This window comes from Diadema antillarum, unplaced genomic scaffold (genome assembly GCF_040938485.1).
Source record: "Diadema antillarum isolate AM-2024a unplaced genomic scaffold, OU_Dant_1.0 seq00000343_RagTag, whole genome shotgun sequence".
Taxonomy (NCBI): domain Eukaryota; kingdom Metazoa; phylum Echinodermata; class Echinoidea; order Diadematoida; family Diadematidae; genus Diadema; species Diadema antillarum.
Genome location: NW_027271355.1, coordinates 502,708 through 555,000, shown reverse-complemented (window position 1 = coordinate 555,000; position 52,293 = coordinate 502,708). Strand labels below are relative to the sequence as shown.

At 38.7% G+C, this 52,293-nt stretch overlaps 3 protein-coding genes across 3 annotated transcripts; 1 reads left to right on the top strand and 2 right to left on the bottom strand.

The window, feature by feature from the left end:
- Window positions 1-10,054: 10,054 nt before the first annotated feature.
- LOC139730900 (uncharacterized) lies at window positions 10,055-17,069 on the bottom strand. Its single transcript, XM_071641777.1, has 6 exons — window positions 16,840-17,069; window positions 15,910-16,065; window positions 14,382-14,627; window positions 13,358-13,529; window positions 11,925-12,568; window positions 10,055-11,540 (listed from the first exon to the last, which is right to left on the bottom strand). Exons 1-6 carry the CDS (start codon window positions 17,045-17,047, stop codon window positions 11,404-11,406), a joined length of 1,563 nt encoding a protein of 520 aa, XP_071497878.1. The 5' UTR covers window positions 17,048-17,069; the 3' UTR covers window positions 10,055-11,403.
- Window positions 17,070-22,668: 5,599 nt separating this feature from the next.
- LOC139730927 (uncharacterized) lies at window positions 22,669-30,770 on the top strand. Its single transcript, XM_071641810.1, has 9 exons — window positions 22,669-22,803; window positions 25,125-25,334; window positions 25,751-25,819; window positions 26,393-26,462; window positions 27,127-27,230; window positions 27,895-27,970; window positions 28,625-28,780; window positions 29,373-29,511; window positions 29,983-30,770. The coding sequence occupies exons 1-9, from the start codon at window positions 22,670-22,672 to the stop codon at window positions 30,768-30,770; spliced, it is 1,746 nt and encodes a 581-aa protein (XP_071497911.1). The 5' UTR covers window position 22,669.
- Window positions 30,771-41,974: 11,204 nt separating this feature from the next.
- LOC139730899 (actin maturation protease-like) lies at window positions 41,975-51,854 on the bottom strand. Its single transcript, XM_071641776.1, has 7 exons — window positions 51,665-51,854; window positions 47,078-47,270; window positions 45,656-45,739; window positions 44,545-44,666; window positions 43,813-43,939; window positions 43,251-43,321; window positions 41,975-42,341 (listed from the first exon to the last, which is right to left on the bottom strand). Exons 2-7 carry the CDS (start codon window positions 47,227-47,229, stop codon window positions 41,992-41,994), a joined length of 906 nt encoding a protein of 301 aa, XP_071497877.1. The 5' UTR covers window positions 47,230-47,270; window positions 51,665-51,854; the 3' UTR covers window positions 41,975-41,991.
- Between the last annotated feature and the right edge of the window lie 439 nt (window positions 51,855-52,293).

Sequence of the window (52,293 nt, the reverse complement as noted above, 5' to 3'; positions counted from 1 at the left end):
ACATCCTACAAGCTTTGCTTTTTAGTGGGTTCCTCATATTACACGCTAATTAAACGTCCTTATACATTTGTGCATTATTGGTTCAAACTGACCATTGTGTGAAAAACATTTCTGCTTCAAATCAAATGGAATATAAAACTTGTACGAAATGTGGAATATGGAACGTGAATAAAAAAAAAGAAAGAACTGTAGATGGTTTAGTCTGGAAACATTTTTACTATAACTATTGTTCACATTTTGTATATTTAACAATACTTAACATCCATTATAGTGGTTTAAATTTTTACATTGGTTGTTTCTACCCCTGACTCACATATTAGAACTATTTTGAAGCACTAATACTGGGTTTTTGTTTCATCTGCAAATGGTAAATTATGCCTTTAAAATTCACAACTTTTGAACAGATCGTCTGATTGGTGTTTCACTGAATATTCTGCATTTGCTGAAGGTATATCCCAAATAAGTGAAAGGAAATTTCCCCTTTAGGATCGCATGAAGAATCTCATGAGAGTTTCAGTGTGACTGAACAGTGACGAGGGTTTATGAGACGCTCATCTTCACGTTCAAGGATGTCACATTCAATCACAAGCCCTGGGCCGCGAGGGGAGGACCAAATGGTATGTTGGTTGGTTTGCCAGGACCCGAGGAGAAAATGGCTTTCAAACGCTTCCGACTCAACAGCCTTGATACAAGACTAAGCGTGTCAGGTGAGTTCAAGGTCAAAGTCATGACATATGCTATGAGACATTGCCCTTGTCACACTTTGCTAGAATATGAAAAACACTGTCACTATTCATGGGCACTTCCTACAAACTTTGCCTCACACTACAGGTGTGGGGACAAACTGCGAATGTGAGAACAAAAATCTGAAGGTATCTTGGTCTACTGTGACTGCATTGACTTTGATAGCCATACGATTGATCATCATCTACAGTAGATCTGTCATCAGGATAATGAGGTTGAATATCAACTTGAATTTCCAATACATGTAAAAGTAATTCTGTAAAGCAGGTGTGTGATATGTGTTGGTGTCTCTGACACTTAGCACAGGGACATCATCTTTCTCAAGATGACGTGAAAAAAAAAGACATAAACTGGCAAAAGTACATTTTATACAGTATTTAATTGTCATACACCATATTTTGAATCCAATGCAATGCAAGTACATAGCTTAAAAAGAGTCCATCATAATTACTGATCATGCAATTTTCATCCCGACTGAATAAAACTGTGACACAAGTACACTCAGAAGTTATGATGCTTGTAATGTAATATGTTTATGAGTAACTGCAGTATAGTACAGTGTATTAACACCGCTCTTGCCTCGGGCCTTGCGATCACTTTGAAGATGAACTCTGCTCCCCTCAAAGGCAAAGTATGATGTACATGTACTAGTACTCATAAACATAGTAATTATTATTGTTAATATTAGTCTTCTTCTTCTTCTTATTATTATTATTATTATTATTATTATTATTATCATTATTATCATTATTATTATCATTATAATTATTATTATTATTATCATTATTATTAGTATCAGTAGCAGCAGTATTAATACATGTACATAATGTAGTTCATTTTGCAGCAATAAGTTCCAAATATTTTGTCATCAGTTATTGGTTTAATAAAATGGCTCAAACTAAAGCATTGTACACTGTTTCTCTTTCTCTTCAGTTTGTCTTGTTTCAAGGAAAAGGCAATGAGATCAAGACTGTGGTAATCAAGCAAACCATTAATATCTAATGGACTTTAAAATGGATTGCAATTCACTTAAACAAAAAAACAAAACAAAACAACAACAACACACAAATAGATGAATTAAATAAACCTCAGTGTAAAGGACAAATATACTCCACTCAAAAATATTGTTTTATTACACTCATTCCCATAACTATCACAATGCAACAAGTGCAAGGTTTCTAAACCACGGTGCAGAGCTTTGAGAGGGCTAATTAATACAACATGCCATGAGCTTGTAAGAAATGACTGGCAATGATATCATTGAGCATATCTTCTCACATCGCTGAAATACCTGGTAATGGTATTATACACAATAACATTCATTTTACATGCATTTTTGAGAGAACTATTACATTAAAAATAGTTTCAATCCAATAACTGCTAATAATGTTTGGTTGCTTTACACTTGACATCAATGTGCATATTTGGGCACCAAAAGAGTATTTGTGTTTTCCTTTTCAATAAGCTTAGATCTTAAGTGCAACCATACAACTTCTTCATGCACTGACACTGAAAAGTAGTGAATAGCACAAACATTAACATCATTTACTCTGTATATATGCCTTTTACCAGGTCACATGCTGTGAACATGTACAGCCATATATGGCTACCAACATGTGATAGTACTGAAATCCTTGTCCATTGCTAGGTTTTAAGCTTCTGTAGAGAGAGGTCTATTGTTTAACATTTCACCATGATAATGTGAAACTAATAAAGAACAAAAGAAAGACAAAACATATATAATAAAACATTAAAAAAAAGATTTGGGGGTATCGAATTTCTATCCTGCTTAATCTACCATGGCAATGTTTGACAGTAATTTTGAGACAGTTGGAGCCCAGACACAAGTATGCGTCCCATGGTAGTGATAAGTCTGACTCTTCTATGTACAGTCATAGTGTACTGCTCAACTTTACAGTTATAGGCCTACAGTCTTAGAACTATCTATGCAAGTATTGACATGATGTGGCCAACATATGAACAGCCTTTTCACCTTAAAAGGGCCGGGGGGGGGGGGGGGGGGGGGGGTTGTTGAATCAAACTCCCCCCCCCTTGACATTTTCCGCGACTATTCTGCCGCACGGAAGTTTTTTGACTTTTTACTTTCAAGTCTCGCACATCTTATGACATCATTTTTCGCGAAAATCGGACATACCGTTACGACGCTACACAACCTTTTATACATGCTTGTCAGACCAAAAATGGCTCAAAAACATGATTTTGTGTACAAAGTCTATGCAAATAGTTTTCTCACCTTATTCATAAAGATATGACTATTTTCACTTTCAATGGCTGAAATCAATGAATTCTAGCGTAATCATGCTTAAAATAGGTTCTGCGATGAATTTTGTGAAAAAACAAGAGACCCGGGGGTCACGCGCTCACCTGAGTATCGCAAGTTCACCTTCCATGCTTTCTTGCAGACTCTTACCTCAGAACATTGGAAACTTATGGTGGGGGTAGCCTTGAGAATGGGGGCATGGTGTCCATTTACATATATATTCCATCACACTGGTAAAAATACCTGCTAAGTACACTGTACTTTATAGAATGCTGGATTATGCGGCTTGGGAAAAAAAGACTTAAAGCCCTATCACTTTTGATTAGAAATAGAGAAAATTATTTAATATTGATTAATTTAGGTTTGGACCCACTGGGGCCCCCAAGGAAAGCATGGTGCCCATTCAAACACTTTGAGATCTTATCCCTATGGGAATGCTACTTGACAAGTTTGGTGAAAATCCATGATGTTGTTTTCAGCAAGAAGATGAAAATTTAGGCCCGCATTTGGACCCCCCCCCCCCCCCATCCCATCCCGCTTCCTTGGGTCCCAAGGGGGTGGGGGGGGGGGGGAGGCCCTAGGGATGCTACCTGCCAACTTTGGTGAAAATTCAAAGTGGCATTTTCAAGAAAAAGATGAAAATGTACAATTTGGGTCCCATTAGGACCCCTCCCCACCCCCCTCCCCTGGGTCCCTAGGGGGGCAAACCTGATTCTGCCACGAACAAACTTGAAACTACAGTCATCAATGTACTAATTCATTGTATTAACTTGGCTCTATCACTTTTGGTTCTAGAGAAGAAGATTTTTTAAGATTCCTTAATATTGGGGGGGGGGGGGTTGGGCCCCTCTGGGGGCCCCCCAGGTGGGGTATGGTGCCCACTTGAACACATTGAGATCCTATCTCCCTAGGGATGCTACCTGCCAAGTTTGGTGAAAATCGGTCAAGGGGTTCTCAAGAAGAAGATGAAAATGTAAAAGTTTACGCACGACGGACACCAGACGCCGGACGAAGAGCGATCGCAATAGCTCACTTGAGCCTTCGGCTCAGGTGAGCTAAAAACGAAAAAAACAAAAGGTCGAAAAACACAGAAATACATAAGAAATTCATAAAACAGTAGAATACATAAGAAATTAACTTTGATACCAGATTTTTTTTCAAGTACATTGTTAGGAATGCTACAAGGAATAATGTCACCAAAAATTAGGATGCCATTAGCTTTATTTTCTGAATTAGAGCAAAATTTATGATTTCACACATATTAACCAATATAAAATACATGTATGAAAAATAACAAATTCAATTTTTTCTTTTATAGTTTGGTAGATTACGCAACAAGTAATGTACGTGCCAATTTTCAGGGCGATTGCGCGATGGCCGAGATTTCGGGGGGGGGGGGGGGGGGGGGGTTGAATCAACCCTCCCCCTGCCACAGAACAGCCGAAAAAGCCCAGCTTGGTAAGGGTTAAGACAGGGCTCCACACTAACTTTTATTTTTGGTGGCCCAAAGGCAAACATCCGACCTTTTTTGGTGGCCCGATCGGGCCAACAAACTCTTCATTTCTGAAATTTTGGTGGCCCTGGGCCACCGTTAGTGTCGAGCCCTGGCTAAGATTAGAGATATCCACTAGCCATGACTAATGTAACAGCAGCTGTTAAATATATGTATCTTTTGTGTCTTTAAGTTAAAGAATTAAAGAAAAATGAAAACTGAGAACAGCTCGTAAAAGAAACATAAAAATCTGCATAGACAAAAAATACAACAGATTTGAGTTAAATGGCAAGGATATATTCAATGACTATAAAAGACTGACAAGACTGTCTAAACTGTAGAGAATTTTATAGCTGGACCATGAGGTAGCTGTCTTTACATGGACTGATGGGTTTAGCAGAGGATGGGTGAGTGGAAAGTTTAGGGAAAAGGGTCTTCTAGTCATCTACCCACTTCTAATCCCAAGTCCTTTGAGAGGCTGCTACCATGCAGAGAAACCTGTAAGACTCACTGTGAAATTTCAGAATTAACAACAAAACGACCTGGCTCTTGTTTTAATTGGTCCAAAATGTAATCAAACAGTTGCCTTGAATACCATAGAGACACAGGCAGTTTGTTGAATTTATGTCAAATAATTCTAATGTACCCGTGACATCTTATAATTTCAATTTGACCTCAAACTCGTGGCACACACATTTGCCATGAAATATTTGTAATGAATTGCTTCCTTACTCCCTAATCAGGTATGATACTTAGTGAAAGAAAATATGTTTTTCTAAAATTATTGCACAAAAATATAAATTGTAGGATTGATTTGATACTTGACTTCTGACTTCCCAACATTTATAAATTATTTACCAGTTTATCCTTCATCCTTGCATCTGGTGATGCACGTATCACTTTTTTATACAAAAAAAAAAAAAACACAACAAAATATCTGCCATAAAAACAGAAAGCCAGACATCCACACAGATATTCTAAAGAATGAATGGACAGAGTACAAAACAGAACAAAAAATAATAATGACAATAATAATCGCCATCCTTTGTGTCAGGGATCCAATAAACTGTCATGTTTTGGTAAGCTATTTTTTCTTCAAGCTCAATATCTTATAATATCTGGACTCATATCGACTGCATCTTCAACGTTTGCCTTTGACAGCCAGTTCCTTATCATTCAGACACAAGAGAGGCCATCATCATTCATTTGGCTCTATACACTGCATGTGTTGATTAGACATCTCACCTCCAGGCAAGTTTGGAAATATGTTTGGAAATATCTAAACTGCCACAATCGTCAAAGACCTGTCTTGAACTAATTGACACATAATTAGTTGGACAGAAATTTCAAAATAACATCCTGAGTGTTTCCCTCAATATGAGACAATTTTATGAAATGAAATACCGTAAAACCAAAAATGTTTGTATGCATTTTCGCAACATTAAAATGCACACAAAAGTTGTCCACACCATAATGCCATGGATGCCAACGGCAATTCACAAAAATTTCATGCTGCAAATATTTCTTGCTTTTCAGTACACAGTGATGTATTCAGTGAAAACAAATAAAATGTTAGTTACATCAGTTTCAGTGTATTTTAAAATGGGCTTCAGAATCTCTGCAATCTGGTTGGTCAATTATCATGCATTGATTTTTTTGCTGATCCACACTGACCCATGCGTACGGTAAAACCCAAACGCATAGCTCAAGCCTTGTAGTGTTGTACAAACATATGTGCAACAGATGCATGATGGGGACAAAAGTGGAATTTTGTGAATTTATGGGCCCATTTTATAAAACGACTGATGCACAAGCCTATTTCGCGGATCGGTGAGAACTGGATGATCTTGTTTAACTTTGGAAACAATATAAACCCAACTCGCTGCGCTCATGGGTTTAAATAGTTCCAAAGTTAAACTTGCGCATCCAATTCTCACCGATTCACTCTGTCCTGTGCATCATTTGTACACGGAGACAGCCTATGCAAGGTATGACACTATTGACTACAGTTCATCTCATTACATAAACTCTTGGATTTAACGACAGCCAATCCCTTTTGCATGCAAATTTTTGAAAAATTGGTGAGAACACTTAGGTATTTAAGAAAACACTATTTGGAAACCTCCTGTAAATTTTGAACTCAAGAGGGTCTTTATTTGTTTAGTTAAATTGACCGTTAAGATTTGAATAATTTTTTCGTACTAAATTACAAATCTAAACTACTAGTCTAGTTTTACAGACCGGTGTGATGCACTTAGTTGCCCATGTAGTTCGTGTAAGTGGTGTGTTGTTATTTGCCATCGATAACAAAGTAAGAGAAGCTAGTGAATTCTTCTTTTCTGACAGCTTGAACATGCATATCTTTGTTCGAAGTATAAGTATCATATTACAACCACAGGAGGATTAATGTATGCAGCTGTGCCTAGTACACAGAATACATTAGGGTGAGTGTTTGGTGCATTATTTGAATTTTAAAGGATAACAATATTCAACGAGACATGAAAACTCGTCACATTGAGGACGAGTTAGGTGATACGCTTGTGGTCATCAGATGACGGTCATCTGCGATCGACAAAGAAAAGAATGTGATATAGGCACCTTGAAAATATATTGAGCGTGCATGCCAAACCGTTTCTGTAACCACTCGGCCACGGGTCATCCACGGAAATGGTAAGACAAAAAAAAAAATACGCACAACGATGTATAGATATGACAGGGGGAAAGTCAATGCCCACTCAACTATTAAACGTGGCCGTGTGAACATCTATTGCATTGCTAGACGGAAAAGCGGCCTTGTAACGACTGAGGTCGCTATGCCATTTCTGGCAACTTGGGAAAAATACGTCCCGCAGACATAAAACCTATAATCGGCTGGTTTTTGATACCTTGCCTTTAATCACGCACGTGTGCAACCTTACGTCTCTGAGACGTCGCCTTTAACCTCTCAGTCATACGTCTCGACGAGAAAATATGAGGAACGTAAACTTATATGTGAAAGATGACTCAGGAATCGTTTCGTCCATCTTCCATTCTCATTTTCAGTTTTATGCTGCAAAATACTCAACCTGGTGAGAAGATTAAAAAAAAAATAATAAAATGTATGATTACTGCAGCTTATTGTCTCAGCTACAACATACTTAAGATTCAGAGGAAATCAAAATCAAGTGAGGTAAAGGTGCTCGAGCGTTATCGAGTCAATGCATGGATAAAAAACAAAAATCCCCTTTCATAGACATAACGTACAATCTTCGCTGATTTCGATATCTCGCCTTTAACCATACCTTCTAGCATGATGATGTCATCAAATTAGAAAGTAACGATATGGACTTGAAAGTTGTTCAATGTATAACATATTCATCGTACGTTGTCAGTTTGCTATTGACATGACGATCGATCACATGAACATGAGGCAGCTATTAGTACCTGTATGAAATTATTATAGGCATGGTTATCAAATTCCCCTAAAATTTCCTTATAATTGCTTTATTTTTACACACAGTTAAGCTATCCCTTTAAACTCGTCACAGTTTAATTAGAATCATTAACATCATACATTAGTACCATATTCAGTTCCATAGCTGATCACGTTTGCTAATTAATTAAGATTAATTGTCTAGAATGTGTCATATGGCCAACCTGTATACACACGTACACACACACACAATGCTAAATGTATGTATCAAACCTCTGTAACACAACTTTGAACTAACTGTAGGAATTATCGCTGTACTTATCATCTATACTTTTTATCACTATCTGAAACTCCACAAAAACCACTAATTGACAAATAATCATCAATACAGAAGACTGACTTAAAGGAACAATTCAAATACCTTTTTTACAATGTATAGCTTGTTCCATGTATAAATCAGCACAAAGTAACCACGACTACATTGTGTTACTGAATTGATATGAACAAATTTCATTTTATTACAATATTTTAAATCAGTTTGAAAAGCCCAGCCTGCAAAATTTTGCAGCAGTCGAAGTAATGCAGTCTCCAACGCAAAACAAAGGGATGCTATGTGAGTGTGTGCGTATAGTTGTGTTTACATGCGAACGTGATTTCTACATGGACGAAGGTGTAGTACTCCATTGAAGAAAAAACAAATTAAAAAAATAATTATTTTCTTTCGTGCTCTTGTGAGGTTCGAACCCGTACGTGTGCAACCTCACGTTTCTGAGACGACGCCTCTAACCACTCGGCCATACGTCTCGACGAGAAAATTAGAGGAACGTAGATTTATGTACGTGAAAGATGAATCAGGAATCGTTTCGTCCACATTCCATTCTCATTTTCAGTTTTAAATTGCAAAATTGTCAACCTCATGAGGAGATTTCAAAGAATAAAATGCATGATTACTGCAGCTTATTGTCACAGCTACAACATACTTAAGTTTCAGAGGAAATGAAACAAAATCAGCTGAGATAAAGGTGCTTAAACGTTGTTAAGTCAATGCATGGTTTAAAAAAAACTCACCTCCCATAGACAATACACGTAAACTTGTCCGATTTTGCGTCTTTACCTTTAATCACAATTTAAGGTATGATGACGTCATCAAATATCAAAAGCATGATATGGACTTAAAAGGCAAATGTTCAAAGTACAACATATCTGAATTTGGGATAATATTGAGCTTAAACAACAGAGATACGAGTAAATGAATGACAGAAACAGTACCTCAAAAAAATTAATTCCACTTTTTTGATTTCAGATGATGATATGATGACGTCATGAGTTTTCCTGGCAATATTGGTACTTGAAACGTTATTTCCAATTCATATGCTTTTGTAATATGCAATAGAAATATAGGGTCAATGGACGATTTAAAGAGCTATGCCGAAATAAACAAAGACATGTTTTTTCACTATATTTGCAGAAAGACGCGCGCGCGGAATTTCAACTTTGACGCCAGTGCATTTCTTTGTTATAGGTCAACATCGATCGGAAATCAATGGATATTGTTACTCAAAGTATCAGGAATCCAAATCAGTCAAAAAAAATGCATTTTCATGTTGCTTACGCCCTCTGCGCGCGAAATTGCGCGGACGGACGCGCACGCGAGAAAATGTTTGAAACGCTTAAAATTGTCTGAAACTTCGAGATTTCCCATTGGGAAGTCGTTTTGAGCCTTTTAAAATTTTGACGCGCGCAAACGCGCGCGTAATGAAGACCTGGGTAACTAGCGTTAAAAAGTAAGATAGAGCGTGGCCTGAACTTTATGTCCACCGAAAATGATACAGAAATGATATCCAGTTATGAAGTTATGATCGATCATGTGACAAGGTCCGAAAATCACAAAATGGCGCCTAGATGACGTCATAGATATGTTACTGTCATGAAAACCTTATTGTGGCTAGATTTTGTCATGAGACATGTTGACTGAAAATGTCATGTTATTCCGTAATGTCATTGTTGAGATATTGACGACACAAAATGTGGCAGAAAGAAAGAAGAATAAAAAAAAAGAGAAATTTTGACAATCACAATAGGTGATACGCTGATAGCGTATCACCTAAATATCACAGAAATGTTATAGCTCTACAATAGTCTTGTCATTCTGGTGGAATATATCATGTTCTGTGCTATTTGGGAAGGAATGCAAAAGGGATGGCCCATCTCTAAGTCCTAATAAATACAGTCAAACCTACCTTAGCAGCCACCTGTTTGTAGCCGCATTCTGCCATACACGGCTACTGAGAAATCCCTCCAACAGAAAAGCCATCATATGTTAAAGACCCAGTTCATAGCTGCCACATGTCTAATACAGCCAGTAGCCACCAATTTTATTTCCCGCAGTAGATTTTAACCTGTGTATAGTGACAACTGACGATACAGAGTCGCACACGAGCCAATTATTAAGCATGTGTTTCTGCTTTGCAGCCATGTCAGTCATTAATGGCTAACATTTCAGTGATCGACGCTGCATTCACACGCCATTCAGGCATAATAATGAAATCACGAAAAACTTGCTGTGTGCATGATATTGTGCAATAACTCGATCAATAACTGCATTGTTTAATGCAAAAAACATGTATACATATACATGTACATGTGAGTACAGGTACATGTAGGCCTATATATATGTATGTGATACACAAGAAATGTGGGATAACCCTCTTTAATGGTGCCCTCTCTATAATGGCCACTTTTTTTTGGTCTCCTTTGGGTGGTCACTACAGACAGGTTTGACTGTACATAGTTTTGCTATGGTACACACGAATCTTAGTGTCTCCAAAAGCACAAATCAAAAGAGAAGAGTGCCCTCTCAACTTTTCCCCATTGTGAATAAGCCTACCTAAACTACATATGCCATCAAGTTTACAGGAAAAAAAAAATGTGTATCTTTCTCTTCTGTAGAGAAGTGAATACAAATTGTCAAACAAAGCACATCAAAAGTACACTGATGATTCCTTCTACACCTGTCACAATGAACACAATTGGAATATTCTCAAGAAATCAACCTTTTCTCACTTCCCAGCATTCACAGCATTCACTTTAGAAGCAATCTAAAAGCTAATGCCTGCCACTGCATTCATCAGCCACCATCAAGGTTGACAGGCATAACTTCCCAGGTCCCTATTTCGTGGTACAGAGGTTTGAATGCCAGCATCTATCACTGCAACAACTGGAATGCTCGCCACTGACTGGTGGTTGCAACGTTTTCATAGAAACTGACATCAATTGTAAATTGCAAGTGTGTGACAGGCCCTGTGAACTAGAATATTGGCCTTGGGTGTTGTGCATTGGCATGCTTTTGCCCACCTGGTGAATTCCATTCGCCACTTCACCACCTATCAAAGTTCCAGTCGATGTTTGCCTGCCTGAGATACAACAGGCATGTCAGAGCGGCTTCCCGACTGCCAGCAATCCTCTCTGTCTCTATCATCTGTGTAAGATGTAGTCCTGCATGATGGCAGGAATTGGCAAGCCCCTGACATCCTCGTCATTCACCAGTCGCTCCGGGCCCAGTCTCTCAAGTATGGCTACCCTTGCTAGATGCTGCAGTGAGCGTGGCGAGTCTACAGAGAGACGCACATGTTTAGTATGATAAAGCAGACGTAACAACCCTGATGGTTGTAACAGCACATAATATAAGCAGTAGTAACAATGATTATAAAACAGTATCTCTCATGAAATACAAATGATTACAGTAATCATCATTAGGTCATCACATTCAGTGCTAATGATGGTACATGCCAACCCAACACCTCAAAAGGAAAAAAATACATATTGTAACCATGTATGTAACTAACAAATGTAAAATTTATGCTCAAATTCTCTTGGGTGTAAGGCGCTTGCACGACAATCACAAATATAAATGTACATGGATAAGGTGACTCTTGCTTTAAACTGAAAAGTAGAGTTATATCTCACTTGACAATCACTGACATGGGGTTGTTTACCTATTTCTGGTTTCAAGGCTGCCATCACAAATCGACATCTTGGCTGGTACTTGATGTACTGCCACCAAAGCCTGACGAGGGCGACAAAGAATTCCTTCTGACCAATGGCATAGTCCCTGAGTGGGCAGTACTCGTTGGGGTCCACAGAGCAGTCGGCACACTCAGGTTCCAGTTCTTGGCCGCGGTCCAGCAAGAAGCGGATGGCATCCAGGTCAGTGGAGCGAGAGAAGACCCTGAACATGGTCCAGCGGGAGTGGGGGCACTTGGCCCCCTTGCAGTGCTTCAGTAGAATGTCCAGGATATTGATGCTGGGGAATGCAGCATAGAAAGGGCACTTATAGGCCGTCACTGGGGGGAAATCCCTGCAGTTTGCTGATGCCCCAACGGACAGCATGTCCTGCACCAGTTCCACTTGCCGCTCCATGACGGCCATGGTCAGAGGGGGCAAGAAGTGAGGGCGAGTGCGGCGCACCTTCTCCAACTGGACAGGGGGAAGCTTCCAGCCCGTATTGACGTCAAAGCCGTGCTCGATGAGGAACTTGACAGTCTCTCGCTGTCCACCCTCTATGGCAAGATGAAGGGGTGTGTCTGGGCAGTCCAGTGAGGTGTAGGTGTCATGTTCACCAAGGAGTAGCTCCAGACATCTGTGTGAATGTCAGAAATAACCAGGCAGAACCAGTGAATGCAAGACATTGTCTCTTTCAGAAATACTATAAGGCTTCTAATGACTGGCATATTCCTAAACACTCTTTAAAATGGAATTCCACACCAGTCAAAAAGTTGTCTGAAGAGGAAGAGTAAAATATTACAAACACAACAGTGAAACTTTGATCAAAATTAAACAAAAAATTAAGCTATGACTGTGTGAAGTTCTACTAATTTTCATGAAACATTCCGTGAACAGTCAATATAAAATGAAAATAGTGAGTTATTGATGTCACTGCCTCACAAATTTTAATATGTTATCACGATTACAGTCACTATTTAATGAAAACTTGTGTACCTACAAAATGTTATACCTCTGATCTCATGTCTGAATTTGATAAAAATGCAACCACTATGTTTGTTTGATTTTATTCTTTATGTCAAAGACAGCACATAATATTGCAGAGTGGAATGGTACTTGAAGACTGGTGAATAACTGAGTCAGAAATCAGAGAGGATGTGTCCCTCAGCTTACTGTAAAACTAAAAATTTTTGCATGCCCAAACTTTTACGAATCTCATGAGGAGCCAAGATTCGTGAATGTGCTTTTCTACACAAAGCATTGAATGCCAGTGGCGATCTGTGAAAGTACCATGCCGCGAAAAAGGCTGTCAACTCCAAGTCGCTACAGTTTCATACCATGAATGTTTCTGGTGTTACAGTAGTTCATGTGACCCTACTGGGATGCAGCATGGGTGAATTATCAGTCAGAACTCTGAAAATTGTACCTCATATGTCCCTTGTAAGCAGCAACATGGATGGGAAGGTAGCCATCCTCCACAAGAAGCTGTGAATTAGCGCCTCGCTCCAACAGCAGTCTGACAATGTCGATGTAGTTCTCCTGGGTGGCAATGTAAAGGGGTGTGGCTTTGTCTCTGGCTTGACTGTTAATGTTTGCACCTGTGTACACATTGAGGTCAAAGGTGACAAGGAGATTTAATCCCATTCAATGACTATGAACTCTGACAAGAGTAAGCATATCCTCTGAGAGTTTAATTCTCATGAGTTTTGATAGTCATGAAATCTGGGCAATTCTGCTGAAACAAAGTAAAGTAATGCGTAATGCATAAGAACGTCTAAAAGCATTACTTTCTTCTCATACATGCATTACAACTGTGTAGGTACTATGTGTAGGCAAGAGTGTAAAAGTTGTCACTGAAAACAATTTATCCATATCATCTGAAAGAATCTAATTCAGCATTTGCCAAACTTGAGATTTGATCATGAGCCTAAAGAACTGTGATAAACTCCTGAGCAAGATCTAACACAAGTCATCTAAGGCAAAAATATTTGCATACAAAATACACCCCTGTGGGAAGTATGGAAGTAATGGAGCTGATCCAGCAGGTCACAAATGAGTGTTACAAATTAAAATATGGCTTTAGATATTTTGTCCCAAGATGTGCAGATTTTTCATAATTGATTATGGAGACAGCTTCCTCGTCACATAATGATCATGGCAGCTCAGTGTCTTCATTCAAATGTTCAAGGGGGTGTGTCTCAACATGACCATTTTATTTGGTTAATCAAAAAATGACACTTCTTATGACCAAAATGATTATGAGCATTAAAAGAAATAAATGTCAAATTCAAGCACTTTATTTCAAAAGTATAACACACCATTCAAATGCTAACTGCAATACACGGAAATTGCTTTGTCCAATCAACAATCAATTCCGAGGGCTAGACGGAGAAGAACCTCTCTATACCATAGAAAATAAGTGCAAAACAAAGCAATCCCGCAAAACAAACCTTTGTCCAGAAAAACAGTGAGACAATCGATCTTGCCGTACTGGGCAGCCACAAACACTGGCTGGATGCCATGGTCATCTCTGGCCCCCAAGTCTGCACTGGCACTGAGGAGATATTCAGCTATGGCTACATTGCCTTGGCTGGCTGCCTCATGGAGTGGGGTCCAGCCATTGTAGTACTTGGCATTTAGGTCAGCACCAGCCCTTGTCAGGTGCTCTATGCAGCGAATGTGATTCCCACACACAGCTGGATAAAAAGTTCAAGATCAGTTTGCACATCACACAGGGTAAAATGCAAGTTTGGTCCTTTTATAGAACAAACAAATTACAGTACTGTGTACCTTGAGGGAACTACAGATTCTGAGTTGCCTACAAATAATCAAGGATAATGCAAAATGGCAAGCCAGACTTTTAATATGCTATGCACCCATTAAGTGATGCTCCCATTAACAGAGACTGAAAATCAAGAAATCCACACATCACCCTAAGGTTGATACATTAGCACAATTCTACTTCCTTTAATGCCACACGTAATCTGGAATTAAATACCTCTAAACAGTTAATTAGAACAAGTTCCTACATCTTGATGTGAATTACAAGGTACATGCACACACCAGGTAACTTAAAGGTCCTGTTTACCTTTGGGAACAGTGATTTTAAAATGTTCAAGATATCACATTTGATGCATATGTAAAGGTCTGTTGTATCACAAAACATCCTACCATATAATTTTTTCTTTCTTTCAATAAAGCCTAAAATATAAGGAGATATCAATATTTTTCTCACTAAACCATAACTATAGACAGTTTAGTCTGGCAACATTCTTATTATAACTATTGTTCACATTTTGTGTATCTAACAATTTAACATTGATTATACGGATTCATATTTTTACAGTGGCTGTTTCTATCCCAAACTCACATTTTGGAACTATTTGAAAGCACTAATGCTGGGTTTTTGTTTCATCTGCAAATGGTAAATTAAGCCTTTAAGATTGTTAAAAAAATATCAAAGAGCACAGAATAATCTGACAACCTCTAATCATCATTATGTACCGAGTTACCCAAAAAGCTACCGAGATGCATTGTTCTTTCTACTGTCACCTGCTACACTATATATAAAAATAGTTGCTTGTAGGGTGTTTTACAAAACATATTGGCAAATGAGATGTCAAATTGTTAGAGGGGTACTCAGTGTTGATGAGTTTAGCAAAACAGATGCATTTGAAAAACATGTATGACACTGCTTTTTGTAATATTCCTAGTTTTACTTTTATCATTTGTGAGCAGTGTGAGCAGTGCTTCCTCTTACTCAATGTATGCTTAATATTCTGAAACAGTACAAAAATTATGTATGATTCTGCATACAAAATCTTAAACAACAAACAAACAAATATTATGATAGATTTCTGTTACAATTCTTTGCTAGGAGGAGGGGATAAGGGGTTGTCCTATGAAGAGGAGTGGGAAAGGGGTGGGGAGGTGGCAGTGGAGAAAACTGCAGTCATACTTGCAAAAAATTTAACTTACCTTGAAGTACTGGTGAACCATCCTCATTATTACAAATATTTGGATCAGCTTCATTTTGGAGGAGAAGGGACACCACATCATGGTGACCCGCCTTCGCTGCCAGAAACAGGGGCGTCTCTCCTTCGTACGACTTCTGATTCACCTCCTCTGTAAGATCTACAGCATGCAGACATTGACTTGCGTTAAATATGGTGAAAGGTACTGTATTTGCACAAAGAACATACAGCCCAATCCATGACACAGTGACATGGGAATCATGCATTGTACCAATACACACAGCTAATGATCCCCTCCCAGTTCAACATGAGAATCGCAGCACCTCATGTCCATCAATTATTGAGAATGCCTGCCACTTTCCTTTAGTAAAATTCAACATAATATTTGGAGACAGACAGACACTCTACACATCATAATGATTACTTCTAGTGCTTTTAACAACACTAACATCATTGCAATAGTAGATGCTTACTTCATTTCCTCACACAGAAAATTATCAAATTGTCATGTATAAGCTGCAATTTTTAATCGGCTTGTATTGTATATGGATAGACCTTCTTCCCCAACTTAAGTTGATAAGAAATCAAGAAAACAGACAAACAAACACTGATTCATGGGACCGCATTATTAAAAAGTTAAATAGCATGAGAAATCTCTACAGTATGACAAGGTCGCTGGTTCTGTACCAGATTCATAGCAGGTCGTGTTTCATAAACTCACATGAGAAAAGAAACATACAATTGGAATTACATGCAATATTTCTGTAACGACAAACATAGTTAAAGTTCTAAGACAAACCACATTGGTGAAACAATGTTCACATCAATGGATGGCATCACATGCTCAATGACAATGACTGACACAGTTTCCCTTCATGCTTAAAACTGTTGTCCCAACTTCCTTTCTATCCCCTCTTGGCTCCTTGTTGTTTACCTTCTTCATCAATGTGCTGAATCAAGATCTGCAGACATTGGATGTTGCCCCCAGCAGCTGCTTCATGGATGGGTCTCCAACCCCTGTTGTCTGGAACATCCAGGGGCTTTCCCTGCCGAATCAGTCTGCGCAGCTCAACGTGGTTATCCATCCTGATGGCATGGGCCACCATGGAGCATGTGTCCATGTAGGTCTCAGAGAAATCCATCCTACCTTCATGGAAAATTGTGCCTCAGTCAGAACTGCATAAAAATGTGGGGAATAAAATGTACAAGCTGGTAGTTTTCAAAGGGTCATGTACAAAGGGATATGAGCAAGAATGCATAATGTACCTGGTAGCCAAAATGCCCAAATTATCTGATATTGATAATTGTCTTGGGTGGCAGTGCACGAGTTGACACTACAAGTCGACAGCAACTTACATAATTCAGCTGAGTGAATGATGGTTGACGAGTGAGGTAAACAATCACAGGGCTGCCAAGTCTCACGCAGTTAGCATGAGACTCATGAATGCAATTCACCAAATTTTAATCTCCTCACTCTGATGAAAGAATTCTCACTCTGAACCCCCAAAACACAAAGTATAAATAGAAATGTCCCCAAGCAAAGTCCCTGATACAATATGCCCACGCCCAAACTTTCGAGATTTTCCAACAGGTAAACCACTACACACTCTCTCTCTTCTTGATGCATGTCACCATGTGTTAAACTCTTTCCTCAGATATGCAACAGAGACAGAGAGAGTGCACCATTTAAAATGTGATAAAGAGTTAAGTAAGTAGGCCTTAACGACCAGACGACGTAACGTTAGATCTAACTGTTAACGTTATAAATTATGTATTATATGCATGCTTGCTAAACAGACCTTCTTCCAAGATATTCTCGTGCAACCTGGCCCAAGTTCCGTCTAGTCTCTGCCCTCTAGATCTGGATCTAGACCTGGGCAAAGGAGTAGACTTCTAGGCAAAAATTGACAAAATGGGTTTCCACAGCACAGCAGGCCGGCCGTACCGTATACATTGAGATTCATCCATCGGCCAATTAAAGATCAAAGTACAGTACATGTACTCGAGTACACTCCGCTCCCACCGTACCGTGTATGTAGAATCAAAGATCGTGCACTCAATATAAAGATGATCAACTCTCCCGATTTTACACGGCCGCTGGTGAAACGCAAGTGGCGCCCGCCCTCTAGCGTTCAGCGGGGATAATGAACCTGGGTCGGCAGCACTGAAATCGATCAAGGTACTTAACACTCAAGAAAATGACTAGAATTTTTGTCAACTTCACATGTTCGCTGAAATGTTATTTTGTAGAAATGCTATAACCTCGCTTGAAAATTATGCTGCAATTCTTCTAAGGCTTATCATATTTTGAATTTAAGCAATTAAAAAAACTTTTGAACTGATCCCCCCAAAAAGTTTAAAACGTTTTTTTACGGTTACCTCTTGTAGGTTAAAATTTCAAATTTAATTATACTTGTATAAGTTTCTTAGACACAGTACACGTTCACTTTTTTTTTTGCCATTTAAAAAAAATAAAAATGTTTATATTTAGGAACAAAATAAACAGACCTTTAGCAGCTAATAATATCACAGCTTATCATCATGACTATAACTTACGTTTCTGTGACATTTCTCAAGATATAATTTCAATCAGAGAATTTTATCTGCTCTTTATTTATTAATTATTTTTATTTTTAATGGGAGCGGTTCGGTTATGTGAGTCTATATTATGGGCCACGCCACTAAGACAGATTATTGTGAGACTCAAGTTCAGTTTTTGGTATCTCATTAAATGAAAATAGTTTCTATGATTTACTCAGCGGTTTGTTCAATTCAATCAAAAGTTCTCTAGAGAGCTTTCACAACTTTCCCGGATCATTCAGGCTACTCATGCACAACAGGGACTGTTATTCAACACTGCATTTACAGAATATAGATGGCTTAGATATAAACTGGACTTCTGCTTATTTGGATTTTCATGATTGAAACAACAAAAATAAAATTACGGCAATACACAATATCTATTCAGAGTTATACATTAGGTTTTTTATTCAAATGAATACTTGACAAGTAGAGTGAATTATATGACTATAGGCACCGGCGTAGCCAAGGGGTGGGGGAAGGCGGTGATGTGGGCAGTCCCCCCCCCCCCCCCCCCCCAAGATTTGGACCGGGGATTTGGAAGGTGGGGGGGGGGTGAAAAATTGCGTGTATATAAACAATGTAAGCATGTGCATGAAGCCGCTCCCTTTCAACCTTTTATTAAGATTATAATTTTTCGATATTTTACTCAAGTGTGCACCAGATCGTTGAATTTCAATTCTAAAATAGCAAAATCTCTCTCGCGTGGGAGGGGGTATCCCCCTCCCACACCCTCCCCCACCACACTTCGGTTCTTTTACTGGCACATTTAGATTGACAGATTCAAAAATGTTTTATCTAAGTTTGCATCAGATCCATGACTTTCCCTAATCCTCGTTTAATTTACCTTTCCCCCGCTCGGTCGCTGTCGGTTCTTAATATCCACTGATTTAGACTCTATGAACACTTTAGGGATTTACGGTCATTTTCCGAATGATTCCACAAAAGTGCGCATCATTCTTTGTCAATCGTAAAATGCAAACATTCCGTTAGGGAGGGGGCTACCCCTTTACACACCGTCCCCTTCCCCTGACAACTTCCACATATCATTAACTTTACTAGGCCTACACAGTGATGTCGCACACTCTGAACGAGATACCACAATTAAGTCATTCAATTATCTGTGAATGCTTCTTTTTCTATTTTTTTATAGAAAAATAATCCAACATTTCACCAAAGGTGTATACACCAGATCGCTGAATTTGAAGTCTAAAAATGCAAAATATTCCTCGCGTGGAACGCCCCCTCCCACACCCTCGCACAGATATTTCAACTCCAAGTTCCCCTCCCCCAATCGTGAAAACGCCCCTGTCCCTTCCATTCCCTTCGTCCTCTCGGTCACTCCGCTCTCTCGCACTTAGATTTTCTTGTTTTAATGTTTTGTCCCACCCCCATCGATTAAACTGAACGATGCCCCTGCATGGGGATGATTGTTTTTATTGACTTCAATTAAGAAAATTTAGAAACGCAGTAGGTATAAGGAAATATCTACTACATTATTACATACAAAGAAATGAATATCTATAATATTATACTTTAATTGATTTCATGTTTGCATTATGCAGGGCGAGGCTACGTTTTTAAAAGTGAGGGTGTCAAAATCGTTTTTCAAAAAGAAAACAAAAGAAAAGCGAAACAGCAACAAAAAGGTCTTTAAAATTTTTGACGTGCAATTTTCGGCCGAAAGTCGGCTGACAAGCTAAAAAAAAAAAAAAAAAGAACAAAGAGTCTTCACATTCTTTGCTGCCACCTCCCTCCCATCTTATATTTCATGCAAAAAAATGTGGGGGATGCAAACTTCAATCCCTTTGTCTTCTCAAACAAAAGGGGGCCGCCCCCCCCCCCCCCCCCCCACCAAGCTCCCCACCAAGCTCCCCAAGGCCCCCCCCCCCAAATGTTGCGTCAGTCCGGTTAAGGGCTTGTAATCGTGATTGTATGTGATGGTGACTATCATCAATCACCCCCCCCCCCCCACACACACACACACACACTCATCGGTACGGATTTACGCCGGTGCATATAATTATACTAGTAGACTATGGCCACACTTTGAACATTGAGAGTTTTCCAAAAATGCAACAAAATGTGTGACCAGAACGTTTAACTGCAAATTAGTTTCCCTCGTGATGATATGAGGGGGAATATAGGGCTTACCCCCTCCCACATCCATCCTCCTTCTTTGTCTCCTTCCACTATACACTTCTCTGATTGACAATTCCAAATATTCCAGCAAAATGTGCGCCAGATCGTTGAATTTCTGTTGTAAAAATGAAAAAAGTCCCTCGAATATGGGAGACGTATCTTGCCACCTTCCCATTGCTTGGTCCCCCATGGCAATTTCCGAATTTTTCACAAAAAAGGTGTGCCTCAGATCGCTTTATGTCGGTCGGATGTGGGAGGGGGCACCCCTTCAAACACCCTCCCCCGTGGATAGACCTTGTACATACGACACAGTGACGATGCACATGCGGAATAAGAGACAAATTTCGTGTTTTAGCTTTTAACACTTCCCTGAAAAAAACCCTAAATTTACTTACATCATCTACTGGTATTTATTTTTTTTTTTTGGAGGGAAAAAACTATTTACAAGTATTTCACCACAGGTTTTGCAACAGATCGCTGAATTTCACGTCTAAAAATGTAAAATCATCCTCATGTTGGAGGAGATATACCCCTTTCCTACCCCTTTCCCCATTTTTTATGTTTTTTAATGTGTTTTTTTTTTTTTGCTGAACAGACAGCGTTCATGGTATCCATCGTCATATAAGAAATTTTTTTAAATGATAACTTTTTGGGGCAAATTGTTCAATAATAATCTATATCAAAATACGGCTACCTTAAACCAGTGGGACCGTTTTGAGTTGATAAAGCAAAAATGCATCAAATCGCACCGTTTACAACATGGAAGTGCAAAAGTTCTCACTGTGTGTGTGTGGGGGGGGGGGGAGGGGGGGGCACCCCCCCCCCTCCCCGTAAGATACGGCTATACGTCGGTGCTATAAAACGATAGTATTAACGTCTATAGTATACTGTATATTTAATAAGAGTATAGAACCTATACATACAACCCAACTTGGAAACTTGGAAATCGAAATAAGGATGAACCTGTTGATGGTTTGGTGTCGCTATTGGTGTAGATTAACGCACTGCACCAGTTCCTATATTTACTCATGATTCTCTAGATCTACAGAACATTCCTTCTTTCTTGTCTTTCTTGTCTTGGTCTCACACAAACATATCGCGAAAGTGCATGCTCAGGCACCACAGTACAGGGCTCACACCTGTAAATAAAATGGACTATCCCAGACCCCTTCACAAATCCGTACCAAAGATAACAAAATAAATTTAGAAAAAAAATAATTAAAAATCAATTATGTAGTTTGGCAAAAAACTGAATAGCTGTAGGTCCTAGATATTGAGTATGAATTCCTGATCTACAAACTGCATTTTGGTTGGAAGATGAAAGTTTTTCTGATGGAATTTGAGGGGACTATTTCATTGGGTACGTGTACGGAAAATGGGTGATTTTTTGAGTGACAAGAACACGTACTCTGGCTTTGCGGACCCTTGGACAGAATTTGAGCAGAAGAACCTACCCTGGAAATTTGATGAATGAAAGGGTATATCTCACTTATCCAGGTGGTTAGTGAAGCTGAAACACCTCATTTCTCCCAGCCCTACCAATGTGTGAGCCCTACACATGGCCCCTGGAAACTTCACCCGCTGAAATCTATCCCCGCTGAACGCTAGTTGGCGCACTCCTCGCCAGCGTTTCCTTTTTTCGACCGAGAGTTGGCCATCTTATGGAGTGTACGATCTTTGGTAGAATCTTGCTTCGCATATGCAGCTGACTCAGCTAGGCTAGGCCAGTGCAGTGCCGTATGGGCCAGTGGGCTTGCATTATTGTACATCGCGTCAAGTATGGTCAACATTACAGTAACCGGTGAGGGCAGCAGAACCCCTGCCAAAGCGGGTTGATAGCACAGTGATAGCTCTCCATGCCCTGTGTATGTGAGCTGCTGAGCAATGAGCTGATGCGTGCTCGCTCGTCACACGTTGCCGTTGCATGCTGGTGTGGTGCATGGTGCGGCATGCCCTGTTAGTTGCGAGCGTAATACACGTTGCACACTATATATAATACACGTACGATTTACGTACGAAAGCGATGTGGTGTATCCAGCAAGATGGCTACGTTTAGCATAACTTCACTGCTTGAAGAGAGGTTGGAAAAAGCGAAGGAGAATTTAGAAGATGTCGAAGAAAACATTCGTAAATTAACGGGAGGTGGACGAGAACCTGGGCATGTTGGTGAAAGGAGGTAAGGAACGCTTGCATGCAACCTTGGTAGTTCGGGAAATGTATCGTGACTGCACTCGTCGCGTCGTACGGCCGCGTTCGCCTGCTTTCCCCCTGCCCTTTAACATTAATTTATCAATTTCACGTAGGGTCAAGCATGGTGTCACCGGACGCTCACCGGACACCATGGTATTACCGGACACGCACATTTTTGCGTACTATTGACATTCTGTACGCGCGAGACTTCGTAGATTAGCCTCACAGAATTTTGTGTGGACCGAAATCGCAAAAAACGCCACATAAAAATGTAAAAACACAAAAAAATTCACATTTTACCTCAAATTTATAGTTGAGTGACCCGCACCTCTTCATAGTTAATATTTATGCATGTTTGAATCACATTTCACGACTGAAAATCTATGAAATCCCACTCACATACAGGAAAAATGCTGAAGATTCCAATAGAATCAAAAGTTCACTGATCGATATTGGAAATTTGTAGCTATCGTCCTCAAACGCGAACGATGCGGAATAGTTGTGCGCCAAGGGGCCCGCAACTCATCACCCGCGCGTGCAGCTCCCATAGACAAAGCACGTAAACTAGAAGTAGAGTCTAACCAGTTGTCGATTTTCTCACAAGATTTTATTGCGTGAACTGTTCGAAATGTTCAAGACAGACATTTTACCGTAAAATACGAAATATGAGCCTCATTTGCCGATGTTTTCTTTGTCATCCGCTCGGTGAGAATGTGTACGGTGATTGTGGGATAAATTGTGATTCTGGTGCAAGGATTAGGTGCGAAAGATGTCGATTATTTCATTGCAAAAATCGCGTCCGGTAATACAATGCGATTTTGCACCGCGCAAAAAGACAACTTTTTGAGAGGGTTATGTTTGAAGCATATTTTCTAAAAACTGGAGTGAACAATTGACATTAGTTGGCTGAATTAGTAATTTCCAGGAGTCTGTGAATAAGTGATGTTATTTTTAGCCGAAATTTCATCCTCTGAGTACGGAATTCAAAGCCACGAAAAAAAGCGTCCGGTAATTGGATGTACCACCCTACCAACTGAGCTGAGCTGAGTAGAGTACATGTGTCAGTAGACAACCTATTATAGACCAATAATTTTACAGATGGAGGTATGTAATTTGCTGGAGCTGTCGAGATGCAGACGGGAGAGGTGAGGTTTGGACCTGTGAACCTGCTGCATATTGTCTAGACTCTAATCAATGGCAATGCAAGCTAAATTTGGGCAATTAAGATCTTGAAAATATGAAGGAATTATTTTGATATTAATGTCATCTGTAAATAATGTGGGTATATCTGAAAGTAATTGCGCAGTGCAGTGCCAGTCCCAGTGGTTTATGGTTGTGAGAATGTACTTGTGACCGTTAAATATGTGTCACAATTTTTTGGGGGCCCTTTTTGTTTTGTTTGTGTGTGTGTGTTCACATCATGCATGTCTTATAAAAGGAAACCCAAATCCAAAGAGCTTAGAGAAATGTGGATTGAGTGAAAGTAGCAACAATAGTAGAACATTATCAGTAACGTTAATCAGTGAAAATTTGAAAAAAAATTGATGCAAAAGTTATGAATTTTTAAAGTTTTGGTGTTGGGACTGCTGGATTAGGAGACTACTGGAGATTATGATGTAAATTTATGTGGGGACAACAATATAAAGGGAATTCCACAAAAATTGTTTTGAACCAAATCAGTACCTTTTTGATGATATCAATTGTAATGTATTGGGGTAAAAACTCATATTTCACTGGGACATTTATTTTCATCAAAGTAGTGGAGAAGAAACAAAACAAAACAAAACAAAACTCACATTCATTTTTGGGAAACTACATGTAGCTTTTGTTAATTATTTAGGAGCATTAAATGCCACCATAATCTGGCAATTCATTGCAGTTGTAAAATTAGCAAGTCTTGCACATTTGAGCAAAGTTGGCAAAGTTAGAAATGTTTCAAGTTCCACTGTAAAATATACATGATAGTACAAATTGTACATCCATAATGTCAATGGCTTAACTTTACATTTTTACTAAATTAAGCAGCTAATGGGAAAGCTGATACTTGTCAAAATACTACTGTGTAACCTAAAATGTTAACAGCTGTCATTCATGGGTCATACATTGTAACCACGCAAATGAGTTGACATTGCCATATACATTGTATTCATCCACTCACTTGAATGTGCAGTGTAGTATCTTAATTGAAAGAGGAATCAATAAATGAAAGCATATTGATAGACAATCAAGTTTTACATACAGTACGTCTATATGAAGCAGTAATGGATGAGAAATTATGATTATTATTTGTTTTTCATGTATTGACAGGGTTTCTGTCGGAGACACCAGAAGACTTGTTGTTGGAGAACAGCGGAGAGTTGTTGGTGATGTGAGGAGAATATCGGGTGACCAGAGACGATTTTCAGGTGACCAGAGACAATTTTCGGGTGACCAGTGGAAATCAGCTGGTGATCAGCGAAGGATTTCTCTTGATTCATCCATGGGGAAGGGTAGAGGCAGAGGACTGACAGTGCAGAAGTAAGGCATTTTGTGTTTCATGCATGAATTATGAAGAGTGTTGAACTGGCAGTTTTAAGAAAAAGAAAATGGAAAACAGCAGATGTAAACTCCATGTTTCACTGTGAAACAAATGTAAGCAACACAAATGTGATGAGTGAATACGTTATGGGTATTGATCACATTTTTCAGTTTGAAATGATGTGAAGAAATTTCTTGGCATAGATTTTTTTTTCTCTCTTTGCTCTATTTTCAGCATGATTTTCCATTTTCCCTCATAAAATGAAACAAGATGACTCCAACTTCATGTTCGTGTTCCATCTACTTGTTTACATGCTACACAAGCAATTTATAGTAATAAGAGGAGCCACACTCTTGACATTTGACAGTACAAATTATCTTCACTTGATGTTTCATATTGTATTGTTGAATTGCAGGCTCACATTGATGGAGAGACTGGGAGCTCCCCCTGCTAAAAGACAAAACCTTGGAAGTCCATTTAGCAGGTTGGTTCTACAGCTAACAGTTGTGAATCTCATCCTTGTTGCTATCAATTCACTGCTTGTAGAAAACACCTTGAATATGTTACAGGTTTCCTCATCTATTAAATGGACATCTAGCATCTAGAGTCCATGTCATCCTAAATGCTTCCAGCTGATCAGATTCTACTAGATTGCTGTCATTATTTTGTAATTGAGTGGATTGGTTAAAAAAAGCAATTTAGTTTTAATTTCAGTGGGTAAGGCCACAAGTACGAGAAGTAGTCTTGTGATTTACATAAAAACTTAAAAGAATGGTGAACCAATATGTACCACAGTATCAAAGACAATACTTTAGATATGACCTGAAAAAAAAAAAACCCACAAGAAATCAAATGCAATTTCAAAATGAACTTTGCTCTTGATTTCATTATGTGAGAATAGTGTTTGTATAAAAATGACAGGGTCATGTTTGTCCCCTGATATGTGACATAGGTGTTCACAAGCTGTCAGGATAGGTAACCTAGTATGAAGAACATACTTAGATCTTTATCACCTTGCCATATTGATTATGTGAATGTGATATACTTATATTTTCAGGCTTGGCAACCGCGTGGGACCAAGGAATAGAGCCAACAGTGACGATGAGGATGAGGAACAGGACCATAAGGTTGGTATACTGTGTCTCCTGATAATGGAATCAGCAAATTATACACCACATCCTTGCAAATTAGATAATCAATGTTAAAGTAATGGTCTCCTTTCCCTACCATTACCACTAAGTTGTTTGCTGTGATTTTTTAATTTTTTTTTTTCATTGGAAGCCATTTTGTTTTCATATATAGTGTGTAATATGACTGGTCATATACTATTGATTCACTCCAGTTCCTATTGCACATGTTTGATGAAAACAGTCATTTTTTAAATAAAAAAAAAAAATTTAACTTTGGAATGTGGTGATACATTCACTACATTAAGTTTCACTTGTTGTAAGGAGGGGAAATTGTTTAGTTTGGACGGAGATTTGAGAACCTTTGCCTTTGATAAGAACAAAAGTTGTATTATATATACAATCCCAATGAATTCTTTACTGGATAGAAATAATGAATGGTATGTTTGTATCAAAGACAGTGTGTCCTTCATAGGAGTGTGGTAGTTCTCGACAGTCTCGTTGTATCATCATGTTAGTGCATTTGTATCTCAGTCAATGTTGGGCAGCCTTGATAGTGCCATGAGGAAGTGAAAAGAATGATAATTACATGTCAAAAAATAATTGAGAGACAGTTTGAGGAATGTGTCTTGATTGTGCTTTCTCTACTTATTTTTCTGGGCAGCCATTGATTCAGTCCTCTGTGGTAGCTACCCCGACCTCTCTGGCCACAAGAACTCGGCAGCAGAGCATCAAGGATCACAGCAAGGACAAGGCCAGTGTGGACAGGTGAGGCAGTGTCTATAGAGCACATGAACACAATTGTAAACTAGAGAAGCACTCTGAGAGCGCAGACCTCCGCCAAGCAGCTCATTTCCACCACTGATCTTGTTCTTCCATAGAGATCAGTTCTTTCCACCCATACATACGCGTGCTGAAAGTCACCGATTTCCCAATATAGAAGCCTTTTGTTACGTCATCAACTTCCAGCTGCGCGGCACACCTCGCCTTAGCAGAAACTAGAGCACACACTTTGGTGTGCCCATGAAAACCTCAAATACGTGGAGCTTGAACTCCCAAGTTCATTGACCCTACCTGCCAAAATATCAAAAATCCTTTATAAAATCTATAAAGATTGCCGGATCACTACCAAAATTTATACATCTTTTACTTGTATCATTCTCAACCTTTCCTGTAAGTTTCATCCAAATACGTTCACAACTTCTTGAGTTATTTTGCACACGGACAAACAAACCAACAAACTAGCACCAAAGAAAGCATAACCTCCTCCCTTGGCAGAGGTAATGATTGACGCATGCATGATAGCAAGTGGATAAGTGGGATTTCACGGCATGATAAAAGGATGCATCTCATTTGTACTCTCATTGCAACAATAGCTACATTTTCAACATCATTTGCTTTATTTGGGATTGTTTACCTTTTTTCTTTTCAGAAACAAGAGAATGTTTGGTCATCTACTGGGCACCCTGCAGAAATTCAGAGACGAAAGTGTAACCAAAACAGACAAGGTCAGTCTCCATTCTCAAGCTGTGTGACGGATGACTTCTAAGGCACAGAAATATGTTCATGTTGACCCAAGCATAAAAAAGGAGTAGTAGAACGTAGAGAGATAGAGTTACTCTTTGGTGCATGGTTATAAATGCTATCTGTAGGCTTGGGATTATATTTTGAAATGCATACAAAGTCATTTCTTTCTTCTTTCGTTCCTATCAACCTGTGTAAGTCATAAATATTTTCAAGATTCTTCTGACAAATCTATCGTTCAGGCATTTTTACCATATTCAGATGTTTATATGTATTGCCATTATTGAGTGGCCGAGATTAACTGTCAAATTAGTAATTAAAGTAGTCAATTTTTGTGGACAGTAACTATAGTACATCTTAGCCTTGTCACAGATTTTATCAGGACTGTTGTTCTTGAAAATATATATATCATGCAGTAGGTATATATGTTCATACACTTTAGGACTCTGCATACCTGCTGCTTGACTCTGCTAAAGAAGAAAAAAAAAAGTATATGAGAAATGAAAAATATAAAGCCATCTTTTCAAAGTATATTCATACTTCCATGCATGTGAATGTTTGCACATGAATGTAGCATTATGCTGTTATGGAGATTTACAAGTATGATGAATTGATGGTGGTTATGTTTCTCCTGCCAGGACAAGCGGCGTAAAGAGATTGAAAATAAGTTGGAAGAGAAGGCAGTGGAAGAAAAGAAGGCAGTAGCTGAGGAGAAGAAACACCTTTTCCAGCAGCGAAAGGAAAAACAGGCAGAACTAACTAAGCTGGAGCAGCTTGTTGAGTTAACTCAAGAGGTAAGATACCATCTGACAGTGGTTGAAGATAGTAATGATATTAATTATTCAAGAAAATAACAATTAATTGTGTGGGTGCACATCCTTCACTGGCCACTTCTTGAGGCTAAATGAAATCTTAACAGGAGTGACAAGCAATATATTTTGAACGAATTATACACTACTCATACTTGATAGCTGTTAGATTGCTGAGGTCAATGTATATTGCTTATTTCATGCCATTTGGAATTTCTTGGTAACACTAAGAAGCATTGTACCTTGGGCATTCTGGTGTGAGAATGGGCTGCTGGAAGTTGAAACTTTGCAGTTTGGGCAATGTGTATTCACAAACGACTAGCATTATTAAATGTATGTAACCCATTTGATCGTATACACATTGATTTATTTTCTTCCAGCTTACAGTTGCATCATCACATGCCATAACGTTTAGAACAGTGTTATGCAGGTGTATATTCAAATGTTCATACATTCATCCTGCCAATTCATAATTCACCATCTATGACATAATAAGCAGTGTTATGGCAGGTGTCTGAAGTTAAAGAGCTGAAGATGTTGCAGGCATTGAACGTATCATCTCTTTATGTCTGCACAGCACAAAGAGTGGGATGCTCATACGCTCCAGTTGAGTAGTTTTATCCGAACCAAGGCTAAACCACACCTGTACTACCGGCCAGCAAAGTGGACTCTTGGTACTGAGAAGCTTCTAAAGGAGACCAAACAGTTTCTGAACAGTAAGACCTTTTTGCCTTTGTTACTTCAATTTGGATTTGGTCATATACTTCAATGCAAAACATTCTCTGCTTTTCCCATTAATGTTTTGTAAAACCCGCTGTAGCCATATGTGTTCCAAAGCAGTGGAATTTGTAGAATGTTTGGTGTGTATGTAGATGAAGTGTAATAGCCTCTTGAATCATAAATGTGGAGAATTCTCAATCCTAGAGATTATAATGTTCCTGTCAAAATGCTGTAGATTATATATATATATATATATATATATATATATATATATATATATTATATTAGGTATAGTACCATGCATAGCAATGCTTAATGTATTGTGAGAGACAGCTGTGTTTCCTCAAAGGAAGATATACACAAATGAAACCTGTACACCTGTATGAAAAAAGAAGAAGAAAGAAGTGAAGGTAAGAAAAGGTTCAAAAGAATTTATTTGAAAATTTGTGTGGCTTTTCATTTTAAAGGTACGGTAGAGAAGCGAAGGACAGAGTTAGACAAAAAAGTTGCAGAGTTAGAAGGCAAGAAGACTGGAGATGATAGGAAAACAGCCAACAAGGAGGAAGAAGTGAAGAAGGAGAGGAGAAGAAGTGGAGAACAGCGGGGACGTCGCCATAGTAACAGGGATGAGGTAAAGGGTAAGAAGGATGAAAAGGTGTCACATAGGGATGAAGTAAGTAAGCATGAGAAAGAGGAGAGAAAGGGCAAGGAGAAGAAGAGAACAAGGAAATCCAGAGACGGTGATGAAGACGATGAAAAAGAGACTCCAAAAAGCAAGGAGATAGTGGCGGAAATGTCAGCCACAGACAGTGGTAAAGTGGAAGAAATGGCAGTTTTTGAAGAGAAGACTGAAGATCAAATGGAAGCAGAGGAAGCTGGTAATAGGGAAGACATGAAAGGACAGGAGGATGGTAAGGATGAAGGTAAGTATGAAGAAGGGATGCAAATGGAGGAGAATGAGGGGCATGAAGTTCCAGAACCCGATAGGGAGCCAAATCGCAAGCGTCGCTGGGACAGCATGGGTGGGCAGGAGGCAGGGGCTGGCGTAGTGAGTGAGAACGGAAAGGGGGAGGGGAAAGGGGAGGTTGGAGGGGATGGAGATGGGGAGCTGGTAGGGGAAGAGTCCTGGGGAAATGTTGGATGGGGGATGGAGGATGAAGTAGAAGCACAGAAAGAAGCAGACACAACCACAGGACAGATTGAGGAAACCCAAAATGACCAGGAGCAGTTGGATTACATCTATGATGACATCTGAGTGATCTGTTATCTCAAACGCGGTCCACAAACCCCAGTGCTGCAGTGCTATGTCCCTGCCCTTTCAAAGCCATCAATTCATGCGCATGTTGAACATTATTTCCAAAAAAGAAAAGAAAATTGTTTTTAAGGCTCACATCAATCTACACCATGTTTTTCGTAATTTTTGCCAGAAAGTTCAGTCATTACAATAACCTGTACAAGCCTCCTTGTATCATGTGTCATTTAAAATCAGTTTCTCCGTATGTTATGTTACTTTCAACCTTGGTAGTAGTAGTATTGCCGCTAAGCAGATGTTTAAAACTTGTTTTCAGATTTTTATGTTTTGTTGTAGTCTTACCAAATATCTCTCCATCTTTCCCCCTCCATTGCTTTTCAAGGAGAGTGACTCATCAGTGTGCTTAATTTGCTGATGACACCCACTTTTTGTGCTGTGACTCGCGCTATATATTGCTATTTCTTTTGAGAAATAAAAAAGCAAATATCTCCATCATGGGATTTGGTGCTTCATGTAGGTTTTAGTGCACCAAGAAGTTACGAAATGTGGCAAAGACGATTGTTTATGTCTAACTGTGCATGGCAATATGGTTACTTCAATGACATTAATGCCTTTGGTCTGTTTCATGACGCATATACTACATACATAGTTTAAATTAGTGAAATTAACAAAGAATAATAAACTGTGAAGGAGGGGGTGGGGGAACACTTCTGGGTGATTTTTCAATGAAGAATCTTCTTTACTGGGTAGGTTTTAGCATGACAATTCGAAAGAATCATTATGTATGTACTGCCCTTTGATATGTATGGAATACACTGACAACCCGCCCAAATTACATCCAAAAGCAACATGGAGGGGAAAAGATGCTGTCTTGTCTCTTACTGTCAATGTGTGTGTGCCTGTGTGCAAGCTTTAGTAGAAATCGATCCCAAAGATGCCTTCTTCAGAGGCAGTCTGATTGCAGAACTTCATACAACCTTTTACACTCTTCGGCATGAGTCTTGAATTGCTTATCTATGCAGAAGATTAGTTCAGATTGAATGACTTTCGCTTTTGATAAGCAAACTTCCCACAAACTATTCATAGAGTTGCCAAATATAGCATGTCCTTTTTCATAGATATTCATCAAAGTTGTCACAGCTTATAAATCGCTTGTCTTTAATTTTCAACTACAGTAGCCCATCAAATTATTTACATTTTTTTTTCAAGTATGTAATAGATCCCTTTGGAAACTTTTTGCATTTACATAATGTATTTGTGTGAATATAACTAAAAAGCATCGGCTTCTACAATGTCATTATCAAAGTGTCCGCATTAAAATACATTATTAGCTCACACCTTCACAAACACGAAGCAAGTGGTTTTAAGTTATATTTTCTTGCCTCATGGGGGGGGGGGGGCAATGATTTCCCTTTCGTACAGTTCTGGTCAAGGTGAAGATTTAGCTTTTAATGTTTTGTGAGATATTCAGAAACCACTCTATGAGATGTCAAAGAGCATGCGGTTCTGAGGGGTATCAAAAGTTTATTCGATGAAAATCAGTTATGAAATGGCTGAGATATCCAAAAACAGGGTGAAACAAAGAGATACTAATAAAGTTGGGGCATGTCACCTTTTATTGTTAGCACTTTTTTGGATATCTCAGCCATTTGAAAACCAATTTTCATCAAATAAACGTTGAATCCTTCTTAAAATTACATGCTCTTTCATATTTCAGAAGAAGCTTTTCATTATCTCACTTAGGAATGTTCAAAACATGAATCCCTACCTCAACCAGTATTGTACAGTCCCTTTAAGAATGCCACTTATGATTAGATCATATTTTAGGAAGGTTTCTACAAGATTGAAACCACACCAGCACTTCATTGATGTGCGCAGTGTTTCACCAATTCCATGATATGGGACTTTCAAATTGCCAGTGTATCAAATGCATGTTTTATGTTTGCGTGTGTCTGTGTTTTGTGTCTGTGAATGAATGAGTGTGTGTGTGTGTATGTTTGTATGTGTACATGTATATATGCATTAAAAGAGCAAAACCCCCTGATCGAGTTGAAATAACCTGGCTTTTTTTCTTTTTTTGTGTGTGGTTTCACTACATCAATGTCTCAAAAGTCAGGGAGGAGACTGCACTATGGGACCAATGAAAGTTCGATGTGTAAATGTTTTGTTTGATGAGAGTCCATGCACTGTTGTTTTACTGTTTATCGTAAATATATACCATATGTACATGTATGTCTCTTCGCAAGTGAAGGAGCTTTCTTGGAACGGTTCAAGATTAGTGTGGAAACAAGTGCAAATGTGCAGCTAAAACCTCATTTCGTAAAGCTGGGAGATTATAGTTTGCAGACCATATGAAAATTATCGATAAGTAGATAACTTGTTTATGGGGGGAGGGGGAAGTGGTTGCCTTGAAATCATGGCTGTGACTGTGGCCAAAATTCTCATTCTTTTTTTTTTCTTTCTTTCTTTATGTTTCCCTTCAGGGCAAATTCATACAAAGCTTTGTGAAAGTTGTATACTGCACTTTCTTCCTTATTTGCGTTAAACTCCGTGCAGCTTTTTCCCCTTTCAATTATTCCACAGTAACCCAATGGGGAAAAAATGCATAATAGTGTTGCAATGGGAAAAGTTGAGAATAGAATACCAGATATTGCATTTTTTTTTTCCCCTTGCGTGGAGGACGTCAACCCAGGAGATTGATGTAATTGTGTGTTCACCACTTTTCATTGTTTATCTCTCTTGTGGTTCTGTATTTTCTTCCTTTTTTGTCCTGAAAGCTATGATTAGATTGTATGTATTAAAGACAGTCTGGCCCACATGCTCCATTCATCGATAAAGTAAGTACATATAGAGGAAGGGGGAGCATTTTTTTTTTTTCATGTGTGTGTAGACAAATATGAAATTTAGATCTTGTTGTGAGTTGTACATTTTTACTTAATTTGCACCAATTTTGTGTGTGATCTGTAAAGTCAGTTATTGATGCTAAAGAACCACTCTTCAGTGACTTTAGCTCATAGAGAAAGGAGAAAAGAATAAGATATCAGGTTGCAATGATTACTGGTATTAAAAAAAAAATGAGAAAAAGATTAAAGGACAAGTTCACCTTCATAAACATAAGGATTGAGAGAATGTAGCAATATTAGTAGAACACATCATTGAAAGTTTGAGGAAAATCGGACAATCCGTTCAAAAGTTATGAATTTTTGAAGTTTTTGTGCAGTAACCGCTGGATGAGAAGACTACTGCAGTGTGTGAAAAACTTAGATGTCACATGCGTACAACAATATAAGGAAAATATAAAGAGAATTTCACAAAATTTCATCTTATGAAAAAAGTACACATTCCCCCGACTCGTTACCGACAAATGTTATGGGTAATATTATTCCCCCTGCCTTTAGAAAGAGGCAAGTCAAGTGCTCTTTTATTATGCGAAAAAAGTGAAAATATGTTGAATTTTCTTTATATTTTCTTTATACTGTTGTACGCATATGACTCACAAGCTGTAGTAGTCTCCTCATCCAGCGGTTCCAAAACAGAAATTTTAAAAATTCATAACTTTTGCACTGATTGTCCAATTTTCCTCAAACTTTCACTGATGTGTTCTACTAATATTGTTGCATTCTCTCAATCCTTATGTTTATGAAGGTGAACTTGTCCTTTAAGCTAATACTCTGTATCAAATACAAAACAATCCCAGAGAGCCAGACACATATCTGGATAGTATCTTATGTGACATTATCCAAAGATGGTGATATGCATGTAAAGAACAAAAGTGTGATTTTTATGGCAAGCTAGACACTTTCTAGTTTGGTCCAAGGACTGTTTACCGGTACGTCCCAAGCTAGTGACAATAACAGTTATACAAATGTCCAAATTTTACCCACACCTTTGTACACTCAAATTACTTACTACATGATACTGCCACAAAAGGCCTGTATAACTTGCCATTTTCTTAAATTCCTTATTAGTAGTATAATGGCTCCATTGAGTTAGTCATTAAAAAATTCAAAGGAATAATTGTGTCTCCACTTTATGATGCATTTTAGAAAATATGTATTTGACGGTTTTGGAGGATGTAGAAACTACCTATAATTCATTGTGAAAGTTATGAAATGTACTGTGAATTATCAGATATCTAATTACAGGCATACTTGCAAATTGCCACTGTGCCAAATATGATTTATGTAAGTACAAATATCCTGTAGAGGTATGTTTGCATGTGAATTTATTCATATATTTCAATTCTGTTTCCATTTGTCTTTCTTGATTTGATACTAAGAGTTGTATTTACTCTGCATGAGTCTTAATCAAATTTGAGGAAGCAATGGAACAAGATAGGATGAAATGTCCCTTTTCCTTTTTTTGTGTGTGTGTGTTGGCAGTCATTCTAAAGGTTGTAGCTCTCCATTGCCCATTTCCCTTTAAAGTATTTCATCATGATGGCTTACAGTTATATACTAGTAGTCCTTTTGAATATGAGCCAGGAAACTACCTTTCTGGCAAAGAGCGAGGTAAATGCACTGTTGCCTTCCTATACCCTGTACTGAGTCAACTGTAGCTTTCCATTATAGTCACCTTGTTGGTTGCATGTCTCTTTGAAACCAGAAAAGAAAAGAGGAGCAAATCTATGAATACATTTGTTTGACTTTTCTTAGTGGCTGTTCGTTATCCTACCCAACAACACATATATTTTGTATTGAATTTTGTAAAAATATATGAATGTATTAGTAAGACAGTCTGGAAAGTTGCACACAAAACCAGACAGCTAGTCTCTCCACTTATGTTATTTTATATATTGATTTTTTTTCCCCCTAAACTTTTGATGGAATACAAGCTACAGCAGCAATTGTATTATTAATTTGTTTTTATTCCCACATGGTGGGGGGGGGGGGGGGGGGGGGGTAGAGAGGTGGGGGGATAGAGCAATTTTCAATTTGCAAATATGTGTTGCAAGATATATTTTTACAGGTCCTGATATGAATGCATGCGATATATGCTCTATGTGAAAGTGTAATGAAAAACTTGTATTGTAGCAAGCAGGTATACATCATTTGATTTGATGGTGCAGTGTAGGAGTATATAGCCTGTGACAGTTAATTCAACGTGTATTTCTGCTGACTGGTCATATTTTTTCATTTTTCTTTTCATTTTCTTCGAGCAATAATTTCAGGGGGAAATAGATGACACGCAGACTGTCATTTCAAGTACATTCACACAAGAAATTATATATCTCAAGATTTTTGGCATGTTTAAATAATACCAGTTTCTGACAGATCAAAAGAGTGAATAAACTGATTTTGATAAGGAGTAAAACGGTATCTTTTGAAGGAGAAAAAGAATAGGATGTATTTGCAGTACAAAGTCATTAAGGAATAGTACATCATCCTTTCATTATGTATGAAATGTGTCAACTCATGGTTGTGTATGTCAAGGATTTTCCATGTAACCAAAAATTAAGCTTAAAGTACACTGTGCAGTTTGTGTAAGTGCACCTGTCATTGAAAATCACTTCACATTTAGTGATTCTGTAGATTGAACATTATTGTGGCAGAACTGTGTGATCCTCTGTATGAGTTTTGTTTTCCTAAAAGTGTAATGCATATTATCAGGCACAGAAGAATGCCTGATTGATGAGATATCACAATTATTTCTAGATAAACCTTTCTATGAAAGGTTTGTTGTGTCTATGTTTGGGAATTAATTGAGAAATGCAAGTTGAACGTGACTCCATAAGTTTGTATATTACTGTACAGATCTTTTCATGAATATGTAAATGCAAACTGTAAAATAAATTTACTTAGGTAATTGCTTTGTCAGTTACACTAAAATCTAAAATGCACATACTGCATTGATTATTTCTGTTGCATTTTTTTTTTTCAGTCGTGCCAAGGTATTTTGATAAGTGCTACTTCATTAACTCGCCCAAGAACGACAAAAGATAAGCACATACCCAGTCAATATACATGTACTAGTAACATGGTTCAAGTTCCTCCAAACAGGATTTCACTTGGTCCTGATATATGCTTAGATGGTACATTATGTTCTCAAAAGTATTCACAAAACCAGCAGCCATTTAATCAAGCTATCCTTGTCTAGCTAGCTGGTACAGAAGTCTCCGGCGGAGCATTTCTTAACCGATTAAGCAGAGTACCCAATTAACCTGGAAGCATGTTACTTCATTCACATTGAAGATACCACAAACTAAACACACACCTCTCTGCATCAGACACACAGCATATTATGTCAGTTACAGCCACAGCTCATCGAAAGTCACACTGACACAACAATCTTGCAGCGTAATTTTTGAAACAATCTTCATGAAGTCCCACGACATGCATGCTTCTAAACATGTCATTTGAAGCAAGATACAAATGTATTATGATCTTACGCGTATGCAGCCAAATGCTACAGCAGTTTCTGTTGTGTCCCCATGTGTTTCACGGCGACTGTAAGTTTCTTTTCAATCAACAGCCTGAAGAAAGGTTGGAGTCTCAGGGGAATTACATGTAGTTTATTCATTTTTTTCGAGAGCAAGCTATAGTGTATAGTGATTACTGTCTGTGTGCGTTACTGTGTTTGTGTGTTTTTAGGATGTGTTGTGGTGGTGGTGCAAGGGTTCGTACTTGGCATGCATAAGTGCGTCTACTTGTACCAGTGAAACGGCGAATTGGTTAAACACTACACATAAATATAACATGTCAAAATATCAGCCTAAGCTCTCTATCACCTTTCAGAACCTCACAGTTTTTTCATGATTTGAATTTACACAAATTTTAAAGGTTGTCTGTGGGAAACTATGGATGTAGATAAGGTTAACTCTTAACGTGCCATGGTCGCCGATCGGCGACTAAAAAGAGCAAGAAAAGCATTGATCATTTAAGTTCTTGTGGTACCGTAATGTGTTACACCAAGCAACTGCCAATGATATGTACTGGTAGCTGATTAGTATAGCCATCGTTTCCACTAAAAATATGAGCATGCTTACATTGGAAAGTTTTGAGTAAATACACGATTTTTCAGCTAGTTGTATTTTTTTCGCGTCGGGAAAATCCGCAGCGGGCGCACCCTCTGCGAGATGTGTATGGGTCAAAAGTCTCATAGGTAAACCACGCGTGTGTATGCTATTGAATCTGCGTGTATTGTCTATGCGGTTCCACTCGCATTGTTCCGCTTGGACGCTGTCCTGCGGGAAGCTGCTTTTATTTTGTCCCTCACAGAGGGTCAGCTTAGGTTCGTCGGTCAAGTCTTTCATCCTTTTGTTTTGGTGAATGTAACTAATCGTCCCCACACTAGCAAAGGAATTGCGCGTGGACAAAGGCCTGCCGATTTCAATAGAGTACGCCCGCCCGCAGTCCGCTTAGACAAAAGGAGGATTAGCAGGTTCTTCCTTCTCAGGTGGACAAAAGACACTATTCCAGGGCCCGGGACTATTGCTTTAGTTGCAAATACAGGATCTGGGACTAAAGGACTCAGATTTGGGAATGAATTACTGAGGCAAAAAGAGAAATTGCCAAGACAAAATAAACTGCTAGTATCTTTGGAATCATACAATTCTAGAAGACAATTTTGTTATCATTTGAAAGAGGAGATGTTGCTCTAAAACTTTCTCACAGAGTCAAGGGAGTGTTCCATTGAAGAAAAAACACGACTGACTCTTTTTTTCCATACTACACGAAAATCTTTAATAACTTTTTTGATGTATCAATTATTTCTGCAATATTTCAGGTTCAGATAGAAATTGTGGCAAACTGACTGCATGACACAAAAGAACAAACATTTCTTGATATATGTTGTGTAGAACTCAATTAAAAAAAAGTCAATAGTTTCAGAGATATGGCGGTTTTAAATTTCATTGTTAGTCCAGTTTCGAAACGTTCTGGCGTTAGGTAAAAACCTCTGGCACGTTAGGGGTTTTGGGCCTGGCACATTAAGAGTTAATCTGGAAATTTCTTACCCATTTAACCCATAAATATAACAATACAAACATGCATCAGAAACTGTTTTTAAGCTTTTATGAGTACCCAATACAGTGTACATGTACTTTACAAATCTTTCTCACAAAATCATTGCATGTTCATTTCTAAATTTCATGGATGATTTTATATGTGCCATGGTGGAAATCCAAAGTGTGCCACATTATTCTGAGACACAAATGATGTCATGTTTTGTGAAAATATTGTTTTTCAAATCCATGTAACTTTTATAGATTTCTGTTTAGCCGGAAATGTAGTGAGCAAAGTTGTAGAAAAAAAAGTCAAGCTCTGTTTTGATGTAAATTGTATGACAAATCTGTTATTGCTTTTTTTTTTTTAAAATGACCAGGAACTACATTATTTTAAAAAGGCATGACTTTTGCACACAAAATAGTTACAGAAACTTACAATTTACACACAAATTCTGTAGGAAACACCTTCAATCACCACATAAAATGCAAGCTATATGTCAGAGGAACGAAATTGCAAGAAACGCTTTCATTGTACTGTGGCTTTGGCGATTTATCGATCGGTTTGGGCGCGTCGTGTGTTTGAGCAGAATATGCGAAGTTGGCACACCATCGACTGAGTCGGGTGTGCGAATGTGGCGCGTGAAGAGTAGTGGTGTTGGAAGTTTATCTGCATGTGTCTATTGAATACAAACAGAAATGCTTTGCCCTAATGAGGCTTTTCATGCTGCAGTGAAGCGCATCTAATTGACCACAACGCTGAAACTTCCCAACTCTTGAAGGAATTGCCTGATAATTGGCCAAACTTTTACTGTATCCACATACATGTATATTTGGGGACCCTTGACTGTAATGCGTCTTGAGCTTTTCCTGTCAAAGCAAATTACAGTGTATTTGACATACAGAGTGACAATTACAATGAACATTTGAAAAAAAGAAGTCGCACAGGCTGAAATTGTGTTTGTTCAGTTTATAAAATATCATAATCCAAATCATACACAGATCTGATACAGACTTCAAACATTATTGCACAAGTTCACAAATTTCCTTAGGCTGCGTTCACATGGAAGTATACTTTTCGGGTATTCGGGCACGTTTTTCGAGGGCACGCGAATAGCTTGAATCGAACGATAGGATTTCCTAACACTGGTTCACATAGGAGGGCACTATTCGAAAGTACGAATAGCTGCGAAAAGTATAGCAAAGTGGGAATCGAGCTTGTTTGATTTTCTTGCAGCGTATACCGTCTCTCGTTTATGAAATAATGACACTTTTGGTCTGGATTTGCCCTTTAGCAAAAATAAGCATGTAGACTGACATTCTGATGCAGTTTAGAAATTGTTAATAAGATTTGCTGGGATGTAGGAGGAAGAAATCCTCACTGCATGGGATGGTGAGTTGACGGTGCGGGTGATGGTGTATTCGGTGCCCGAATAGCGAATAGCGAATACCGAATACTATTCTAATACGATTCTATGTGAACGCAGCCTTATGGCAGCACAGCACTCTTGCATGGTGTCTATCAATGAAGGTGAATGCTAGGCATTGCCAAGAACTTTAGATAGCACAGGCAAGTCAGTATTTTCTGTGCAATGCTGCCTGAAATGCTGCTCATGCATGTTCAATTGTGGGTTGACGTCAGCACCTCTGGACTTAATTAGTTACAGCAGAATTAAGTAGGTAAGGGATTTGCTACTGAAACAATCACAAAATGCAATTCAAAGGTCATACACTTACAAAAGTGTACATGTATTTAAAAGAAATAGAAAAATTATAGTTTTATATGCTTCTCTATGTCTACTAAGAGTTGTACACATGACACAGCAGATCAGTAAACCCTTGTTCCACTACCCTGGCAAGACAGATATACAAGTTTAACTTGAGAAGAATTGGAAGACCATTTTAGTACTGTCTCACTACCTATGTAGTGTTATTTGTAACTGTATTGTCAAACGATATACATGTACTGTAATTCATTTCAATTCAAATTTGAGAGAAAACAAGACCAAAATAGAAGTATCTGTTTCACTACAACTGTAACAAGGCCCCGGTGGATGATAGACACAATGGCCTGAATTCACGAAGGTGGTTTAAACTTAGACCATGGTACAAATTTAGACCATGGTCTAAAATAAGCATTAAATAGGCGTACCAATACATGCATGCGCACATCAATGCACATTTTTTTACTGGATGCCTGTTAGCGTACGCAATCTGTCAGTCATATCTACGCAGAAGAAATATACATAAACCATGGTTTAAATCTAGACCACCTTCGTGAATTCAGGCCATTGAGTTGACATTTTGTGCCTTGTTGGCAAGGTATAGCTGCACAGGATAGTCTAAATATTCAATATCAGCAGTCAACAGCACCACACAGGAACAGATGAGCGAATGATTATTGTGTTTGAATTATAGTGGTTATCATCTCCTTTGTTATCTTCTTCCTCTACCACATCCTTCCTACCTTTATTTCTGTATTGTACTCACACATTTGTTACTATACACACTTCACTGTACATTGCAGGCACATGTGTGGAGGCAGTACTCGATATAAATTCTGACAAACTTTGGCAAATGATTTACTAACACAGCTTGTGCACAACAAACATCCTTTTCTTTCCAAATACCTGTATTTTGCTGGCATGGGTATATCAACTTCTCTCTAAATATGTGTTAGTACAATGGGACCTTGTTGTAAAGGGGTCAGACAGAACAAAAATCTTATACCAAGGTTATTTTGCAGGTCCCCAATCTTTATATTTCTTTGTTGTTATAGCCTGGTATAGTACTAAACCTGATATAACAGGGTAATTGTCTTCAGGTCCTTGTTATAACGAGGTTCCCCTGGATATGAAACAGAACAGTTTGAGAATGTTGATGGACAGCCATGGCAAAACACACTTAAAATGCTGCTTGCATACAAAACATGCATCAGTTGTGTGGAGACATACAGACCATGTTGCATAAATATGGTTATATTTAGATAAAGAATTTAAACTTTAGCATAAGCCATAATGACTTTACAACCAATACAGATTTGAATCTCATCATGATTTCAAAAGCAAGTGAATCTTATCAGTACTGAAATTTTTACTCTCTTTTTATGCTCAAACAATTTACACATAAAAATCATCCGTTGAGGAAGTGATAAATGCAGCTGTATTGTTAAAGAGCAGCATGATGCAGTCAAACCACAGGCCTCTCTGTGTGTTTGCAGCCCATGAGGAAGATTCACATCCAGATATTGTTAATACTGAAAAGCCTAATCATGCTGGACTCTCAGCGTTGGAGTGTCTGCAATAAAATAGCCTTGAGAGCAAGGCCCTCCGTTAACCCTTCATCGGGAAAGATGAATTCTCCCTGGAGGGCATGCTTCGAGGGGTCGTACTCCTTGAGGTTCTTGTTGCTCTCCGCAAGTGTCTCGTACGACCAGAGACCCAGCAGACGACTCTTGCCTTGTCTGGCAAACATGTAGATGTGGGATGTATGCATGAGGAGCTTGGGGAGGTTTGCTATGTCCTCAGCTGACCATGGAGGGGAGAGGTAGACTAAATTTGTGGCAAAGAGGTCTTTCTTGCATTCCATAGGAAGAGTTGTCTTCATGTCTGGGGGGAAGGACAGCAGAAACCCTGAAAAAAAAATATTATGAAATACAAAAATCACACTGTACCTTGCCATCTCTAACCTGACAAATTCTACATTATCCTGTAAGCTCTGACAAGTCTCCTGAAATAAGTACAGGTACATGTATGTGTGAACTTCTTTATCACAATACATTCATTGGTAAACCTTCCAGATGCCACACTGAATGTACCATAATATAAACACTGCGTGTACCTAAACCATGTTTGCTCACAACTATGCCATGTATCACACTTTTGCGTCAGATATCGACATGCTGTAACTCTTGAAGAATGCAAGTGCGGCATCAAAAGTATGTATACACATACTCCACTATAACCTGAGCACTTTCCAAAGGTTTACCCAACTCACAGCATGGTTCTTCATCAGAACACACTGATGACTTCACAAAGGTTGTGGAACTTCCCTGTTTGATCTACCCGAAACATTCTGTCAATAGCAATAGTTTTACCACCAGTGGACACTGCCTAACTCAATTACTTAGTGTGGACTTTGAGTACCTGGATTCTCCTGGAAGTGGCAATCCCTACAAACTAAAGGAAGCATCATTTTATATCTTAACACATTTGCGCAGGTTTACCAAATCAATCTAGTGTTTATGGGGATTAAGCTGTACAGTACGGTTACAAAGGGCTGATATGATCCTCGTGATACAGTACACACATCATACCCTCCACACAGAGCTGTATTTAGAACATTTGAAAAACATCATGGAGGGTAAGAAATACTGTATGTTCAAGGGAGTGGAAGGAGGATATAGAACTGTCACTACAAAAATGCATGTGATAATTCATGTGAGTGAACTACACCAGTGAATAATAGGCCCTAGAGTAAATGTGGTAAAATATCAAGGCCAGGCCCAGGTGGGACAAAAAAGTACTGCAACATTGCATCACCTGTAAGAACTGCCCAGTGTGCCCTGTGTCCATTCCTGGAAGCAGGCTCATGGTTGTAATCAGCATCATATCTGGGAGGACTCCAAGTCAAGGCTTACAACGTGGGGAAAGAAACGGAGCACACCACCATACTTACATGTATTTACCTTCAGAGATACGACATGGCATAATGAATTTCCAATAAAAATCAATTAGGAGTACTGAGGAATAAAGATCTAAGAATGAAATTTGCACGGCTGAGGAAAAATAGAAACCATATACACTTGCACTGTATAAGCTGTCATTGTCTCACAGAGATATTTTCGCAAATGAGGTCATGGACATTTTCGCGAGATGTTCTTTTTGCGATTTGACACCGAGGGAGGCTATCAAAAGTGCATTATAATCCTAGCGCACACATTGTTATATTCAAGGTCAAACAGTGATTCACAAAATTCATGAAAATTAAACCACAAAAATAACAGCGCATACAGTAGCTCATTGGTTTATCAGTATGCAAGAATGACTTCAAATACCATGCAAACACACAACCATCTCAATGGCTATGATAGGGTCAGGATACGGTATAAGAACTGGAAGACCTTTAGCCAGGTGTTTCAATATCTCCAAGATGTTGGATCTCAGGTCACCAGACAGCAACATCCCAGTCATCTCTAACTCCTCTTCTGCTAATTTCAAGGTGTTTTTGGCTGGATAACAGAATTGACAAGAAGACAAGCAACGTTGACTATGTAAAGTATGACTATGAAATTGAGTGATGTCTGTGCTGTATGACATGAAACAATAACAATTTACAAGACATAGTTAATAATAATAATAATAATAATAATAATAATAATAATAATAATAATAATAATAATAATAATAATAATAATAATAATAATAATAAATTCTGATTCCTCACACATTCATAACTGCCTAGTTTGTAGTAATGCTGAAATTGTACAATGTGGAGCACAAGACATATTATTTTAAAATCATCTTTGTGGTCTTCTCTTTGAAATAAGAAATCTATGACTGCATGAAAACACTTAAAACAAATCCAATCATGCATATTATACTCTCACATACAAATACAGGCCATTTACATGCTGTAGCCTAAGTTTGAATGCACAGCCATGGCTACGTGTGAATCACAAATCACAATCTTTTATTAGCCTCACATATACTGATGGGTAAATTTACAGGCCTACCAAAATATCATAGACTGGCATTGTTTTAAAGATCGGAGAAAGCAGAATAAAATCTAAGTCTGGTCAGGACAGTGAATGTGGATAAGAGATCATCTGTGAACCTGAGAACATTTCTCCCTGTAGTGTGAAGCCTCTGTTCCTGGCTGCGTCTAAGATGACTGCCAGAGTTCTCCCGGGCAGGCCCAACATCATTGCTGCCATGCTCAAAGCCACCAGTCCACATCTGACAAGACACAAACACACAGATCACAGGCTGGTTTGTTTACCATGTTCAGCAGGTAAAGGCTTCACCAATGGTCTGCTTTTATGGCTTACAGTTACATGTATACACAGATTCACTCACATACAGGAATCAGTAGATTGCTTGCAGCATTTCCAGTGTGAGTACATGAACTCACTTTCAAAAAGAACTTGAAATTCTCAGTATGATGATTGGTGTACCTGAGTCCCGTTTCATAAAACTTGTGATCAATAATAACTGCCACATTTCTATGACAAATATGCTCTCAGCCAATCTGAGGGAATGATTTCAGTAGCTTATAACAACTATTGTAACTTATTATTGATAACAAGTTTTATGAAACGGGAGGCATGGTCATCATTCATGTCAATGATGTAAACTCCCTACAACTACAACAGTGCAGGGTATATAATAGGTAAAATTTGTGGCAAATAGGCAACCGACACATCTGGCAAAAGCTTCACACAATAACATTGTAATTATCCAGACACTATTTCCCCACTGATCTTTGTATCATATTCAATGAGAAATATGTATATATCTAGATATGTGTGTCACACAGTTACAACAGTGTTTGCCATAACTAAAACATTTGTTCAAACTATTCAAATGTGATATGCACTATCTACATTCCAAAGTGCTTTTGTTTGCTTTTTCTCCGTGTTCTTTCCTGTTTCAAATGACTTAATAATCACATGGCAAACCAGAGTTGTATGAAGTCTTTTGAAGTAATTAGTTATGTTTAGACAGTGATTCTTTTGACCTCAAGGAAATGCTAACTTCGAGGATAAGCTCTATGGGGTGCCAAGTTTTACATTGCTATTTCGTCATGAAATCAGTTGATCATTTCATTGAAATGACTCATTTTGTGACGAAATCAACAATGTAACACTTGGCACTCCAAAGAGCTTATCCTCGAAGTTTGGGATCACCGTCTGAAAGTAACCAACGTCACTGCTTCATACACTTACGTTGGACCCTCCTGACCAACATGTGTAACCTGCCGATTGCATGCCAACCATCTCAAACAGGAGTCAGGATCAGATATCACTCTCCTACCAGAGAGAAAAAACAAACAAACATAAGAGGCACTCTTTCTTTGTAATCAAAATCAAAGTTAGGCATGAATGACATCTCATATGCTCTCAACCTGAATACTGCTCAATATATCTTGTCTTCCCCTTCCTCTTCCTTGTGGCATCACCTATAGGGACCGTAATTCTATATGATCTAGGTCTTTTTGTTTGTCTGAAATGTTTACTGAACTATTTCTCTTTTCTTTTCTTATTTTAAGATTGCCTTTCATGTCACACTTTAAGAGTCTAGAGTTCACATGAACATGATGGCAGCAAACCCTTTGAAGTAATGTTAACCCATGGAAGGTGAGTCCCGAGAATACTCGGGCAGATGTCTATGGGAAATGTGTGTTATACCAAAATCAGGCTGTCCTCAACGGGTTAAAGAACTTATTGAACAAAAAAGAGGTCAACTAGAGATACTCTGGAATTATTCAGGAACTCTAAGTGTACTCACATTTAATCCACAAAGGCACATACTATACATAAACTTGGCTCTATCAGGCCTGGATCTGAATAAGCAGAATTTTGAAGAAAAAGAGGGGTTTTTTTTTTTCTTGGTAATAATGTAATATTCAGTGAATGGGCCAATATCCCTGGCATCATGAAGTTCTAAATATTTATGATGTAAATTCCCCAAGGATGATGATAGTAAACTATGGCTGAAATTAACATCTGCAAACATGAGAGAAAGTTGCAATCCAAATGTTGCATCTGTGCAGGGGCTCACTTGACCATTTGGTTTAAATGTGGGATGAAACAGATACAATGGACTCCCATTATAACGAAGTCCTCGGGACGGGCAGTTTTCTTGCGTTATATCAAAATGTTGTTATAACCGAATAAAGAAACAATAGAAATATATAGAGCACATAATGTTGCGGCCTGAAAAGTTACTTTGTTGTAACCGGAATTTCGTTATAACTGTGTTCGTTACAACAGGAGTGCACTGTATCGCCCTTTGAAAAATCATAGATTTGGATGGTGAAGATCACATATTGGTTGAATATTTGGTCATTAGTTCCGAATTCTTCCCGTACCAAATCATGATGTCACACCCATTGCTCATTACATTCTTTTGCTCATCACTGATACAGTGTGCAGCTGTGCATTTGAGCAAAGACTTGAAACTTGGCAAATAGTAGGATTATGTGACTGTGCATGGATGCATGGCTCACACGGAGAAACAGTGTCAAATATTCTGCAAACTATGGCTCTTACTTCACTGAAGTAGACATACCGGCAACGATTATGAAGGCAGACAAACATAATCACAAAGCCTACCTATAAGAAGTTATCAAATATTGTGAATTTTACCAGTCTGGAAGTCTTTGAATGGTAACCCTTGTTTCCTCTTCTTCATTCAATACTGGAGTATGAACACTTCCACTTGCTGATGATGTGGATGGAACAGGCTTACAGGTCCGCAGCGGAGGGGGAGGAGGTGGGGGCACTGGGTTTGATGCCATGGCAGATAAACATCATCCCGACACACAGATCCCTATTACAGCTGTACAAACAAAAGTCATTACTTAGAATACTTAGATTCTGCAATTCCCACTTTACATATCCTGTGATGTGTTGTAATAAAGAAATGTGTTTTGAAAAAAAAGTGTTGTCTGTGTGTGTATGTGCATGTGTGTGTGTGTCTGACTATAATCAAAGTAATATTGACCAAGAAAAAAAAACAAAGTCAATACTGCAAGCAAGATGCCCTATCATTTCTAGTCTGAAACAGCGTACTACTCAAGATTCACAGTAAGTCATGGTCACACTTGTCAACATTCAACTTCAATTCAAATTCAGCTCAGCCACATAGCCAAAACTGGAATGGAAGGGAAACATTCTGTATAGGGCCTACCCAGGATCTGTAAATAAAATATTACTGTCAAAGATTAATTCTCCCTTTCTTCTCCTGTTTGTTCATGCTGTTCTGTGTACTTCTTCTAGATCTGGGGCTACAGTATAAATAACGATGATGAATGGCAATGGCAGCTAGTGCACAATACCAGTCAGCTGAACAAAATGATATGTTAAAGAGTTTTCCACCCTATAAACCATTAAAGGAAACCATAGCCCAAATATAAATTTGGGTTTTGAGAGGAAGCAGCAATATTAGTGGAACAAACCAGCGAAAGTTTGAGTAAAATCTGAAGATCAAATTTGTTTGAATCATTCCTTCATTAAAGAAAATGCTTAACATCCTTAACCAGATCAATTATGCATTTAGATAACTGCAGGTATACATCGAAAGTTACTAATCACAATTTTAAGAACATACAACACAGATGACATCCGTAAAATTAACGCGCCGATATCAACAATATGATATTCAACACTAACAATCATTATAACAATTTTATCAATTCCATTTATATTCATACAAACATGCAGACTTTGGAACATTTGAAATTCAAGGGGGATTAAACATTATGGAACTCCATGCGAGGTTTGCTTTCTTAAACAGTAATGACTCTAATAACAGTAATAAAATTGTGGTGCAGTCATTAATTGCTGGACAAGGAGATTACTACACTTAATGATGTCATTATAATGGACAATGAACAATATAAAGGAAATAGGCATAAATATATACACATATATATATATATATATATACATATATATACATATATATACATATAAATCAATATTCTCACTTTCTTAACGAAAAGCATATGACTTACAACTTTCAGAAAGCAGGGGAATATTTATCACCCATGACATATTGTTATGTCGCTACAAAGTCGATAGATTGAGTACTTTTCAAGAAAAATCCAATTGTGGAATTCAGCTGCTTATATTTTCTGTACATATTGTTGTCCAAAATGATGTCACACAAGTTAGTAGTCTTCTTGTATATCCAGCAAAAATGGCACTGAAACCCTAAAATTCATAACTTTTGAACAGATAGATTGTCAGATTTTCCTCAAAATTTCTTGCTGTGTTCTTACTTCTACTTGTTTCAGATTATTACTGTTTGTACTGAATCCACATTTATATTTCGGCTTAGGTCTCCTCCAAGAATCTAAAATTTAAAGTGACTGGAATTATACTGGGTTGTTCGACTGAACAAAATGAGTATGACTGTGCGTCGTAATGCATCGACACCCTAATGATCTTATCTATCAGTATCAAAAGAAATTTAAAATATCTCAGAATTTCTGCAATTTTACTCACATGTAAAGAATATACTCTGAATTCACAAGCGGGCATTAAAAATGTGATTTTGAGGTACACACTCCAATAAAAAAAATAACTGCTTCAAATGTGGGGGGGGGGGGGGTGTTATTTTGACATGTACTCAGTAGTGCTGTACTTTGTAACCGACACCCCTACCCTCCATAGTAAATTGCCAATACGTGTGAAGTGCACGTAATGCTTTACCAACGCGTACAATCTACAGTGTCACTGTTTTGCAGTTGCTCTTGTTTATTACTAATACTATCAAGGGTTTTCAATAACATTTTGATATTTTCAAATCCCCAGTGAAGAATAGAAAACCACTGCGCATAGTCTCATGCGTGAATTTCGTTCTTTATTACAAGTAGCGCTATAGCATAGGCCTAACTAACCCCAGCGCAGGGCGCTGTGTACGTACCAAGTACAGGGGTGTCGGTAACTGCGACCAGCCCCAACGCTCCCACGGTATAACTGTGCACAAGGAGCACCCCGGGGTTATGCCCCAGTCATATATAAACATGGATCCTCAAGGATCTACTATGATAATCTGGGGAGTTCCGGGATAGTTTCGACCTCGATGGAGCGTCGACGAGCGTTAGTATGACTGTACACACGGCATCAACACGGCAGCTACACGGATAAGGCTTGAAGAGCGCGGCGTCTACACGGACCAACACGGCATCTACACGGATCAACATGGCAGCCACAGGCCACACGGACCACCCCGGATTGCTTTGCCAACACGGCAGTCCCCGGATGACCCCGGATGTTTTTGACCTCCAAAAGTTGCCGTGTTGGCCTCCCGGCGTTAACAAGTATCTCTCCCCGGATCACCCCAGATCTGATCAGGAGTGGTCCGGGATCAGGGATGCCAAGTTCAAAAAAATTTTATGAGTGAGATTTTCATGACTCGGCATCTCGGCATGCGAATGTGCGCGCGAGCGAGGGTGTGGGAGGGGTTTTTCCCCCCTGCGGCCTCCCACGGCAGGGAGCTTTTTTAATTTTCAGCTCTTAATGGTGTGATCAGGTGCATACTTAAGTGACTATTTTTTACTTATTTTGAAAGACAAAAGGGAAATATACCTTCAATTGCAACTATCGCCTTAATCTTTTGAGCTATGCTCATTATTATAGGCCCAAGTTGCAGACTTCGCCCGATGCGTGAGAAAAATGGGTGTCATGCGTGAGATCGTGGGATGGCCCCTACATGCTTGAGTCTCACGCAGAATGTGTGAGACTTGGTAGCTCTGCGAGATGTCTATGTGACTGGGGCATTAGGGTGTCGGTAACCCCGGGGCGCTCCTTGTACACAGTTATACACAACGCGTTGGGGCTGGTCACAGTTAGGGTGTCGGTAACTATACAGAACCCAGTTGCTGTATGAATCACTTCGCACAGCGTCTGGTCGGGCTAGGGTGTCGGTTTCATTATGTAGGCCTAGAGTAAGTTTACAGACAACAGTGTCAATGTGTTGGTCACCTAGCATACACATGGGCAATTCCGCAGTTAGGTGGACATGACATGGATGAAAGAAATGTGCCTCTTTATCTTACTCTTTAATCTAGGTATCAACTAATGCCATGGATGTTCAACAATCATTAAGGTCTTTCAAATTCAGTAGATTTTATCTTTCGTATTGATTGATTTCGCGAGATCTAAAACCATCATTTAAAATGTACATGTGGGACTGGGGATGCTGAAATTCACTTAAATGCAAATTACAGTGGGTTCCTTTGAAATTTTTTCCTCAAAGTTTTGGTAAAGGGTAAAAGATAAATACATTTAAATACTCCAGAAGTCATGTGACATTTTGTCAATTACAAAAGGGTGAAATGACCTGCGGAATTACTCCGGACAAATGTAACGTTACTAACCGTAACGTTACTAACCATGCTTTTGGGGGTCTAGCTAAAAAATTATTGGTCGAACTGCTAAAAAACATTGTGTGAACATTTGTCATGATGCAATAATTGAAATTAATGCAACACTTTGTTTGAAGTAACTTGAATTTTTGCACACTTTTTGTTACAAGACATTGATTTTTTTCTCATGTCCTTTTTTCGTAACGTTACTAACCAGCCCTTTAAGTTGCCATAGCAATTCTAATATTTATTGGATTGTACTCATTCTTTTCTATATCATAGACCTGGGAAGGATGAACATGTTTTTGACATAATTTTGGCTTGAAATGAATAAATGGTAATTTAGTAGTAAAAACAAATATCTAAATTTGTTCAAATGTAACGTTACTAACCGCGGAATTGCCCACTATACATTTGTACTGGTATCATATTTATGCCATGTTGATTTACTTGGACGTCTATTTCATAAAGGATAGTATCATGTAACGTAATATTACATTAGCTCAAAACACCCCGTTTGTGACAGCCTTTGTGGTGTCTATTTGCGGCAGGGGGGCGTTTTATTCTACTAGTATCAGGTGCCACTTCCCATACTTGAGAGTATAAACTCCTGATCCTGCTTATCAAGAGACTGATGATATTAAGAGAATAACAGTTTGGAAACCCGTGCTCTGCACGGCAAGTGCAACTGCAAGACAGCGGACTTGGAATCATGGCAATACGACGTCGGAGTGTGCGGTCTCCCGCCTCATTCGAAGTTCGCTTATACCCGTATAAACCGCCTGGGAAGCATATTAATTCGTCCACTTCCTCACTCACAGACTACCATTAGTTTCTAACTAACAAAATTTCAACTTACCTGATCGGTACTTTGACGCATGTTATTCATTGGGTATTCATCTTTTGCACTCAAAATGTAGGTAAAGAGGTGATGAAATATGAGCTCCTGCGACTTCTGGTACACAACGTTCAATTAGGAGCTCGTGCCTAGTTACAGGATTCTGGCTGGAGCATTGTATCGAAGCACGGGCGCGGGTCGAATCGCAGCTGCTCACATCACAGCTAGCTCTACAGGCTAGCTGAGCTGAGGCGGCGCGGGCTGCGTGTTTTTTTTAGACGGCACAGATTGGGGAAACTAAAAATCTATCGGGGACCCTATCCCTAAACCTAACCCTAATCCTAATCCTAACCCTAACCGGCAAAATCGTGAAATAGGCCCCACCGCAGTGCGCGTGCACCCGTGCGTTAGCAAGCAAGGTTAGGTTAGGGTTAGGGTTTAGGGTTAGGTAGGGTTGTATTTATGGTTAAATTGGCCATTAAATTAGTCAAGGGACATTAGGGAGTCCTTCCGAGAACAAAAAGTAGAAGACCAAAGAAAAAAACGGGAGAAAGGGAGGACGAAAGATGCTATGCTGTGGAAATCGGCCCCACCGCCGTATGCATCTCGCGTAAACGCCGTTTGGTGGGGCCGCATTCACGAGTATTATA

Coding starts and splice junctions, on each gene's coding strand:
- LOC139730900 (XM_071641777.1), bottom strand. CDS start 17,047: ATGGATTTCTCTGAGACCTACATGGACACATGCTCCATGGTGGCCCAT. Junction 13,530..14,381: donor CACTGTTTTTCTGGACAAAG/GTTTGTTTTGCG, acceptor ATGTGTACACAG/GTGCAAACATTAACAGTCAA. Junction 11,541..11,924: donor AGCCTTGAAACCAGAAATAG/GTAAACAACCCC, acceptor GTCTCTCTGTAG/ACTCGCCACGCTCACTGCAG.
- LOC139730899 (XM_071641776.1), bottom strand. CDS start 47,229: ATGGCATCAAACCCAGTGCCCCCACCTCCTCCCCCTCCGCTGCGGACC. Junction 45,740..47,077: donor ATTCAAAGACTTCCAGACTG/GTAAAATTCACA, acceptor TCTCTCTGGTAG/GAGAGTGATATCTGATCCTG. Junction 44,667..45,655: donor GTTGGTCAGGAGGGTCCAAC/GTAAGTGTATGA, acceptor GTGTCTTGTCAG/ATGTGGACTGGTGGCTTTGA.
- LOC139730927 (XM_071641810.1), top strand. CDS start 22,670: ATGGCTACGTTTAGCATAACTTCACTGCTTGAAGAGAGGTTGGAAAAA. Junction 25,820..26,392: donor CTTGGAAGTCCATTTAGCAG/GTTGGTTCTACA, acceptor TTATATTTTCAG/GCTTGGCAACCGCGTGGGAC. Junction 26,463..27,126: donor ATGAGGAACAGGACCATAAG/GTTGGTATACTG, acceptor TTTTCTGGGCAG/CCATTGATTCAGTCCTCTGT.